Raw genomic sequence first — 72,089 nt, 5'->3', positions numbered from 1 at the left:
AACACCGGCTCCAAGATCACATAAAGCAGTTTTAACATAGTTTCTTTTAATGGAGCATGGTATAGTTGGTACTCCTGGATCTCCTAGTTTCTTTGGTATCCCACCCTTAAAAGTATAATTAGCAAGCATGGTGGAAATTTCAGCTTCCGGTATCTTTCTTTTATTTGTAACAATTTCTTTCATGTACTTGGCATAAGGATTCATTTTGAGCATATCAGTCAAACGCATACGCAAAAAGATAGGTCTAATCATTTCAGCAAAGCGCTAAAAATCCTCATCATCCTTTTTCTTGGATGGTTTGGGAGGAAAAGGCATGGGTTTCTGAACCCATGGTTCTCTTTCTTTACCGTGCTTCCTAGCAACAAAGTCTCTCTTATCATAACGTTGATTCTTTGATTGTGGGTTATCAAGATCAACAGCAGGTTCAATTTCTACATCATTGTTATTACTAGGTTGATCATCAACATGAACATCATCATTAACATTACCACTAGGTTCATATTCATTACTAGATTGTGTTTCAGCATCAGAAATATAAATATCATTGGGATTCTCGGGTGTGTCAACAACAGGTTTACTAGAAGCATGCAAAGTCCTATCATTCTTCTTTTTCTTCCTCTTAGAAGAACTAGGTGCATCTACATTAGTTCTCTAAGAATATTGCTCAATTCTCTTAGGGTGGCCCTCAGGATACAGAGGTTCCTGAGTCACTTTACCCCCTCTAGTTGCAACTCTAACAGCAAAGTCATTATTCTTACTATTCAATTCATTGAGCAAATCATTCTAAGCTTTAAGTACTTGTTCTACTTGAGTGGTAACCATAGAACCATGTTTACTAATGAGTTTAAGTTCACCTTTAACTCTAGACATATAATCACTCAAGTGCTCAATCATATAAGCATTGCGTTTTAATTGTCTACCAAAATAAGCATTGAAATCTTCTTGCTTAACCATAAAATTATCAAACTCATCTAAGCATTGGCTAGCAAACTTAGTAGGAGGGATTTCAGCTTTATCATATCTATAGAGAGAATTTACCTTTACTACATGTGTCGGGTTATCAAGACCGTGTGTTTCTTCAATAGGTGGTAAATTAAGACCATGTATTTCTTCAACAGGAGGTAAATTCTTAACATCTTTAGCTTTTATACCTTTTTCTTTCATAGATTTCTTTGCCTCCTGCATATCTTCAGGACTGAGAAATAGAACACCCCTTTTCTTCGGAGTTGGCTTAGGAGTTGGTTCAGGAAGTGTCCAATTATTTTCATTTGTCAACATATTATTCAATAGAATTTCAGCTTCATAAACAGTTCTTTCCCTAAAAACACAACCAGCACAACTATCCAGGTGGTCTCTGGAAGCATCGGTTAGTCCATTATAAAAGATATCAAGTATTTCATTTTTCTTGAGAGGGTGATCAGGCAAAGAATTAAGTAATTGGAGAAGCCTCCCCCAAGCTTGTGGGAGACTCTCTTCTTCAATTTGCACAAAATTATATATATCCCTTAAAGCAGCTTGTTTCTTATGAGCAGGGAAATATTTGGCACAGAAGTAATAAATCATATCCTGGGGACTACGCACACAACCAGGATCAAGAGAATTAAACCATGTCTTAGCATCACCCTTTAATGAGAACGGAAATAATTTAAGGATATAATAGTAGCGAGTTTTCTCATCATTAGTGAATAGGGTGGCTATATCATTTAATTTAGTAAGATGTGCCACAACAGTTTCAGATTCATAGCCATAGAAAGGATCAGATTCAACCAAACTAATTATCTCAGGATCGATAGCGAAATCATAATCCTTATCAGTAACAAAGATAGGTGAAGTAGCAGAAGCAGGGTCATATTTCATTCTAGCATTCAGAGATTTTTCTTTCAGCTTAGCTAATAATTTCTTAAGATCACTTCTATCATTGCAAGCAAGAAAGTCTCTAGCAATTTCTTCATCCATAACGTAACCCTCAGGCACAACAGGCAATTCATATCTAGGAGGAGAATCTTCATCATCACTTTCATCAATATTATCAGTTTCAATAATTTCATTCTCTCAAGCCCTAGCAAGTTGTTCATCAAGAAATTCACCTAATGGCACAGTAGTATCAAGCATAGAAGTAGTTTCATCATAAGTATCATGCATAGCAGAAGTGGCATCATCAATAACATGCGACATATCAGAATTAATAGCAGAAGCAAGTTTAGGTGTCGCAAGCTTACTCAAAACAGAAGGTGAATCAAGTGCAGAGCTAGATGGCAGTTCCTTACCTCCCCTCGTAGTTGAGGGATAAATTCTGGTTTTCTCATCTTTCAAGTTCCTCATAGTGACCAGCAGATATAAATCCCAACTCAAAGAATAGAGCTATGCTCCCCGGCAATGGCGCCAGAAAATAGTCTTGATAACCCACAAGTATAGGGGATCGCAATATTTCGAGGGTAGAGTATTCAACCCAAATTTATTGATTCGACACAAGGGGAGCCAAAGAATATTCTCAAGTATTAGCAGTTGAGTTGTCAATTCAACCACACCTGGATAACTTAATATCTGCAGCAAAGTAGTATGATAGTAGCGGTAACGGTGATAAAAGTAACAGTGATAGTTTTGTAGTGATTGTAACAGTGGCAAAGGAAAAGTAACTAAGCAAAGAACAATATGTGAAAAGCTCGTAGGCATTGGATCGGTGATGGAGAATTATGCCGGATGCGATTATTCATGCAACAGTTATAACATAGGGTGACACAGAGCTAGCTCCAATTCATCAATGTAATGTAGGCATGTATTCCGAATATAGTCATATGTGCTTATGGAAAAGAACTTGCATGACATCTTTTGTCCTACCCTCCCGTGGCAGTGGGTCCTATTGGAAACTAAGGGATATTAAGGCCTCCTTTTAATAGAGTACCGGACCAAAGCATTAACACATAGTGAATACATGAACTCCTCAAACTACGGTCATCACCGGGAGTGGTCCCGATTATTGTCACTTCGGGGTTGCCGGATCATAACACATAGTAGGTGACTATTGACTTGCAAGATAGGATCAAGAACTCACATATATTCATGAAAACATAATAGGTTCAGATCTGAAATCATGGCACTCGGGCCCTAGTGACAAGCATTAAGCATAGCAAAGTCATAGCAACATCAATCTCAGAACATAGTGGATACTAGGGATCAAACCCTAACAAAACTAACTCGATTACATGATAAATCTCATCCAGCCCATCACCGTCCAGCAAGCCTACGATGGAATTACTCACGCACGGCGGTGAGCATCATGAAATTGGCGATGGAGGATGGTTCATGATGACGACGGTGACGGATTCCCCTCTCTGGAGCCCCGAACGGACTCCAGATCAGCCCTCCCGAGAGAGATTAGGGCTTGGCGGCGGCTCCGTATCGTAAAACGTGATGAATCCTTCTCTCTGAATTTTTTCTCCCCGAACATGAATATATAGAGTTGGAGTTGAGGTCGATGGAGCACCAGGGGCCAACGAGGCAGGGGGCGCGCCCAGGGGGCAGGCGTGCCTCCCACCCTCGTGGACAGGGTGTGGGCCCCCTGGCCTTGATTCTTTCGCCAATATTTTTTATTATTTCCAAAAATAATCTCCGTGAAGTTTCAGGTCATTCCGAGAACTTTTATTTCTGCACAAAAAATAACACCATGGCAATTCTGCTGAAAACAGCGTCAGTCCGGGTTAGTTCCATTCAAATCATGCAAGTTAGAGTCCAAAACAAGGGCAAAAGTGTTTGGAAAAGTAGATACGACGGAGACGTATCAGTTACAAGGTGTGAAGTTGAGTCAGACTCAATGCCCGACCACTGCAGAAGATAGAGAGAAAATGAAAGTTGTTCCCTATGCTTCAGCCATAGGCTCTATCATGTATGCAATGTTGTGTACCAGACCTGATGTGTGCCTTGCTATTAGTTTAGTAGGGAGGTACCAAAGTAATCCAGGAGTGGATCACTGAACATTGGTCAAGAACATCCTGAAATACCTGAAAAGGACTAAGGATATGTTTCTCGTTTATGGAGGTGACAAAGAGCTCGTCGTAAATGGTTACGTCGATGCAAGCTTTAACACTGATCCAGATGACTCTAAGTCACAAACCGGATACATATTTATATTGAACGGTGGAGCTGTCAGTTGGTGCAGATCTAAGCAAAGCGTCGTGGCGGGATCTACGTGTGAAGTGGAGTACATAGCTGCTTCGGAAGCAGCAAATGAAGGAGTCTGGATGAAGGAGTTCATATCTGATCTAGGTGTCATACCTAGTGCATCGGGTCCAATGAAAATCTTTTGTGACAATACTGGTGCAATTGCCTTGGCAAAGGAATCCAGATTTCACAAAACCAAGCACATCAAGAGACGCTTCAATTTTATCCGCGATCAAGTCAAGGAGGGAGACATAGAGATTTGCAAGATACATACAGATCTGAATGTTGCAGACCCGTTGACTAAGCCTCTCTCACGAGCAAAACATGATCAGCACCAAGACTCCATGGGTGTTATAATCATTACTGTGTAATCTAGATTATTGACTCTAGTGCAAGTGGGAGACTGAAGGAAATATGCCCTAGAGGCAATAATAAAGTTGTTATTTATATTTCCTTATATCATGATAGATGTTTATTATTCATGCTAGAATTGTATTAACCGGAAACTTAGTACATGTGTGGATACATAGAAAAAAAGAGTGTCACTAGTATGCCTATACTTGACTAGCTCGTTAATCAAAGATGGTTAAGTTTCCTAGCCATAGACATGAGTTGTCATTTGATTAATGGGATAACATCATTAGAGAATGATGTGATTGACTTGACCCATTCCGTTAGCTTAGCACTTGATCGTTTAGTATATTGCTATTGCTTTCTTCATGACTTATACATGTTCCTATGACTATGAGATTATGCAACTCCCAGATACCGGAGGAACACTTTGTGTGATACCAAACGTCACAACGTAACTGGGTGATTATAAAGGTGCTCTACAGGTGTCTCCGATGGTACTTGTTGAGTTGGCATAGATCGACATTAGGATTTGTCACTCCGATTGTCGGAGAGGTATCTCTGGGCCCTCTCGGTAATGCACATCACTATAAGCCTTGCAAGCAATGTGACTAATGAGTTATTTGTGGGATGATGCATTACGGAACGAGTAAAGAGACTTGCCGGTAACGAGATTGAACTAGGTATTGAGATACCGACGAGTGAATCTCGGGCAAGTAACATACCGATGACAAAAGGAACAACGTATGTTGTTATGCGGTTTGACCGATAAAGATCTTCGTAGAATATGTAGGAACCAATATGAGCATCCAGGTTCCGCTATTGGTTATTGACCGTAGATGAGTCTCGGTCATGTCTACATAGTTCTCAAACCCGTAGGGTCCGCACGCTTAACGTTCGGTGACGATCGGTAATATGAGTTTATGTGTTTTGATGTACCGAAGGTAGTTCGGAGTCCCGGATATGATCACGGACATGACGAGGAGTCACGAAATGGTCGAGACATAAAGATCGATACTCCCTCCGTTTCGTTATGTAAGGTGTATTATTTCGGCACGGTGACCAAGGCACAAAATTATGGACATGTTAGGACTAAATTACCCTTGGCAAATTTGTTGATTAGTGGTAAGTAAATCAATTAGTCCAGGAAAGTAAGAGATGCATGCAATCAACAGATAGATACTTTCCTTCTTTTTCTACAAGGAGAGATACAGACAATCAGAAGAGAGATACTTTCCATTTTTCTAGAGGGTTAACAAGGGAATTATTAGGAATTAGAAGAAATGCACCTTACATTCTAGAATTTTATCAAAAAACAAATACACCTTATATAAAGGAACAGAGGGAGTATATTGGATGACTATGTTTGGACATCGGAATGGTTCCGGATGAGTTCGGGCATTTATCGGAGTACCGAGAGGTTACCGGAACCCCCCGGGGAGTGTATGGGCCTTATTGGGCCTTAGTGGGAGAGAGGAGGAGGCGGCCTAGGAGGGGGCGCGCCCCCCGCAAGCCCAATCCGAATTGGGAGGGGGGCGGACCCCCTTTCCTTCCTCCCTCTCTCCTCCTTCCTTCCTCTCCTACTCCTACTTGGAAGGGGGGAATCCTACTCCGGTGGGAGTAGGACTCCCCTAGGGCGCGCCATAGAGACGGCCGGCCCTCCCCCTCCTCCACTGCTTTATATATGGGGGAGGGGGCCACCCCATAGACACACAAGTTGAACATTGATCTCTTAGCCGTGTGCGGCGCCCCCCTCCACCATAATCCACCTCGGTCATATCGTTGCAGTGCTTAGGCGAAGCCCTGCGCCGGTAGCTTCATCATCACCGTCATCACGCCGTCGTGCTGACGAAGCTCTCCCTCGACACTCAGCTGGATCAAGAGTTCGTGGGACGTCACCGAGCTGAACGTGTGCAGATCGCGGAGGTGTCGTACTTTCGGTACTAGGATCGGTCGGATCGTGAAGACGTACGACTACATCAACCGCGTTGTCATAACGCTTCTGCTTACGGTCTACGAGGGTACGTGGACTACACTCTCCCCTCTCGTTGCTATGCATCACCATGATCTTGCGTGTGCGTAGGAAAATTTTGAAATTACTGCGTTCCCCAACAGGTCTAACGCTCACGGTTCGAATAAATAATCCGTTTGGGGTATTGGTTCCCAATTATTAATAATCTCCCGTCTGTAACTAGATAAAGATTGCATCAAAACTGGTCTCAAATTTGACCCAAAAAAAGTACAATGCCACTTTATATTGGTGTCCATATGACAACACAATAAGTTTCATGAACTTCAAATAAGTTTTGGATGTACTAGAATTTAAAAATCAAGATTCTCAATGTTTGAAATTTGTTGCACGGAGAGTAAACATGCACCCAGTGAGACACATGTGTTTTTGCAATCCATTTAGGTGCACTGTCACGTGTGCATGTAGCCCAAATTTGATTTTTGCACATTATACCCATAGAAAATCAATCAATCAATGTACTAAAACGTCTTAATGATCTCTGTGATTTTTTTGAAATTAAAACGTCCCTCCTTTGGTAACATGTATGTTCAGCGCGGGATAATTAATTTAACATGCATCATAGTTGCGGTGGATTCGTGGTGTGTATGTGGGTGTGTGCGTTTGGGGGTGGCGGGTGGCTCGCAGTACACTACGAGTTGTGAGCCACCGTGTGGGTTGGCCGTTTTGTTAGGCAGGCTGGTGCCACATCAGAGTCGGGAAATCGTTATTTAAAACATTACACAGCCCTTTCATACATAAATGTTTTGGCCACATGCAGTCGATGGTTGTCCTACACGACACTCGATACTCGTGTGTGACGCTTTCTGTGGGCCCGCGAGGTCGTCGTCCATCACTTTGACGAACAGCCGGTAGTGAGGTTAATTTGACCAACAAAGTAGAATCTTTTTTGTTTGTGTTATGGTGGTATATAGTACGCGTCGAAGAGGTGGGAGGGGACTAGCATATATACTATATGTATGCGTCCGTGAACAAGTACACCTCACTCAGTGTCGGGACTTTTTGGTTACCGAGGGACGTGCCACATCAAAATTGTGAAATTGGTTATTCAAACATCACACAACACCTTGTTGGGCCACATGCATATATATCCTAGCTAGGACACTCACGTGTGACGCTTCCATCTATGGGCCCACGAGGCCATCGTCGATGCATGCATGCATCACTTTGACCTACATCGGGAGATGTTAATTAATTTCACCTTTGATGAGGATTCTTTTGGGTTATACATATATTACGGTAGGAGCATATAGTATGCGGTGAAGAGGGGGGAAGGGGACCATCATATGTAGTACGCTTGATATGAACCTCGCTCTGTGTGGGTGCATGGTTTACAGTTTTTGAGGCATGTGGCACATCAAAGTTGTGCATTTTGGGTATTCAACATATATATGTTTGGCCCACATGCAAAGCGGTGGTGGTTGTCCTCTCGCACCCACTTAAGCGGTTATCAGCGATATCGATGCTTTCCATATGTGGGCCCGCTTGGTCCATCACTTCTTTTTGCCTGACAACAAGAGAGGTTAATTTGACTTAGGAGGGGATTATTCTTTTTTCTCTAGGATGACATGCATGATACACTATGAGCACACACACATGCATGTGTACGCATGAATCCCTCCCATCGAGTCGAAGTGGCTAGTACAACGACACCATCAAGAACCAATCTCCCTCTGTGTGGGGAGCTAGTGTACGATTTTTGACACACGCGCCAGATCAATGTTGTGTATTCAAACATGCATGCACGCATCACCTCCATACATATGCATGTAGTGGTTGCCTTCAAACGATACACTCCCTCGCGTGGTTATTGGCGACAAGCCTATATATTCGTGGGCCCACGTGGACATCCATGATCACCTTGACCAACAACAAGATAGGTTACCATGGCGGATTCTTCATTTGGTTCGTGTTATCGTAGTATAGGTCATGGTGAGATTCAGACCTAATTAAGTTTGAGCGCATATACTATGCACGCACGCATGCATGCATATATGAATCCCCGGCATTGGCTTGAAGTGTGGTGTAACATACATATGCATCGTCAACCTAACCCTCACTCAGTGTGGGGATTTCTAGTTCGAAATCACGGTGCCACATCAAAGTAGTTCATTGTTACTCAAAAACACACCTCTCCATACATATGTTTGGGCCACACGCATGCAGTGGTTGTCTTCAGGGACTAGCTACTTGCGTGATTATTGGCGAGCTAGCCCATCTCCGGGGTCGCATGGACGGCCATCACTTTGACCAACAACAAGAGAGAGGTTGTACAACCAAGGTGGATTATTCTTGGTCCGTTTTACGATCCATCTTGGTGAGATATATGCCTCTCTGGCCCGCCGACTGAAAGTGTGTGTGTGGGGGGGGTTGCTACATCACACTTTGCTAGGTGAACCTCGGTTGGGGGGAGGCATGCATTCATAGCTTAATTAGGATTCCCTTCGTGGCGACACGAGGGTCGTGGGGGGCTGCTAGCTACTTTGCACTTTGCTAGGTGAACCTCGGTTGGGGGGAGGGGGCATGCTCATAGCTTAGGATTCCCTTCGTGCCGACACGAGGGGGGGCTGCTAGCTACTTCGCACTTTGCTAGGTGAACCTCTGTTGGGGAGGGGGCATGTGCATTCATAGCTTAGGATTCGCTTCGTGCCGACACGAGGGAGGGGTGGCTGCTACCTACTTCGCACTTTGCTAGGGTGAACCTCGGTTGGGGGGGGAGGGCATGCATTCATAGCTTAGGATTCCCTTCGTGCCGACACGAGGGAGGGGGTCTGCTAGCTACTTCGCACTTTGCTAGGTGAACCTCGGTTGGGGGGGCATGTGCATTCATAGCTTAGGATTCCCTTCGTGCCGACATGAGGGAGGGGTGGCTGCTAGCTACTTCGCACTTTGCTAGGGTGAACCTCGATTGGGGGAGGGGGGCATGCACTCATATCTTAGCTAGGATTCCCTTCGTGCCAACACGAGGGAGGGGGGCTGCTAGCTACTTTGCACTTTGCTAGGTGAACCTCGGTTGGGGGGGCACGCATTCATAGCTTAGTAATCCCTTCGTGCCGACACGATGGAGGGGGGGCTGCTAGCTCTACTTCACACTTTGCTAGGTGAACCTCGGTTGGGGGATTCCCTTCGTGCCGACACGAGGGAGGGGGCTGCTAGCTACTTCGCACTTTGCTATGGTGAACCTCGGTTGGGGGTGGCATGCACTCATATATATATATATATATATATATATATATATATATAGCTTAGGATTCCCTTCATGCCGACACGAGGGAGGAGGGGGGCTGCTAGCTACTTGGCACTTTGCTAGGTGAACCTCGGTTGAGGGGGAGGGGGCATGCATTCATAGCTTAGGATTTCCTTCGTGCCGACACGAGGGGGGTGGGGGCAAGCAATATCGTGCGCTTTGCGAGAGAGGTGCCACATCGAAGTTGCATTTGGTATTTGAAAATCAAACCACCCTTTTGATACATAAATTTGGTCCACATGCAAGTGTGTTCGTGTTCTGACCCTCTCCCGCGTCATTTTTTGCCAAATTTATGAACATTAGACAAGTCGGATGACGCAACAGACACGGTTCACTCAAACTAACCGTGTGCCACGCCGGTGCACCTGTCACGCACACATCCGCACAGTACATTGGGCTCCACGAGGCTCCCCCTCTCAAAAATATCTGCCCTCTTCGAGGGTTTTCTGTTTCATAACACACGGTTGTTATCTCCGGACCGTGTGCGATGTTTCTTGTTCCCAATCCCGCCTGCATCGAAAATATCTGCCCGTCTCGAGGGTTTTTCTTTTTCATAACACACGGTTGTTATCTCCGGACCTTGTGCGATGCACTATCGTCAAAATTTTCAATAGCCCGGCATTTCACTCCCGCGTTTAACTCCCGCGTAGTAAAATTTTCAGTACCCGCGTCATTTCCTCAAACACCCCGCGCCCCCCTCCACACACACACACCAAAACCTCCTCAGGCGTGCGCGCACACACACACACCCTTCCTCGCTCGAAACCCTAGCAAAGTCCCCGCCGCCGTTGCCGCCGCCACCACCGCAAGGCCTCAATTGTCAACATCTGCCGGTTTGCCCGTGCAGCTTACCCACCGATCTCCATACCCAGGCCGCCCTAAGTTTCTTAGATGACGCCTGCCAAACGCCCCCTTTCCCACAGATCCCCATCCCCATCCCCCACTCCAGAGCGTCACAGCCTAAGCCCGGCTACGCTTCCCATGGAGCTCGAGGAGCGACTTGCCCAAAAGAGGTGTATAGCGGTCTCTTCGCCCGACGTCGCCGAGGAAGCTGACGACCATTACTGGCGGCAGACACTCAAGCAGCGGGCTAGAGTATGCGGGCATGTCTTGTCCACTGGCTACGACATCGAGGTCATCGACAGCGACGCCCTGAGGCGGGCTGTGTCACAGGTTAAGTGGCCCACCCCCAACCCCTCGAGTTCAACCGCCGTCGATCTCATCCATGGCCCCTCCGCTGATCTCCTCTGGCTCGCTGTCAACAATTTGCCATTCTACATCGCCATCGAGCCCCTTTTGTCATTTCTGAAGGACACGTTCTGCGACGCTGGCTTGGGATCCACAGCTTCCAAGTCAGACCTCATCGACGGCGACCACGAGGAGGGCACCCTCTCTGGCTCTTCCAAGGGGAAAGAGCCCATCTGCTCTTCGAAGGGGAAAGCGCCCGTCTGCGACATTAGGGAGGGCACCCTACAGCTTTGCTCTTCCAAGGAGAAGGAGCCCATCTGCGACAACATGGAGCGCATCCAGGGTCCGTGCTCTTCCCACGGGAACGAGCCCATCTGTGACAAGTGGGGAAACCCATGATTTATTTATTTCAGTTGTTCACAATGTGATGCTCTATATGTGTAATTATTTACTGTGCAGTACATGTCATCAATCCAGTTTTAAACATACCGATAGGAATGCATATATTTGCTTGCTGTTAAGCTTGTTATAGCTAGCATATGCCTCTTTTAAAGTTTTTTGATTGTTCGGTTGTTTGTAGTTAGCATATGTTCAGTTTCAAATGCTATCTTTGGTTGTTCGTAGTATGCCTTGTTTATTCCAGTTATTCACAACGTGATGTTCTATATGTGCAAGTATGAACTATGCAGTTCAATTTCATCAGTACCAGTTTCAACAATACCACCATGAATGACTACATTTGGTTGCTGCATCTTGTAGTTAACACGCCTTTCCATTTTTATTTAACCATAACCAGTGTACTTAAACCGGCACAATACCAGTTTGAATGACCATGTTTCCTTGTTGTTAAATGTTAGTCCTGTTGCAGTTAGCACGCCTTTTCACTTGTTTTGCTTTACTAGCATGCTTAAACCTGCACACTGAAGCTATCTTTTGGAGATTATTTTGTCTGCCATGTGTAATTTTGGTTGATGTTTAGCCTGTTGTGCTTAACATGCTTCTTGATGTACCTACATAGGACAATTTTGGGAATGACTAATGTTTTCCATCAAGGTTAGTTTCATCCCATGGCTTATATCTGCTCACTATTCAGGATATCCGTAGCTGGTACCATATAGGCCGGCGGCTGATAAGGGACTAATCGGTGAATCGGACTTTTAACTGAATATATCTGCAACCCAGTTTTCCTTGGGTTAACTAGGGCTAGTGTTTTTGCAATTACAAAAGTAGTAAAACTGAGGAACTTTCTATGTTAATATATATAGTAGGAGTTTGAAATGTATAAGAACTGGTAATACAATTTTTTACATCTGCGAAGTAATTTCTATATGCTATGAATTCAAAACTTATTTTACCAAATATGAGATAATAAAACAGGAAACTGAAAAAATGAATGAATTCTCATGAAATTTTAGAAGGAACCACTTGCTGAATTAATGGTGAAAAAAAGAGTAACGCATATTCCAGGTCATGAATATTTGAACCTAGTTAGTTTCTTGTACATATATTCCATAGAATAAAGCACAGTCATATGCATGGTTAATATACATGAAGGACATCAAAGAATGGTAATTTATGCCTCTTCAACCTGAAGGGCGTGGAAGAGTGAAATCATTGACTATGAATCAACATCATAAAAAGATACTAATTTGGTTATAATATAAATAGTCCATATATATCATGCAGATAGCTGTGAAAAGAGCAGTGTTGTACACATCAATAGCCAGATCTAATACGCATGTAGACATAACTTCAGTGGAATTCACCAGATAAGCTTTAGACGACTAACCCCTCATCATGTTACCAATTGCTTTCAATGGAATCTATTTACCTAGATAAGAAAAGCATGTTGCGTATAAGAAAACTTGAATGACACACACACCAAACCAAAGATTTTACAGAAAATGTTAGAATGATACACCCATGATATCACAAATTAATTTACATAGTAGGGTACATATGAGACCATGTGACGTCCAAGCAATGCAGAATCTAAGGTAAAGCTAGCTGAGTACAGCCGGACTGATACTTGGGTAGTTCTTCCAATTTCTTACAAAATAACTTTTTCCAAGTACCTATCCAAAGTTGTTGATTCCAAAGTTACTAACAAAATTACTAATGCACACATGCGGTCTGGAATATCTAACAAATTTTAGTTACGAAGGCCATATCTTAGCCGTTTATCATGAGAACTTATAATTTTACTTGTCAAAGAAGAATTGGAATCAAATGTTTTGATGTTTACAAATGTGACCCTTGTGCAAACATACTGGTTTTGTGTAGGCATAGGAACATCCAAGTGCGGCAATAACAATATTCGGCAAAAACAACACGTGAGTCAAAATTCGTGAACTTAACTAATTGAAATCAAGTATATTATTTCACATGTAACATACAGATGAATACATAATCCAGATAAATGTGTTGCATATTCTTCCAATATTTAGAGGTTTCTTGATATTTTTTTTCTATTTTCCACGTTGAAACCTCTAGCTCCAATGCTAAATAATAATGATACCTTAAGAAGAATATGCTTTATTAGTAATATTTTATTGTGTAGATAGACATGGGAGGCAGAAAATCAATTCTTATTCATGATTGATGATGGTTCATATATGTGTACGAAGACCATGCATGTAAAGAACATGGGAGAAATTGAGTGGATGAGGAAGCCACCTGTCCATGACGGAGCTGATCAGTGTCAACATCGTTGCACATGAGGATTGCTTCTTCTCACTAACTATCTCTGTTTCCATCCTTCCACCATCAACGGTCCATGACAGGTCACTCCCTTGGTCCGTTTTCCCAGCCACTTCCTGTAGAGAGGGTCCTTTCCGTTGGCATGACATATCCATAAGAAACTCATTAGTAATCAAGGTCCAGACAGGACGTGTTGCATACCATAAACTAAATCTGATATATGCAATTCAAGGAGAGTAGAAATTTTCTACATGTAAGTATCAACATGACCTAAAATTCTAACATATACAGATATCAATTATATTAACAAAATGAGTATGACATGGGTACTTAAGACACTTTGGAGCCATTCTTAGCATAATATCGATTAGTAGCTCTTCACCCCGTTTATTTTCTTCACGTCTTGGATTCTAGGGCCCTACATGCTAATATTGTTCAGAAATTGCATGCAACAATAATATGTTCCCGCTGTCCACCAATGCACACTTGAAGTGTTACAGTCTATAAGATTCATATGTGACAATCATAATTTTTGTATAGCATCTTATTAAAAAGTTGTGCAGGCGGCATCAGCTATTACTTCCTTCAGTGAGTATGTCCAATGAGGGCATTAATGAATTAACATTACCTCCAAGGATATCTTGTCTGATTTGATATATATCATTTTATCCTTTTTCAGTTATAAATCTCTACCTTTTCCAAAAAAGTTATAAATCTCTACAGTCTGGTAAAGAAAATTAACAACGTCATAGGTGTGTTCTTGGTGTACATCACCTCAAACATGGACGGATGAAGATTGGAGTTGGGCAAAGGTCCACTTTGCATACCATAATGTTGTCCCGGAAGGATTACTTTCGGATCGATTTCATCCTCCTACGAGTCTAGCTAGCTACTGTTAATTAGGTGCAGGGCACATGCATGAACATCTCACAGCTTCAGGCCTGCACACTTGTTGTTCGGGCACCCCATGAAGAACGCTCGTTAGCTCTGATGATGTGCTGCCTCCTACTGAAGCTCCTCCACCCGGCAATGTCTCTGCAGTTGGCGTCACTGATGTCTCGGCCACGGACACATGCACGGCTCTAGTATTCCCGCTGTCCTTGATGGTGAGTGGCACGAAGTGGCTAGGCAGAGGGTGCTGGGTCTTTCGGCGCCTCTATAGTTATACTATTAGAGCCTGCATGGCTACTACAGCAAGAAAAATCTGCCGTACATTGCAGTCTGACAGATCTCTTTTATTCCTCTTAATGCTATTATTAATTGGACACAAAAAAACTGATCAAGAGAAATCTCCCATGGCCGACATCTCCTGCACAACAAAAATCGCCATCTCAATTGCCGCAACCTCAGACTTGAGCTTTCCGAACTTGCCGAGGCCAGCATGATCAATCTGTGTGTGTGTGTTGTCTGGTGCCAAGCATACAACCCTATGAGATTCCCTATGTACAGATCGGTTTTTATTAAGGGAGAGTCAAGAAAGCCTTTAGATTACCTAGTCGGGGGGTGGGGGGACGCCGCACTTGATCTTAAGGATCTGCACTGCGCCACACGGTGTAGATCCTGCTGCTAGCTGCTGCTGTAGAAGCCGCCGACGCTGGTACAGGCAGCTCCTCTAGCTGCGTAAAGCCAATGTCCAAGCACATCTCGATCTCACCGGCCCTGCAGTTGGAGGTCAAGGGCCGTTGACCTGGATCCGGTGGCATGGCGACACCGCCAAGAGGACATGACGGGAGATGCACGAGGTTTACTGCGGCCGATTGGGCGAGATGACAATTAGTTAGTTTTTTCCTTCCTTTTGTTTTTTTGTGGAAGAGATATACTATATTTTTTTTCCTGAGGGAAAGAGATATATATTGCTTCCATCAGGGGGTGTAAGAATTGCTGGGCTAATCTATTTTTCTATTCATAAAATCGGTGGAATAATAGCAGCGATCCTGTGGATTCGTTTTTACAACCAACTGAGGCAATCGTGAGGCTTGGAGCGATTTTTTTTCAGAATTGAGGAAAATTCCAACCGAGATTATGGGCTGATCTACACCATAATAACTTGGCCCCACCAGATTAACGGCTCATAATTTCTGATTAACGTGGTAATTTTTTGAGAGTCTGTAATTAGTATAGGTATAGATATGTAATATATCTGAGGCTACATAGCAACATGCACTGTACTTAATGTCTAAATATGCAATCCTAGGCTACATAGCAACAAGGAAGAGTGTTACATTAATGTTCTAATGATGTCTAGATATACGTAGAAGAGCAGCAGCAACAACAGCAACAACACAGCCCTGTTTGGATACTCAACTTAGCTAGAGGTTAGAGTTAGTTTCTAGCTCATTACTAATCCTGAACTAACTCCATCCAAAGAGTTGTTTGGATGGTAGGGTTAGATTGACAATAAATGCACTAGGAGAACTAGCTCCAATTAGCACCTCTTGGGTTGGATACTAATTTTTTTGGGTGGGTTATAGATGCATCTAGCTCAAACTAGCCCTCATGTTTAGATATACTTTAGGGCTATTTGAGCCCGAACTAGCTCAAACTAACTGTAACCCGTGGATACAGCAGCAGATAATTTGTAAGAATGAACTAAACTCCTTCCGGCCCATAATATAAGATGTTAATTCATCTAATATGTGAGTATATTGGATGGTATAAGATACTCCCTCTGTTCCTAAATATTTGTCTTTTTAGAGATTTCAAATGGACTACCACATATTGATGTATATATACATATTATAAAAGAGTGTTGTACTACATCATTGTGCAATTGTTGTTTAGCTTCTAATATTAACTTGGTGCTTTTAAGTACATATGTCATTGGTAAAGATCCGCGTTTTGACCCTTTCTGCGTATGGGGCAATGAGGTATCAATGAACCAGCATCAAGTGAGGAAGCTGATAAAGATTGTTAGTAAAATGGGTCCAAAGATGGTAATTAAACTATTTGTTTACACTTTATCCAAGACAGCTGCGAACTACGGGATGGTAAGTAAGAACTCTGCCGCCTTCTTTTTACTGCCCATAATGAGTTGTGTTAGATGACAATGTCTGAAATATTATTCCTTTGCAGTGGTTGCCAAAGCAGTTTACTCAAGATTACCTCTCAAACTACATGATTGGTGGGCATGCAAAGGTTAAAGTATTTCTACCAGAACACGATGATTATCTAGATGTTTTCATGAAGACCATGAAGGATGGGCGGTCGGCCATCACAAGGGGTTGGACTAGAGTCGTGCGTGCTTTCTGCATGGAGGAGGGCGCAATATGGGCATTCTGCTTCACCTTGTTCAGCAACCAGAATATATTTCGCCTCTTTCTTTACCGTCTTTAATAGTACAAGTATACAACTGTGGTTCATTATTCTTTATTTGGTTCTTATGTAATACTTGAACATATGTACCTATGAATTGAATAATGCATTGGTTGTTTGAACCTGATGGATATGAATAAAGCTGTAGCATACATTCAAATTCAAATCCAAATCCGGTACAATTTGGAAAAGCAGCAATTAAATTACGGTGAAATTACGCTCTCCAGGTTGTTACGGCACACACGGTTGGTAAAACGCAAACGTTTGCGATATGCACCATAATCCGAGACGGTTCACAGAGAGGAAACGTGTGCAAGCATGCACACAGTTGCCGCTTGCAAAGCGTGTGTGATGTCAGACAATATCACAAACGGTGCGGGCAAACAAACGTTTGTGTTAGTTGCCTTATCGTACACGATCCACAACCATGCACTGTTTTTGATGAAGTATGCATCGTAAACGTTGCACCACAGAATAGCGTGTGCGATAGTTATCGTGTACGACGATGTTACGACGGTCCGACGTTTCGTAATCCTGTCCGACACTCGTACGACGATTAGCTAATCTTCTTAAAGATGAACCATTTGTGATGGGCCGCGCATCATACACGTTCTATAATAGAGAACCGTTTGTGATGGGCCGCGCATCATAAACATAGCACCATAGAATACCGACTGCGATGGCAATGCGAGCAGAAACGAGTAGGAGTACTGTAGGGGCCCTATCCCCGACGGTTTTTAGGTCGTGTGTGAAGGACCCCCCTATCGCCCACACTCACTTGGCAACGGTTCCAAATGCTATCGCGTAAAGGGGTTTTAAACCGTTTGTTTAGGACCGACGCAAACCAGTGTAGTTTCATATGTTGCTTTTGATAAGCTCAAACAAATTTAAGTGAAGCACATGAGCATAAAAAATTTCTTCTCTCAAAATAATATAAGTGAAGCATGAGAGAATTTCTTAAAAAAATTACTAACTCCAACTAAATCTAAGTGAAGCATGAGAGAATTTCTTCAAAAGTATTAAAGCACACCGTGCTCAAAAAGATATAAGTGAAACACTGAAGCAATTCCATAGCTCAAAAAATTTAAGTGAAGCATAAAGAGAAATTCTAAGAAATCATAGCATAGTTTTGGCTCTCTCAAATAGGTGTGTCCAGCAAGGATATTTAACACAAACTAAAAATCAGAACAAGCAAAGACTCATATAGTACAAGACGCTCCAAGAAAAACTCATGATATGTGACGAATAAAAATATAGCTCCAAGTAAAATACCGATGGTCGTTAGAAGAAAGAGGGGATGCCTTCCGGGGCATCCCCAAGCTTAGTTGCTTGGTTCTCCTTGATTAATAACTTGGGGTGCCATGGGGCATTGATACGTCTCCAACGTATCTATAATTTTTTATTGTTCCATGCTATTATATTATCTGTTTTGGGTGTTTAATGGGCTTTAATATGCTCTTTTATTTTATTTTTGGGACTAACCTATTAACAGGAGGCCTGGTGCATGTTTCTGTTTTTTTGCCTATTTTAGAGTTTTGCATAAAGGAATATCAAACGGAGTCCAAACGGAATGAAACCTTCGCGATGATCTTTCTTGGACCGAAAGCAAACCAGAAGACTTGGAGTTGAAGTCAGGAACGCCACAAGGCGGCCACGAGGAAGGAGGGCACGCCCCCACCCTCGTGGGCCCCTCGTAGCTCCACCGACGTACTTCTTCCGCCTATATATACTCTTATACCCTCAAACCATTAGGGGGAGCCACAAAACCACTTTTCCACCACCGCAACCTTCTGTACCCGTGAGATCCCATCTTGGGGCCTTTTCCGGCGATCTGCCGGTGGGGGAATCAATCACGGAGGGCTTCTACATCAACACCATAGCCTCTCTGATGAAGCGTGACTAGTTTACCACAGACCTTCGGGTCCATAGTTATTAGCTAGATGGCTTCTTCTCTCTCTTTGAATCTCAATACAAAGTTCTCCTCGATGTTCTTGGAGATCTATTCGATGTAATACTCTTTTGTGGTGTGTTTGCCGAGATCCGATGAATAGTGGATTTATGATCAAGATTATCTATGGATATTATTTGGTTATTCTCTGAATTCTTATATGCATGATTTGATATCTTTGCAAGTCTCTTCGAATTATCGGTTTAGTTTGGCCTACTAGGTTGATCTTTCTTGCAATGGGAGAAGTGCTTAGCTTTGGGTTCAATCTTTTGGTGTCCTTTCCCAGTGATAGTAGGGGCAGCAAGGCACGTATTGTATTGTTGGAATCGAGGATAAAAAGATGGGGTTTATATCATATTGCTTGAGTTTATCCCTCTACATCATGTCATCTTGCTTAATGCGTTACTCTGTTCTTATGACCTTAATACTCTAGATGCATGCTGGATAGTGGTCGATGTGTGGAGTAATAGTAGTAGATGCAGAATCGTTTCGGTCTACTTGACACGGACGTGATGCCTATATTCATGATCATGCCTAGATATTCTCATAACTATGCGCTTTTCTATCAATTGTTCGGCAGTAATTTATTCACCCACCGTAATACATACTATTTGAGAGAAGCCACTAGTGAAACCTATGGCCCCCGGGCCTCTTTCTTATTATATTGCATCTCTTTTATTTGCATCGCATCTCGTTTACTATTTTGCAATCTTTACTTTCCAATCTATACAACAAAAATACCAGAAATATTTACTTTACTATCTTTATTAGATCTCACTTTTGTGAGTGGCCGTGAAGGGATTGACAACCTCTTTATCGCGTTGGTTGCAAGGTTCTTGATTGTTTGTGCAGGTAATAGGTGACTGGTGAGTTGTCTCCTACTGGAATGTTACCTTGGTTCTCAAAAATTGAGGGAAATACTTAAGCTACTTTGCCACATCACCCTTTCCTCTTCAAGGGAAAACCAACGCATGCTCAAGAGGTAGCAAGAAGGATTTATGGCGCCGTTGCCGGGGAGATCTACGCTCAAGTCAAGACATACCAAGTACCCATCATAAACTCTTCTCCCTCGCATTACATTATTTTCCATTCGCCTCTCGTCTTCCTCTCCCCCACTTCTAAAACGATTTTCGAAAACCTTTGCCTTTTCTTCGCCCTTTTTCGTTCGTCTCTTTTCGCTTGCTTCTTGTGTGCTTGTGTGTTGGATTGATTGTTTGTCACGATGGCTCAAGATAATACTAAATTTTGTGACTTTTCCAATACCAACAACAATGATTTTATTAGCACTCCGATTGCTCCTATTACCGATGCTGAATCTTGTGAAATTAATGCCGCTTTGTTGAATCTTCTTATGAAAGATCAATTTTCTGGCCTTCCTAGTGAAGATGCCGCAACCCATCTAAACAACTTTGTTGATCTGTGTGATATGCAAAAGTAGAAAGATGTGGATAATGATATTGTTAAATTGAAGCTATTTCCGTTTTCGCTTAAAGATCGTGCTAAACACTTGGTTCTCTTCTTTGCATAAAAATAGTATTGATTCATGGAATAAGTGCAAAGATGCTTTTATCTCTAAGTATTTTCCTCCCGCTAAGATCATCTCTCTTAGGAACGATATTATGAATTTTAAGCAACTTGATCATGAGCATGTTGCACAGGCTTCGGAAAGGATGAAATTAATGATACGTAATTGCCCTATGCATGATTTGAATTTGTGGATGATTATACAAAAAATTATGCCGGATTGAATTTTGCTTCTAGAAATCTTTTAGATTCGGCCGCGGGAGGTACTTTTATGGAAATCACTTTAGGAGAAGCTACTCAACTCCTAGACAATATTATGGTTAATTATTCTCAATGGCACACCGAAAGATCCACTAGTAAAAAAGTTCATGTGATTGAAGAGATTAATGTTTTGAGTGGAAAGATGGGTGAACTTATGAAATTGTTTGCTAATAAAAGTGTTTCTTCTGATCCTAATGATATGCCTTTGTCCACTTTTATTGAGAATTATAATGAATCTATGGATGTGAATTTTGTTCGTAGGAACAATTTTGGTAACAGCGCGTATAGAGGAAACTTTAATTCTAGGTTGTTTCCTAGTAATTCCTCTAATAATTATGGTAATTCCTACAACAACTCTTATGGAAATTTTAATAAGATGCCCTCTGATTTTGAGATTAGTGTTAAAGAAATTATGAGTTCGCAAAAGAATTTTAATGCTTTGGTTGAAGAAAAATTGCTTAAGATTGATGAGTTGGCTAGGAACGTGGATAGAATTTCTCTTGACGTTGATTATTTGAAACTTAGATCTATTCCACCTAAGCATGACATCAATGGGTCTCTCAAGGCCATGAGAATTTCATTGATGAGTGCAAAGAAAGAACCGCTAGGATGCGTGCTAAAAAAGATTGCGTTATGAAAGTGTGTTCTTCAAGTTTTCATGATAATAATGATGAAGATCTAAAATTGATTGATGTGACTCCTATTAAATTTTTGTTTTCTAATATGAATCTTGATAAAGATGGGACTGGAGATGAGTCAACTTTACTTAAAAGGCGTCCCAATGATTCGGAGTTTTTAGATGTTGATGCAAAAATTAATAAAAGTGGGATTGAAGAGGTCAAAACTTTACATAGCAATGGACCCACTATTTTGGATTTCAAGGAATTTAATTATGATAATTTCTCTTTGATAGATTGTATTTCCTTGTTGCAATCCGTGTTAAATTCTCCTCATGCTTATAATCAAAATAAAGCTTTTACGAAACATATCGTTGATGCTTTAATGCAATCCTATGAAGAAAGGCTTGAACTAGAAGTTTCTATCCCTAGAAAAATTTATGATGAGTGGGAACCTACTATTAAAATTAAGATTAAAGACTATGAATGCTATGCTTTGTGTGATTTGGGTGCTAGTGTTTCCACGATTCCAAAAACTTTGTGCGATGTGCTAGGTTTCCGTGAATTTGATGATTGTTTTTTAAATTTGCATCTTGCGGATTCCACCATTAAGAAACCTATGGCAAGGATTAATGATGTTCTTATTGTGCAAATAGGAATTATGTGCCCGTAGATTTCATTGTTCTTGATATAGATTGCAATCCTACATGTCCTATTATTCTTGGTAGACCCTTCCTTAGAACGATTGGTGCAATTATTGATATGAAAGAAGGAAATATTAGATTCCAATTTCCGTTAAGGAAAGGCATGGAACACTTTCCTAGGAAGAAAATTAAATTACCTTATGAATCTATTGTGAGAGCCACTTATGGATTGCATACCAAAGATGACAATGCGTAGATCTATTCTTGTTTTTATGATTAGCTAGGGGCGTTAAACGATAGCGCTTGTTGGGAGGCAACCCAATTTTATTTTTGTTCTTTGATTTTTTTTTACTTTTTGGTAATAAATAATTCATCTAGCCTCTGTTTAGATGTGGTTTTATGTTTTAATTAGTGTTTGTGCCAAGTAGAACCTTTGGGAAGGCATGGGTGAAGTCCTTGCGATCTTGCTGTAAAAAACAGAAACTTTTGCGCTCACGAGATTAGCTGACATTTTTTAATGAAGAGTGATTTTAGGTTGATTCATTTTGCAGATGATTTATAGACAAATTCCTCACGTCCACCAATTTATTTCAGAATTTTTGGAGTTACATAAGTATTCGAACATATCTGATTGATACAGACTGTTCTGTTTTGACAGATTCTGTTGTTCGTGTGTTGTTTGCTTATTTTAATGAATCTATGAGTAGTATCGGGGGGTATGAACCATAGAGAAGTTGGAATACAATAGGTTTAACACCAATATAAACAAATAATGAGTTCATTACAGTAACTTAAAGTGGTGGTTTATTTTCTTATACTAACGGAGCTCATGAGATTTTGTGTTGAAGTTTTGTGTTGTGAAGTTTTCAAGTTTGGGGTAAAGATTTGATGGATTTTGGAAAAAGGAGTGGCAAGAGCCTAAGCTTGGGGATTCCCAAGGCACCCCAAGGTAAAATTCAAGGACAACCAAAATCCTAAGCTTGGGGATGCCCCGGAAGGCATCCCCTCTTTCGTCTTCGTCTATCGGTAACTTTACTTGAGGCTATATTTTTATTCACCACATGATATGTGTTTTGCTTGGAGCGTCTTGTATGATTTGAGTCTTTGCTTTTTAGTTTACCACAATCATCCTTTCTGTACATACCTTTTGTAGAGACACGCATGAATCGGAATTTATTAGAATACTCTATGTGCTTCACTTATATCTTTTGAGCTAGATAATTTTGCTCTAGTGCTTCACTTATACCTTTTTAGAGCACGGTGGTGGTTTTATTTTATAGAAATTATTGATCTCTCATGCTTCACTTATATTATTTGAGAGTCTTTTAGAACAGCATGGTAATTTGCTTTGGCTATAAAATTAGTCCTAATATGATGGGCATCCAAGATGGGTATAATAAAAACTTTCATATAAAGTGCATTGAATACTATGAGAAGTTTGATGCTTGATGATTGTTTTGAGATATGAAGATGGTGATATTAGAGTCATGCTAGTTGAGTAATTGTGAATTTGAGAAATACTTGTGTTGAGGTTTGCAAGTCCCGTAGCATGCACGTATGGTAACCGTTGTGTAACAAATTTGAAGCATGAGGTGTTTCTTTGATTGTCTTCCTTATGAGTGGCGGTCGGGGACGAGCGATGGTCTTTTCCTAACAATCTATCCCCCTAGGAGCATGCGCGTAGTGCTTGATTTTGATGACTTGTAGATTTTTGCAATAAGTATGTGAGTTCTTTATGACTAATGTTGAGTCCATGGATTATACGCACTCTCACCCTTCCACCATTGCTAGCCTCTCTAGTACCGCGCAACTTTCGCCGGTACCATAAACCCACCATTTACCTTCCTCAAAACAGCCACCATACCTACCTATTATGGCATTTCCATAGCCATTCCGAGATACATTGCCATGCAACTTTCCACCGTTCTATTTATTATGACACGCTTCATCATTGTCATATTGCCTTGCATGATCATGTAGTTGACATCGAATTTGTGGCAAAGCCACCATTCATAATTTTTCATACATGTCACTCTTGATTCATTGCACATCCCGGTACACCGCCGGAGGCACTCATATAGAGTCATATTTTGTTCTAGTATCGAGTTGTAATCCTTGAGTTGTAAATAAATAGAAGTGTGATGATCATCATTATTAAAGCATTGTCCCGTGTAAGGAAATAAAAAAAGAGAGAAAGGCCAAATAAAAAAAGAAGGCCCAAAAAATGAGAGAAAAAAAGAGAAGGGGCAATGTTACTATCCTTTTTCCACACTTGTGCTTCAAAGTAGCACCATGATCTTCATGATAGATAGTTTGTTATTTTGTCACTTTCATATACTAGTGGGAATTTTTGTTATATAACTTGGCTTGTATATTCCAACAATGGGCTTCCTCAAATGCCCTAGGTCTTCGTGAGCAAGCAAGTTGGATGCACACCCACTTAGTTTCTTTTGTTGAGCTTTCATACATTTATAGCTCTAGTGCATCTGTTGCATGGCAATCCCTACTCACTCACATTGACATCTAATGATGGGCATCTCCATAGCCCATTAATACGCCTAGTTGATGTGAGACCATCTTCCTCTTTTTGTCTTCTCCACAACCACCATTCTATCCCACCTATAGTGCTATGTCCATGGCTCACGCCCATGTATTGCATGAAAATTGAAAAAGTTTGAGAATACTAAAGTATGAAACAATTGCTTGGCTTGTCATCGGGGTTGTGCATGATTTGAACATTTTGTGTGACGAAGATGGAGCATAGCCAAACTATATGATTTTGTAGGGATGAACTTTCTTTGGCCATGTTATTTTGAGAAGACGTGATTACTTTGTTAGTATGCTTGAAGTATTATTATTTTTATGTTAATATTAAACCTTTGTCTTGAATCTTTCGGATCTGAACATTCATGCCACAATAAAGAAAATTACATTGGTAATTATGTTAGGTAGCATTCCATATAAAAAAATTTGTTTTTATCATTTACCTACTCGAGGACGAGCAGGAATTAAGCTTGGGGATGATTGATACGTCTCTAACGTATCTATAATTTTTGATTGTTCCATGCTATTATATTATCTGTTTTGGATGTATAATGGGCTTTAATATGCTCTTTTATATTATTTTTGGGACTAACTGATGTCTAATGCGCAACCTTCTTCTTGTAGACGTTGTTGGGCCTCCAAGTGCAGAGGTTTGTAGGACAGTAGCAAATTTCCCTCAAGTGGATAACCTAAGGTTTATCAATCCGTGGGAGGCGTAGGTTGAATATGGTCTCTCTCAAGCAACCCTGCAACCAAATAACAAAGAGTCTCTTGTGTCCCCAACACACCCAATACAATGGTAAATTGTATAGGTGCACTAGTTCGGCGAAGAGATGGTGATACAAGTGCAATATGGATGATAGATATAGGTTTTTGTAATCTGAAAATATAAAAACAGCAAGGTAACTAATGATAAAAGTGAGCACAAACGGTATTGCAATGCTAGGAAACAAGGCCTAGGGTTCATACTTTCACTAGTGCAAGTTCTCTCAACAATAATAACATAATTAGATCATATAACTATCCCTCAACATGCAACAAAGAGTCACTCCAAAGTCACTAGTAGAGGAGAACAAACGAAGAGATTATGGTAGGGTACGAAACCACCTCAAAGTTATTCTTTCTGATTGATCTATTCAAGAGTCTGTAGTAAAATAACACGAAGCTATTCTTTCCGTTCGATCTACAAAGAGTTTGTACTAGAATAACACCTTAAGACACAATCAACCAAAACCCTAATGTCACCTAGATACTCCAATGTCACCTCAAGTATCTACGGGTATGATTATACGATATGCATCACACAATCTTAGATTCATCTATTCAACCAACACAAAGAACTTCAAAGAGTGCCCCAAAGTTTCTACCGGAGAGTCAAGACGAAAACGTGTGCCAACCCCTATGCATAGGTTCATGGGCGGAACCCACAAGTTGATCACCAAAACATACATCAAGTGGATCATGTGAATATCCCATTGTCACCACAGATAAGCACGGCAAGACATACATCAAGTGTTCTCAAATCCTTAAAGACTCAATCCGACAAGATAACTTCAAAGGGAAAACTCAATCCATTACAAGAGAGTAGAGGCGGAGAAACATCATAAGATCCAACTATAATAGCAAAGCTCGCGATACATCAAGATCGTATCACCTCAAGAACACAAGAGAGAGAGAGAGAGAGATAAAACACATAGCTACTGGTACATACCCTCAGCCCCGAGGGTGAACTACTCCCTCCTCGTCATGGAGAGCGCCGGGATGATGAAGATGGCCACCGGTGAGGGTTCCCCCCTCCGGCAGGGTGCCGGAACAGGGTCTCGATTGGTTTTTGGTGGCTACAGAGGCTTGCGGCGGCGGAACTCCCGATCTATTATGTTCCCCGATGGTTTTAGGGTATATTGATATATATAGGCGAAAGAAGTGGTAAGGGGACCCACGAGGGTGGAGGGCGCGCCCAGGGGGGTGGGCGCGCCCCCTGCCTCGTGCCTTCGTCGTTGCTTCCCTTACGTATACTCCAAGTCTTCTGGATTGCTTCCGTTCCAAAAATAACTCTCCCGAAGGTTTCATTCCGTTTGGACTCCGTTTGATATTCCTTTTCTGCGAAACACTGAAACAAGGAGAAAAACAGAAACTGGCACTGGGCTCTGGGTTAATAAGTTAGTCCCAAAAAATAATATAAAAGTGTATAATAAAGCCCATTAAACATCCAAGATGGATAATATAATAGCATGAATACTTCATAAATTATAGATACGTTGGAGACGTATCAGTGCTCATCGCGCCAGGCCTGATGGCCGTCCTCTCACGTTGGGGCACGCCCCCTTGATCCATATATTGATCTAGCTTGGCCTGCTCTATTGTCAAGGTCCTGTCGTAGGTCGTAGGTGTACCCTGGGGCCAATGTCTCTCTGCCTCTACGGTAGGGTGGAGCGGGCTGGTGTTCGGCATGAGTGGCCGCTCTGTCCCGTCCATGCGGTGGCCGGTCTGGTTCATCAGCGCGGTCGTGTCTTGACGGTATTGGCTCGATTGCCTCGTCGTCAAATTGTGGTAGTAGCCGACGCTTCGGATAACTCTTTGCTGGGCGTTGAAGGCCATACTCTTCGACAGCTAGGACCCGGGTCCATCTGTCGTTGAGTGTATCCTGTTCGGCTTGGAGCTGTTGCTACTTCTTTTTTAGACTTCTTGCAGTGGCGATTAGCTGGCGCTTAAAGCGCTCCTGCTCAAGTGGTTCCTCTAGCACGATGAAGACTTCGTCACCGAGGCTCACATCATCCTCGGAGATGTGTAGATAGTTACTATCTTCCGAGTCCTCGTTCCCAACCGGATCGTCAGGGTTAACTTGCCCCTCTTCCCAATCATCCTATTCGGATGTTGGCTCGACGGGGGCTTCAGGGTCCTCGACGTTCTCTGGAGTGTTATTGTCTCCGGTGCCGGTATTGCTGTCTTTTTTGGGACGCGATTTTGAGTGGCACCACTGACGTTGACGCTTTGGTAGTGCCTCAGCAGACTTATCCTCAACCGGATCCTTCCTGTCGTCGCCGTCATCCTCTTTGGGTGTGTCCACCATATACACGTCATATGTGGAGGTGGCCGTCCAATGTCCGATAAACGGCGGGTCTTGGCCTTGTTCGTCTCCGGCATCGTCGTTCATGCCGTCGATGTCTTCGGAGGCGTAGTCCAGCATGTTGGTTAAGTCCTCGACAGTGGCTATGAAGTGGGTGGTGGGTGGGACGTAAAATTCCCCGCTTTCAGCCCCTAGTCCGGGCTGGGCGTAGTTCGAAGGTGATTCTTCTGTGATGGCGAGGGGTCGCATTAGGTCCAGAGCCTCGTTTAAGAGCGAGGTTTGGACGGGGAAGCGAGAGTCTGTGGATCTAGGCAGGGCAGGAGCCTCCTGGCCATGCTCGCGTGACGTGGACCTCGAGAGTTCGGAGCTGGTATCTGGGGGCGAGTCCGGCTTTTCAATGACAAGGGGAACCCGGTTCGACTCCGGGCTTGCCGATGACTCAGTCCCCTCCGGATCTCCGGTAGCGAGCTTCATAATTGCAGAGAGTCCGGGGGGTTCTAAACTCCCATCTTCGGACCTGGTAGTTTGCTCCAGATCTAAGGCGAGAGCGGTGGTCGGGGCCGTGAACCCTTCGAATATCAAGTCTCCTCGGATATCAGCGACATAATCCAGATTTCCAAAACTGATCTGATGACCAGGGGCGTGGCTGTCAATCTTTTCAAGGTGGCCAATCGAGTTGGCACGCAGCACGAAGCCGCCGAATACAAAAATCTGACCGGGGAGAAAAGTCTCTCTCGAAACAGCATTGTCGTAGATGATCGATCGAGCCATCGAGCCTTCTGTCATCGGCACAATGGAACTCTCAATGAAAGCACCAATGTCGGTGTCAAAACCGGCCAATCTCGGGTAGGGGGTCCCGAACTGTGCGTCTGAGGATCGAAGGTAACAGGAGACAAGGGACATGATGTTTACCCAGGTTCGGGCCCTCTTAATGGAGGTAATACCCTACTTCCTGCTTGATTGACTTTGATGAGTATAGGGGTTACAAGAGTTGATCTACCTCGAGATCGTAATGGCTAAACCCTAGATGTCTAGCCTATATGATTTGTGATAGCCTCTACGGACTAAACCCTCCGGTTTATATAGACACCGGATCCGGAGGGGCCTAGGGTTGTACAGAGTCGGTTTACAGAGAAAGGAAACTACACATCCGGACGCCAAGCTTGCCATCCACGCAAAGGAGAGTCCCATCCGGACACTTGGAAAGGCCTTCTATCTTGTATCTTCACGACCCATCAGTCCGGCCCACGTCACATAGCCCAGATACCCGAGGACCCCATAATCCAGGACTCCCTCAGTAGGTGATCTCCTCGCCCTTACAAACTTCTTGGTTCAACTCCGCATCACGTCGGAGGCTCCCAAGCGACACCTAATCAATCTAGGGGACACCACTCTCCAAAAGGTAATAGACAGTGTGTTATGTTGAACTCCTTGCTCTTGTGCTTCAAATGATAGTCTCCCCAACACTCAACTCTCTCTCAAAGATTTGGCTATGGTGGAAGAAGGATTTGAGTGGAAAGCAACTTGGGGAAGGCTAGAAATCAAGGTTCAAATGGTTGGAATGGAATCTCTTGGTCTCAACACATGGTTAGGTGGTTCTCTCCCTCAAAAAATGAATGGTGGAAGTGTAGGCACGTTCTGATGGCTCTCTTCTAAGAGGAAGAAGGGGTGGAGGGGTATATATAGCCTCCACACAAAATTGAACCATTACACACTTTTGACCCATCTCGATGGCACCGATTGGAAAACTCGGTGGCACCAATCTATACAAAAATATGAACAGTAGAAATCTCGGTGGGACCGACAGGAACAACTCGGTGGGACCGATGTGCTAGGGCTTAGGGCAAACCTCATCTCGGTGGCACCGATTGTATCATCTCGGTGAGACCGAAGTGAATGCAACAAGCAATAGAGAATCGGTCAAGCCAACTCAGTGGGGCTGATTGCAACATCTCGGTGAGACCGAAGTGAATGCAACAAGTCACAGAGCGCTGGTAAGGCCATCTCGGTGAGACCGAGATCCATATCGTGTGACCGAATCGTTAGGGTTTTGGCAGTGGCTATGTCAACATGAACTCGGTGGCTCCGGATGGGAAATATCGGTGGGGCCAAGTTGGGAATTATGTTTTGGACATATTTGGATAGAGAAAGTGGCTGAGGGTTTTGGAGCAATATCACTAAGCATTTGAGCAAGTAGACCATAAAGCAACACCTCATCCCCTTTTAATAGTGTTGGCTTTCCTATGGACTCAATGTGATCTTGGATCACTGTGACGCCCTCGATTCAATCGTACACTAATCATACACGCAAATGTGTATGATCAAGATCAAGGACTCACGGGAAGATATCACAACACAACTCTAGACACAAATTAAAATATTACAAGCTTTATATTACAAGCCAGGGGCCTCGAGGGCTCGAATACATAAGCTCGAATACACAAGAGTCAGCGAAATCAACATTATCTGAGTACAAACATGAGTTAAACAAGTTTTCCTTAATAAAGCTAGCACAAAAGCAACATCGATCGAAAAGGCAAGGCCTCCTGCCTGGGAGCCTCCTAACTACTCCTGGTCGTCGGCGGCCTCCACGTAGTAGTAAGCACCCTCGTGGTAGTAGTAATCGTCGGTGGTGACATCTGGCTCCTGGACTCCGACATCCGGTTGCATCAACCGGAAAGAAGAAGAAAGAGGGAAAAGGGGGAGCAAAGCAACCGTGAGTACTCATCCAAAGTACTCGCAAGCAAGGATCTACACTACATATGCATCGGTATCAATTGAAAGGGTTGTATTTGTGGACTGGACTGCAGAATGCCAGAAGAGAAGGGGAAAGCCTAGCCTATCGAAGACTAGCATCTTCTGAAAACCACCATCTTGCAACAACAGGAGGGAGTACAGTAGCATAAAGTAAAGTAGTAGAAGTGTTATCAACCTCGGCCAGAGATCCTTTCTCGACTCCCTGCGAGAAAGCAATCCCAGAGCCATACTATCCATTTCTCATATCCATGTCTCATCTCAAGTATCCAGTTCTAGTTGTATCGATCGGGATACAACTCCAAGTGTCCGTTACCGTAGGACAGGCTATCGATAGATGTTTTCTTCCCTGCAGGGATGCACCAACTTACCCACCACGCTCGATTAACTCCGGCCGGACACACTTTCCTGGGTCATGCCCGGCCTCGGCCAAACAATACACCGCAACCCGACCTAGGCTTAATAGAGAGGTCAGCACACCGGACTAAACCTATGCCCCCAGGGGTCATGGGCCATCTCCCCGGGAACTCCTGCACGTTGCGAGGGCGGCCAGTGAGCATACCTAGCTACCTCCTTCAAAAAGGCAGGTGCTTACGCAGTCCAACCTAGCGCGCGCCGCTTAGTCGCTGACGTCTATTAAGCTTCGGCTGATGCATACGACGCAGAACACCCATACTATGCCCACGTGATGGTTAGTGCTATCAGGCCAGAGGCCCCTCGGATCAAATATCCAAATCATAGTGGATTAGGAACGCGCGGTAACAAGCAGAGACTCACGAAAGATGTGACCCCGTCGCCCCGTCTCGAGGACTTGCGGAAAGGGCTAAGAATGCCCGGCCACGCCTCATAAGTATCTCGCGAGCACCTTCCAGGTCAACCCGTCTGCACATCACTCGCGGGTACCCCCCAGGGTCGACCCACCTTTCCAAGTAACAGTTGTAAAGTCCAAGTATCCGTGTGTCCAAACATCAAGGGGAAAACCCGAGGAATCACCCCCGGTGAATTCCACTCGATGTAATCATCAAGGTGAACGTAAGAGGATCCACCCTCGAGGTGCACACTTGAGGGGTTGCACGACAGAGTCGTATCGGAAGTGGTTAAGGCGGAATCACCCTCGATGACCACGACCGAATAGCTACACTACAGGGTTTAACATCAGAAGTGCTGATGAGGTCTCACCCTCGGCACTAAATAGTAACCCAGTAGTGTCGAGCAACTAAGGGGAAGGTGATGTGCGGTGCCGGGGCCTGGTCTTCGATCCCGTTGATCGGGTCTTCGATGATGAAGCAGGGGCAACCGGGACAAGGTGGGGTCACTGATGGATCACTAACCAACCTAAACTAAGCAGTTTAGGATAAGCAGGTAAGGTACAAAGAGCAGGTTACGAAAGCAGGCTATGCATCAGAATAGGAGCAAACAATAACAGTAGCAAAATCTAATGCAAGCACGAGAGAATGGAATCGGGGATATCGGGTTGATCAAAGGGGGGCTTGCCTGGAAGCTCCGCTGAAAGGGGAAGAAGGGTCGTCGTCGACGTAGTCGAACACAGGGGCATCAGCAGCGGTCTCGGGGTCTACCGAAGAGAAGAGGGGGAAGAAACAGTAAATACAGAGCAAACAAGTGCAGTACTATGCATGACAAGACAAAAGCAGTGCTAGGGGTGTTCTAACGCGGCACTACACGATACCGGCTAAGGGGGATAACATCCGGGAATGTTTCCCCAGTGTTAGGCATTTTCGGACAGACGAACCGGAGGGGAAAAGTTTGATGTTCTCTATGCTAGGGGCATGTGACAGATGAACGGAGAGCGTATTCCAATTCATCTCGTCGTTCTGAGCAACTTTCATGTATAAAACTTTTTCATCCGAGTTACGGATTATTTTATAAGAATTTCTAAAGTTTAAAACAATTTTCTGAAATTGTTATTATTTAATTTAATTCGGAAAACAGAATTACGGCATCAGCCTGACGTCATCATGTCATCAGCAGTCAACTGAGTTGACTAGGGTCAACCTGACGAGTGGGACCCCACTGTCATTGACACAGCTAGCTTAGCAGTTTAGACTAAACTAATTTAACTAGTTAGTTAGCTGGGGCCCACTAGTCAGTGAGAAATTAGGTGAATCTAATTAATTTTGTTAATCTAGTTGATTAAGGGGGCGGTGGCCCACCAGTCAGTGGCACGGTGAGCCCAGTTAGCACAGTTGACTGGTCAACCAAGTTGACTGGACCCACATGGCCCACCTGTCATTGGCAACGGGGAGGACACGTGGCGCCATGTCGGACGTCGACGCCAGAGTGGCTCCGACGAGCCGAAACCACGGCGGAGGGGCCAAGGGAGCGTCGAGATTCACCTACGGGCGTCCATTTTCGTGCAACTTAGCGCGCTCGAACGGGAAGATGACGCTGCATCCAACCGGAGTGGTTACAAGGCCGGAGGTGGACGGAGGTGACGGCGGCGAGCACCGCAGCGGATGCCGGACTTCGGGCGTCGTAGGAATCTAGGCTACGGCGAGCAAAAAGAGCGACGCGAGGTACCTACGGTGTCTACGCGGGCCAACAAAGCGAGTGGGCATGCGCGCGTGACCAACGGGTCACCGAAACCACGCCGGCGACGAGCGTACGCGACGGAGGGCTCGGCCACAGCGGGGGTGAGGGCTACGGGTACAAACGTCGACGAGAGGGGCGAGGGAAAGAAGTTAGGAGCTCACCGGGACCTGCAGGTGAGCAAAGCGGTCTCGGGGACGACCGGTCGACGCCGAATTCGACGGAGATCGCCGCGGGTGCAGAGGTTGAAGGTGACGCGGACCCGATGAGGCAGGGACTCCTGGCGCGAGTTGGTGGCCGTGGCCGTCGTAGGAGCCGACGATGGACCGGCTGGGCTTGCTGGAGGGGCGCGGGGGAGGCAGTCGCCGCGGTGGTGCAAGGTGGGGCGACGGCAATGGCGCTCGGTGAGGTGGATCTCGCGCGAGAGAGAGGGCAACCGGGGAGAGGGAGCGTCCAGAGGGAGTGGGACGAGTGGAGTGGCAGGGGGAGCCCGAGGGGTCAGCCTCGTCGTCTCCCTTATCCCCTCGTCGGCGGGGACAGCGAGGCAGTCCGGCGGGGCGCGCTCGGGCGTGCGCTGGGTCGATGGAACAGGGGCGGAAGGCGACCCGGGGGTTTGAGTGGGCCAGATGGGCTGGCTGGCCGTTTCGGCCAAATGGCCCCGGGGGAAGGTTTTTTTATTCCTTTTCTTTGTATTTTCTTTTTCTAGTTTTATAAATTAAATAGCTAGCCCCTGCTTTATTCATTTCAGAGCATTTAAACACATTATAAAAAATGTTGTTTCAACATGACAAATATCCTGGGATTATTTGCCACACTTTGAACATTTTAGTTTTCCTGTTTGACAAATTTGAATTTGAATATGAATAGTGATTTGGATCCAGTGAGGATTAGCAACAGTAACATGATGACATGGTACCATTAACAGGGGATTACTGTAGCATGACACTGGGGGTGTTACAAATCTCTTCCACTACAAGAAATCTCGTCCCGAGATTTAAGTGCGGAAGTAAAGAGTAACTTCGGGAGAACTGACCCTTATAGGGTTAATTATCTGGTGAACAATTTAGGGAATGTGGCATAAGTATCTCTCGAGTTGAAACTTAAGAAAACATCGAGAGCAAAATATGCAGGTACAATAGGAAGTTTCAAGCGAATGGACAAACGATCGATAGCTGAATAGAGTGTGAGAAGGGGGTTCAGAGCATCGGGAATAGATCATCTCTTGGAAGGTGGCTCGTGACAACACACAAAGCCAAGAGCAAATGATACTTCAGAATAAAGGATATACAGGAGAGTCAGGTTCCGATCCTGTGGAACTGTGGGTTATGGGCCCACCATGTGGGTTAAAAGTAGAAAGGGGGCCGATAGCAAGACATGTCAGATGATAGACTGTCAGTTATGTTGCCAACAACGTTGGTACCAAGGGCGAGGGACGAAGAGAACTATTTTCCTGCTCGTTGAACGAGGCGGACCAATAGGCAAAGTTCTCGTCCATCGGTGGTTACCGGAATGTCAACAGCAATAATAACAAGGTCTTACTGACATTGTACACTGAGGTGTTTTCATAAGCAGGGAACTATTACTGCTTAGATCTCATAAACCACAAGAAAGGTTAAACAAAACAATGGAAAGAAAAGGTGATCATTAGATTAATCAAAACATTGGAAAGGAAAGTGTGTTTAAACACAATTATCAGAAGTATATCCTTCCCAAGGACAGGCAGGGGATGATATCCATGACAGGATAGTAAGTAGATAATCAACTAGGGGAAAGGGAGGGGAAACTGATGATGTTACCCATACAATGGTGTTTGGATAGATGATCAAGAAACATTTAGCATTGCGCTTCCAATGTTCTTGTTGATGAACGAAGTACCACAGTCGTGATTCGAGATAGCATTGGCATGGCCATCAGGTAAAGGTCGGACCTTGGGAATACAAAGGATCAATCAGGGATTTCTGTAACAATGCAATTTTATCAGGAAAAATGAGGATGTGGCCGATGGGTTCAGTAGCAATCCATCGACACGTCAAAAAGGATGTATTTCCAAAATTATAAGAACAAGTTTGTGTTGGGGGGAAGGCCAGAATGTTGTCGATGATAACACAAATCATCGAGGGGCAAGGATGGTATTTCTCATCATGAATTTAATTAATATCCTGGAAGAGCTCAGAATGTTGATGATGATCACGACATATTTGTCGAGAGGTTTCATGAAGATGTAATCGATCGGCGATGACATCAATTCAAAGGAATGATGAAGCGAAAGGTTATGGGAACCACTGGTACGACACAAACTTGAAATTAAGCTTGCTATTCAAGACAAAATGATATGACGAGGAAAATCGATGTAGGCTTAGTTCATCGTCGAAAATTGTGCTCCGGGAAGAAGGATCAGGTAGCACAGTTAAAATTTATCACGGCAATGATATAGCCTATCAGGCTAGGAATGACTTGAAGGATTATTAAACTCGTAAGTAATGAAAATTACTTAGAGTTGTTGAATCGGAGTGTGGGATCGATTCTCTTATCGGTGTTCTCGAGTGACTGATAACTCAGAACCCGGGGGAAAATCTGAAATCGGTGAGAAGTAATACTAGATGAATACTCATAGGAAGCAACTCAGTTATTTGATATTCTCGAGATACCAGGGGTAATACTCGAAGGTAGACCATATTAGAGTTTGGACATGTGTATTGATATGCAGAAGGCAAGCACTTCAACTTGTCCGAGAAAGGGGATCAAAGAAGACAATCTTGGTTGGAACCACGATTGCAAAGGCCAAAATCACAGATACAGGATCAAATTATACCAAGGGAATAATTATTGTTATGAGAAGCTTCCATGATAAGATCTACATTGTTTCCATGGGCATGAACACAAAGTTCAAGGTCGACTCCCACTTCTCAAATGCATAACCTTTCATTCACTTCTCGCGTTCAATGAAGTTGTAGTGTCGAAATTTTACCTGGCAAAAAGTCAGAAGAGTATGACTCGTGAAAACTCTTGGGTTCACACGGATTAGGGAAGGCATAGGTTCAACCCATAGGGGCATCTTAGGAACATATACTCCGAATTTCAAGAATAATTGACGCAAGTTCGAAGGTAGAGTATGGCTGACAAAAGCAGAGGATACATATTTACCAAAGGCATTATGTGTCATGGGAAGAGCTCACAAGCTTAGTGGAAATGAAGGACACTTTCGGATAATAACCTACCAAAGGATCTGGCGGTCAACAAGGATCTGATGTGATTAACGATACTCAACAAGAAGAAGAAGGAATGCAAAGGCATAAAATTATAAAAAAATTAGGATAATTTCAAAGCTTCAATACAAAGGAATTACGATAGCCAGATCGGTGTATCAGAATCAGATGTTATGATTAGGTACGAGTATGTTGAATAGGATTAGATGGGCAACCAATCAAGGTTTGATTTGCCGAGAACCAGCTCATGTCCGGAATGACGTCTGAGCTGGAAGAACAATTTCTAGGGAACAACTGATGATTGCGTGCATTCACACACATGTTGAATCGATAGGGTAAGGACGACAATCGCAAAGGATTTTAATGAATATTGCTAGACATATGGAATTAATCAAAATGCAAGCAGGTAAGGAAGAACAAGAGCAATAGGCTACTAAGGATTTTCAGAAGATTGAATAGTATTTCGAAGAATTTTGTGAAACACAAGAACAGCTAGGGATGAGCGAATACTCAATAAGTGCGAGGAATTATCCGTAGGGGTATTCATGTGGTAAAGAACTGCTAGGCAGTAAGCTCAAAGGATTCTCGGGGCAACGGAGAGTATTTCGAGGCATCTTGTAATAACAAGAGCAACAGGGAATGACTGTAAGAATGGCAAGCATACGTAGTTATCCATAAGGATATATCGGTGCCAGGGAATTGCAAAAGCGACGGGCACAAAGTCTCAAGAGAACATCGTAGGGTATCTTCAGACTCTTCTGGTGCAGCAGGCGATCATTTGTAATAAGGGGCTCTCCGGGAGGAAGTAGTTACGAGACCCTAATGTTAGAGTTAGCAAAATTGTTTAACCCGAATGGAAGAGAGATCAGAGTCCCAGAGTATAGACGAGGAATAAGAGATCCTAATACCACCCAATTGGCGATGTGGGCCCGTAAGCCACACAGCCAAGTTAGTAAAACGATTTTCGGTTTCTAGCCTCAACTTCGGCCAAGGAGTTGGAAAGGGGCTACCTACAGGCAGTCGGCTCTGATACCAACTTGTGACACCCTCGATTCAATCGTACACTAATCATACACGCAAATGTGTACGATCAAGATCAAGGACTCACGGGAAGATATCACAACACAACTCTAGACACAAATTAAAATATTACAAGCTTTGTATTACAAGCCAGGGGCCTCGAGGGCTCGAATACATAAGCTCGAATACACAAGAGTCAGCGAAATCAACATTATCTGAGTACAAACATGAGTTAAACAAGTTTTCCTTAATAAAGCTAGCACAAAAGCAACATCGATCGAAAAGGCAAGGCCTCCTGCCTGGGAGCCTCCTAACTACTCCTGGTCGTCGGCGGCCTCCACGTAGTAGTAAGCACCCTCGTGGTAGTAGTAATCGTCGGTGGTGACATCTGGCTCCTGGACTCCGACATCCGGTTGCATCAACCGGAAAGAAGAAGAAAGAGGGAAAAGGGGGAGCAAAGCAACCGTGAGTACTCATCCAAAGTACTCGCAAGCAAGGATCTACACTACATATGCATCGGTATCAATTGAAAGGGTTGTATTTGTGGACTGGACTGCAGAATGCCAGAAGAGAAGGGGAAAGCCTAGCCTATCGAAGACTAGCATCTTCTGAAAACCACCATCTTGCAACAACAGGAGGGAGTACAGTAGCATAAAGTAAAGTAGTAGAAGTGTTATCAACCTCGGCCAGAGATCCTTTCTCGACTCCCTGCGAGAAAGCAATCCCAGAGCCATACTATCCATTTCTCATATCCATGTCTCATCTCAAGTATCCAGTTCTAGTTGTATCGATCGGGATACAACTCCAAGTGTCCGTTACCGTAGGACAGGCTATCGATAGATGTTTTCTTCCCTGCAGGGATGCACCAACTTACCCACCACGCTCGATTAACTCCGGCCGGACACACTTTCCTGGGTCATGCCCGGCCTCGGCCAAACAATACACCGCAACCCGACCTAGGCTTAATAGAGAGGTCAGCACACCGGACTAAACCTATGCCCCCAGGGGTCATGGGCCATCTCCCCGGGAACTCCTGCACGTTGCGAGGGCGGCCAGTGAGCATACCTAGCTACCTCCTTCAAAAAGGCAGGTGCTTACGCAGTCCAACCTAGCGCGCGCCGCTTAGTCGCTGACGTCTATTAAGCTTCGGCTGATGCATACGACGCAGAACACCCATACTATGCCCACGTGATGGTTTGTGCTATCAGGCCAGAGGCCCCTCGGATCAAATATCCAAATCATAGTGGATTAGGAACGCGCGATAACAAGCAGAGACTCACGAAAGATGTGACCCCGTCGCCCCGTCTCGAGGACTTGCGGCAACGGCTAAGAATGCCCGGCCACGCCTCGTAAGTATCTCGCGGGCACCTTCCAGGTCAACCCGTCTCCACATCACTCATGGGTACCCCCCAGGGTCGACCCACCTTTCCAAGTAACAGTTGTAAAGTCCAAGTATCCGTGTATCCAAACATCAAGGGGAAAACCCGAGGAATCACCCCCGGTGAATTCCACTCGATGTAATCATCAAGGTGAACGTAAGAGGATCCTCCCTCGAGGTTCACACTTGAGGGGTTGCACGACAGAGTCGTATCGGAAGTGGTTAAGGCGGAATCACCCTCGATGACCACGACCGAATAGCTACACTACAGGGTTTAACATCAGAAATGCTGATGAGGTCTCACCCTCGGCATTCGATAGTAACCCGGTAGTGTCGAGCAACTAAGGGGAAGGTGATGTGCGGTGCCGGGGCCTGGTCTTCGATCCCGTTGATCGGGTCTTCGATGATGAAGCAGGGGCAACAGGGACAAGGTGGGGGTCACTGATGGATCACTAACCAACCTATACTAAGTAGTTTAGGATAAGCAGTTAAGGTACAAAGAGCAGGTTACAAAAGCATGCTATGCATCAGAATAGGAGCAAACAATAACAGTAGCAAAATCTAATGCAAGCATGAGAGAATGGAATGGGCGATATCGGGATGATCAAAGGGGGGGTTTGCCTGGAAGCTCCGCTGAAAGGGGAAGAAGGGTCGTCGTTGACATAGCCGAACACAGGGGCATCAGCAGCGGTCTCGGGGTCTACCGGAGAGAAGAGGAGGAAGAAACAGTAAATACAGAGCAAACAAGTGCAATACTATGCATGACAAGACAAAAGCAGTGCTAGGGGTGTTCTAACGCGGCAATACACGATACCGGCGAAGGGGGATAACATCCGGGAATGTTTCCCCAGTGTTAGGCATTTTCGGATAGACGAATCGGAGGGGAAAAGTTTGATGTTCGCTATGCTAGGGGCATGTGACAGATGAACGGAGAGCGTATTCCAATTTGTCTCGTCGTTCTGAGCAACTTTCATGTATAAAACTTTTTCATCCGAGTTATGGATTATTTTATAAGAATTTCTAAAGTTTTAAACAATATTCTGAAATTGTTATTGTTTAATTTAATTCGGAAAACAGAATTACGGCATCAGCCTGACATCATCATGACGTTAGCAGTCAACTGAGTTGACTAGGGTCAACCTGACGAGTGGGACCCCACTGTCATTGACACAACTAGTTTAGCAGTTTAGACTAAACTAATTTAACTAGTTAGTTAGCTGGGGCCCACTGGTCAGTGAGAAATTAGGTTAATCTAGTTGATTAAGGGGGCGGTGGCCCACCAGTCAGTGGCACAGTGAGCCTAGTCAGCACAGTTGACTGGTCAACCAAGTTGACTAGACCCACATGGCCCACCTGTCATTGGCAACGGGGAGGACACGTGGCGCCACGTCGGACGCCGACGCCAGAGTGGCTCCGATGAGCCGAAACCACGGCGGAGGGGCCAGGGGAGCGTCGGGATTCACCTACGGGCGTCCGTTTTTCGCGCGACTTAGCGCGCTCGAACGGGAAGATGACGCCGCGTACAACCGGAGTGGTTACGAGGCCGGAGGTGGACGGAGGTGACGGCGGCGAGCACCGCAGCAGACGCCGGACTTCGGGCGTCGTAGGAATCTAGGCTACGGCGAGCAAAAAGAGCGACGCGAGGTACCTACGGCGTCTACGCGGGCCAACAAAGCGAGTGGGCATGCGCGCGTGACCAACGGGTCACCGAAACCACGCCGGCGAAGAGCGTACACAGCGGAGGGCTCGGCCACAACAGGGATGACGGCTACGGGTACGAACGTCGACGAGAGGGGCGGGGGAAAGAAGTCAAGAGCTCACCGGGACCTGCAGGTGAGCAAAGCGGGCTCTGGGACGACCGGTCGACGCCGAATTCGACGGAGATCGCCGCGGGTGCAGAGGTTGAAGGTGACGCGGACCCGATGAGGCAGGGTCTCCTGGCGCGAGCTGGTGGCCGTGGCCGTCGTAGGAGCCGACGATGGACCGGCTGGGCTTGCTAGAGGGGCGCGGGGGAGGCGGTCACCGCGGTGGTGCGAGGTGGGGCGACGGCAATGGCGCTCGGTGAGGTGGATCTCGCACGAGAGAGAGGGCAACCAGGGAGAGGGAGCGTCCAGAGGGAGTGGGACGAGTGGAGTGGCAGGGGAAGCCCGAGGGGTCGGCCTCGTCGTCTCCCTTATCCCCTCGTCGGCGGGGACAGCGAGGCGGTCCGGCGGTTTGAGTGGGCCAGATGGGTTGGCTGGCTGTTTCGGCCAAATGGCCCCGGGGGAAGGTTTTTTTTATTCCTTTTCTTTGTATTTTCTTTTTCTAGTTTTATAAATTAAACAGCTAACCCATGTTTTATTCATTTCAGAGCATTTAAACACATTATAAAAAAATGTTGTTTCAACATGACAAATATCCTGGGATTATTTGCCACACTTTGAACATTGTAGTTTTCCTGTTTGACAAATTTGAATTTGAATATGAACAGTGATTTGGATCCAGTGAGGATTAGCAACAGTAACATGATGACATGGCACCATTAACAGGGGATTACTGTAGCATGACACTGGGGGTGTTACAATCACTTAAACAAAAATGTAGAGTCTTGAGCTTTTGCCAATACTTATCCTTAGCATTTTGAGGGGTCCACATCTCTATTTCATGCCATGCCAATCATTGAACATCCTGAAATATTTATCTTGAATGAATATTAGTTCAATGAGATATATGTTGTTATGAATTACCAAAACCACCCGGGGATTAGTTGCACTTTCACACAGCGTAGCACCTATCGGCCAAGCATGACTTGACATCTCCACCGAAGCTCCAGGCAAGACGAAGCCGCTCCACCTCCTGCCTCTGTCTTCCAGCGCTGCTCCACAAACGATGCTCCCAAGGGAGAAACGACACTGCAGTGCCGCCATCATCCAATCTGGAAGGCCAGATCCTAGGGTTTCCTACGGAGCAGCACGAGTGGGCCGACAGTAGTTACACGACGATGCCATCATCAAGGTAACGGCGTAGAACGCCGCCATCGGCTCACCGGCAACTATGTCTCCTCGACTCACAACCGAGACTAGATGACGGAGGTCGAGATCCGACCACCTAGCCTCAGACCGACCACCTCCGACGGAGGAGATGGCCACCACCGCCAATCCCAGGGCCACCGCGTCATCGCTCGCCCGCCGCAAGGGCACTGCCGTCGTGAGCCACCGAGCCCAGCGCCCGCCCGCCTGCCGCCGCCTGGATAGGCTGCCCCGCATCGGCCATCCCCGAGCAGCAGAGAAAAGGGGCCCCGCCGCCCACCACCGCGAGGGGTTTTGCCCCAGGGGCCTCGTCCGGCGACGAGGGTCTGGGAGGGCGGGAAGGAGGGAGGGGAGGGAGGCGCGTGCCGCCGCCCGAGTCGCTCGTGGGGGAACTATGCAGGGGGGGGGGGGCAGATACGATTGGGAGCATAGTACAAATGCATAGTGCATAGTTGACAACCAGATCTCATCGGTCAAAATTGCTATCACCCAATTACCTGTCAACAATTATTGCTACCTTTGAGGGCTGCTTAAGGACCGGTAGGGTTTTTAAGAAAAAATAACAACAAATGTGATTTTATCAAAAAATAACTATGGTATTTTCGTGTAATTTACTCATCGGCGAGCCGTTGCTGTCTTATTCTTTCGAGGGCGAACTGAAGCCTTCCATTTGTTTTTAGGGGTACAATTTTTGTTTTTAATACAGCGCCATAAGGGAGTCTCTTTCCCACAAGTCAATTTATTTCGTGTCATAGCGGCTGCATAAGCTGATCCAGTTTTTCATCCTACCTTTAGAGGTGTCGACACCATGTGATCATCTCCTTAATTTCCTTAGGCGTGCTAGATTAGACTTGCTAGCTAGTTAGATGAACAACTTAAACTGCGAGGAATTCGTGGAATAAATATGATAAGTAACGAGAACCCACGTCTCATGAAGTCACACAAATTTGCGCGCCAAAAGTACCATACGGGAGGAAGTTTACGTGGGCACCATATTTCTCCGTCTGTCCGTTCATGTTCAGCCAAACAAGTTACAAGAGCCTCTGTCCATGTGACCACATCTCCCCCTTTTTTTTGAGAAGCACATCTCCCAATTTTCTGCCTCGATTTTGTGAGTATCACTCGACTGCATACTTGATTACAAGGACACCGGCTGTCATGTAAATGAATCTCCATTAACGTAGATTCGGCCTACCGTAATGCTGATTTTGCAGCTGCCATGTAGGGCAAGGCAGATGGACATCGACAGACCAATATTGAAGTTCTACTGTTTGTCGAATCTTGTGATCTATCTGTGACGTAGAGCCGGGTTGGGGTATTGCCACCACCCAACGGAGAGGTCACTACGACCAAAAGGACAGGTAATTTGCGGCGGCTTTGGCAACCAACGCACCCAAGGCGTGAGATGTTTAAACGCCGTGCGATTCGTTGACCCAAAAAATCAAATGGACGCACGCTATCGTCACGTAGATGGGATCTTGTCAGTTCCTGATCGTCTCGTTCTCAGTGCCATGCCTTTACATCCTCTTGCACGATGTGCGGTCGCTTTGATTCTTCCAGAGGATTGATCAGTTGTCCGGGCGCGTTTACTTCAAGTGGGATAGCTCCACCCGAACCAATGGTTGTGCTTTTACAATTTTGAAACATATATAAGCCTATAATACACTTCATGAGCATTGTGCACTTGAACTCTATGCGGAGACTTTACATGTGTGCGTGGTGTCAGTGTGTAAGCAAGATAAGAGCGTCTTCAACAGCCGCGCTAAATAAGCGTCGCGCCGCAAATTTGCCCTTTTTAGCGCACGCGCAATCGATAGAGGGGCTCCAGAGGACGCGCAATAAGCGCGCACGCGGCATATAGAGTTGGGCGCGCGGTCCGAATCGCCGTCGCGCGCTGTGTATCTGGTGTGCCCGCTTCCGCGCGCCGCACTCTCTCCGCCGTGCCACCTTTGCCCCGCCCGCGCCGCCGCCGGCAAATTGACCCGATGGACCCCCGCGCCGGCACCCCCTCACCCCTTCCTACAGCTGTGACCCCTCCGCCGCCGCAAACCCTAGCGCGGGGAGTTTTGGCTTCGCCTACGCCGGAGCTCCTCCGAGCACCGGCATCGTGCGCGGCCTCTTCATGCCGCCACGGATGACCTCGGCGGCGGGTGGCGTCGTGCCGGCGCCCGCCGTGAAGCCACATGCCCCCCTCTCGAAGCTCCCAAATGCGGCGCGATCGAAGAAGGGCAAGGCATCGGCGAAGAAGAACAAGGCGGCGGACGGCTCCGACTCCTCGAAACCGTCGAGGAAGAAGCTTGCAGGGCGTGCGACGGGCGCGGCGGCTACCGAAGCGCCGGCGAGCTCACTTGTTGAGCCGGCGGCCAACGCGCACAAGGTGATCGAGGAAAGGCCCCAAAGGTATAAAATTTCGCCAACTTTTTTGTTGTTGTTATTTTTTGAATGCATACATATAGATAGCTTTATTTGCTTTGTTCTATATACTTTCTAGTGTCAACGATGAGGCATATATGTCAACTATGGGTGTTGGCTCCAACAATTCACATTGGTCTCAAACCAATGACATGCATTTCGATAACCATGAGTTCGAGGTGGACGAGGATGGTGAGGGCATTGTCGACGCACCGAAAGGAAGAGGAGGCAACTACACCAATGATGAAGACATTTTGCTATGCAATACTTGGTTGCAAGTGTCGAGGGATCCATCCGTTGGAGGTGATCGAAGTAGAGATGCTTATTGGAACCGGATGAAGGAACACTTTGATCTACACAACAAGAGTGGGATTGACCGCTCCGCTCGATCTCTTCGCTCCCGGTGGTCGACAATCAACAAGGATTGTCAAAAGTGGGCGGCCGCACAAAAGGCGGTTGACAAGTTGAACCCAAGTGGCACTAATGATGAAGATAGGGTAAGTGCCAAGTTGAACCCAAGTGCCATTTCATCCATGTTCATCATGCTTGATGTTGGTGTTTGTAGTGCTAACTTGTTTTGTTTTTATGTAGTTGAATATTGCACGAAACTTGTTCAAAGGAGAGGAATTTTGTTTTTATGTAGTTGAATATTGCACGAAACTTGTTCAAAGGAGAGGAGAAGAAGACCAAGAAGGGGAAGATCAAGAAAGGAAGACCATTTACCTTGCCTCATTGCTATGAAGAATTGAAGGATGATGAGAAATGGAAGAAGCGTGATGATTTGGATTTGAGCAACAAACGCAAGCGAACAATTGATTTGGATGATGATGATGAGGAGGAGGCATCAAGTAATGACGGCAAGAGAAGCCCCACACCAAACTCGGTTTCATACTCGAAGCCAAAACGACCGGATGGGACCAAGAAAGACGCAAAAGAAAAGAAGAGGAAAGGATATGATGAGCTAAAAAATGCTATGGAAGCTATTGTGAAGGCAAGAAAAGAAGCCAACGAGGTGAGGAAGATGGCAAGGAACCAAGATGCCGCGGCCGAGGAGAGAAGGATTGCGGCCGAGGAGAGGAGGGTGGCGGCCGAGGAGAGGAAGGTGGCATTGGAGGAGAGGAAGGTGGGCATGGAGGAGCGATCTAGATTGTTGGAATGGCAGAAGCACTTGTTCTTCTTGGACACATCTATCCTCAATGAGGCGCAAAAGAAGTATGTCAATCTTGCCCGTGAAGAAGTCTTGATCCAAAAAAGAGCCATGATTCGGGCCATGGGTGGTGGTGACCTTGGCGGCATGGGTGGTGGTGGCCTAGGCGGCATGGGAGGCATCGGTGGCTTTGGAGCTACCATGGGCGGCATGGGTGCCATGGGTGGCTTTGGAGCTACCATGGAGACCATGGGAGGCATGGGTGGCTTCGGAGCACCTCCGGGCGGCATGGCCGGCATGGGAGGCATGAGTTTTGCGTCTCTCATGGGAGGCATGGGTGCACCTCCGGGCGCCATGGGCGGAATGTCTTCCGGTGTGCCTCACACACCTTCACATGAAGATGTCGTTGAAAATCTTGCCAACACCTTCCGAGCTTCACATGATGATGCGGCGCGCGACAATGAAGAGGAGGAGGAAGAATCGTCTTCGGAGGAGTCGGATGAATCGGATTAAGATGAGGATGAAGACGAGGACGAGGCTTGATTGTTGATGTGCCTTTCGTTGGTGTGAACTTTTGTGTCATGAACTTGGTTTGGATTTTGAACTTGATTGGATGATGTTGTGGGCAAGAATTTGCACTTGTGGGTATGAAATTTTATGTCATCAACTTGTTTGTGTGATTTAAAATTATGCCATGTGTCGTGGAATTGTCACGGCAGATGTCCTCGAGCTAGGACTTAGTCGTGGAGCCATCGCAACTAGGAAGCTTGAAGGGGTTATGTGGGACAAGGAACACGAGGGTTTATACTGGTTCGGCCCCTTACGGTGAAGGTAAAAGCCTACGTCCAGTTGGGGTGGTATTGATTAGGGTTACGATCACCAGGGAGCTAAAACTGCTATGCCCGGCTCTCGACGAGATTGTTCTCGTTCTCCCTAAACCGCTGCCGGGTCGTCCCTTTATATAGGGAGGCGGACGCCCAACAGCCCTTAGAGTCCCGGCCGGCTCATAAGAGTATCCGGCTCGGACTCTCAATCATACTTGCCTTACACTACAAGTTCTACCATAATAACGATTATAACTATGGGCCTTAAGCCGTATCCGGGTCTTAGCCCATCTCTGGCCCATCGTCTTCAAGCTTGTCTCCGGGCTTCTGGCAACGACCATACGAGTAACCCGGCCCCTCCTGGCGGGTGACTCTAAGGTCTATATCCTCAACATTAGGCCCCAGATTGATTTGAGCCGGCTCATGTCAATCTTTAACGCTTCTGACAGAAAAAATCTCCGGCTTACCATTCATGTGAAAGCCATAACCCGGAGTGACGTCATCCTCTGGACTCCGGATAATCCGCCGTTACGTCATCCTCCATTAAGTCCGTTTTTTACTCCGCCAGATTCACAACGGATCTTTGCTTTTACTGTCATTCCGAAAATCGAGGCGTCGTGGGGGGAGATAACCACGCCGTGGTCTCCTTGAATCTCGCGCCCACTTATGACCTTGCCTTATAAATAGGCCGGCCCGACGGGCTCTTCTCACGCTCCCTTCTTCCTCCTCGCGCCGCTGCCTTCTCACCGAGCTCGCACTCCGCCGCCGCCATCTCGCCTCCGGTCTTCGTCAACCTTGGCCGCTGCATCACCCTGACTCGGACCAGACAAACGGCGGCGACTCCTGCACCTCTTCAGCTCCGGTAAGTTCTCACCACCCTGTAGAGTAGATCTGCAGTAGGGTTCGCCGTGTTCTTCGTGTTCATCGCCATTGCCACAAGCTTCGGTAGTTCTTCGTAGTCACTGCCCTTGTTTGATCCTTAGCCTTGTATAGAACTAGGGCGGCAGTTATTTAGGCCTCATTTCAAATGCCAGTAGATCTCTTTCCACTGTATAGATGCTTCGTTCGAGCTCAAGAACATCCGTTCGTCTGTTTCTAGGTCTAGAAAATTTTCATTTCACCCGACCATTTTGATCCAAAAAAGTTACCGCAATATGTGAAACCTGTTTTACCACACTTAGTAAAAACTGCAACCATTGAATCTTGGCGGCTTATAATTCCGGTTTAAAGAAACCACGCGCTGTAGAATCCTCCGGTTTAACTGTGATAAGGCCGTAGATAATCAACTTACTCTGAATGCCCCTGCGGCTTAAGTAACCCACTGCATCTGAGTATATATCATTAGTCCCCTTCATAAGCCGCCACCTTAGTTGGAACTGTAGATCTCCGGCTTATAATTAACCCGGACATTTTTCCTTTTTTGTCATAGACCACCAACTTTCACCATGCCTCCCAAGGCTCCCATCACTTGCAACTGGATGAGGTCCAATGTCACCAACGAGACCCTAGCCAATTTTGTGAAGTCCGGATATTTACCTAAGAAGGAAATCATGTCCTACCGTGCCCCTGACTCGTCAGAAGAGAGACCACAGCCAAGGGACGGGGAGGTAGTGATCTTCGCAGATCATATGAGCCGGGGCTTCGCACCGCCCGGCTCAAAGTTTTTTAGAGATGTGCTCAACTTCTTCGACTTGCGGCCTCAAGATATAGGACCCAACTCCGTATCCAACATCTGCAATTTTCAAGTCTTCTGCGAGGTTTACCTTGGAGAAGAGCCAAGTCTGCTGCTTTTCAGAGAGCTGTTTTACTTAAACCGCCAGAATGAGTGTGCCAATGGGCCGAGTCTGGAGTTAGGTGGCATTTCCATCCAGCGGCGTAGGGATTGTTTGTTCCCTTATGCAGAGCCGCCGAGCCACCCCAAGGACTGGAACATGACTTGGTTCTACTGCCGAGATACGTCCCCGGCTGACGAAAGCCCGCTGCCCGGCTTTCGCCCAACACGTCTAGAGCCGACTCACCCACTGTCGGATAAGCTGACTCCAGCGGAGCGCCAGCCTTTGCTTCCTACCATCAATAAAATCAAGGCCCTCCTGGGCAACGGTCTGAACGGAATCGACCTGGTCCGGGTCTGGATCTCATGGCGGGTGATCCCATTGAGCCGCCGCCCCGGCTTAATGTGTGAGTACACCGGGCGAAAGGATGACCCTCAGAGGCACAGCCGCAATGATCTTCCAGAAGATGTTGCAGAAGAGGAGACTAACGCTCTTTTAAACGAGAGCCTGGCAGACTGCGGAAGGACCGAGTTAGCCCCCTTCTGCAAGACCAATCCAGCCCCAGCGGTAAGCCACTGACTTTAACTTTTCATCTTCATCTGCATATAACCTTCATCTGAACCTGTTTTAAGAATTCCTCATTGTATTTTTCAGGCTGATGACAAGTTCTGGCGGGTCAAGTATGACCATGAGGCGGCCAAGAAGGCCAGGAAGGCGAAGAAAGCCGCCAAGAAAGCCGCCCCTCGCAAAAAAGGAAGCAGGCCTACTGCTTCGGAGCTGATGCAATTAAGCGACAGCTCCGAGTCAGAGGTAACCCCCAAGCCTTTAAATTCTTGTTGTACTTGTTATTTGTTGCTGTTTTCCTTATCAACACTTGTTCATTGACAGGATGACACCGGCGCCAGTAACCCGGTGGTTGAAGAGGTAACGTCACTTTCCTCCGACTCGGAGCCCTTGCCACAGCTGAAAGTCCGAAGGGTAACCCGGAAAGTAAGCTTTTCAAATCCTTTAGCTCATCAAGACCCTCAATTTCTTTTGAAGCGACAGGTTCACGAAAGTCGGCGTCACACCCGGACCAACAAGGACACCGACCTCTCCGCCGGGTTACCCGACGCAACAAGGAGTCGAACTGAGGTTTTTTCTCACTTGTACCCTTTTCACCCGTTGGCGGGTGTTATCCGTCAGCCACTCAATTCTTCTGACTCCAATTACCAGGAGACCTTCCCTTCTTCGGGCGACTCTATGCAATCGAGTCTTCCGACTTTCAAGACCGCGCCCGGGTAATGACAACCATCTCACATTATACTTGACTGTACTTACTCTTTTTGTGCTGAATGTTTCTGTTCTTTCAGCGCCCAGGCAAAGCTCACCAAAAGAGCGAAGAAGACCAGGTCAGCCGGAGTGCTGGACTTACCTGAACCGGAGGTGACGGCTCAAGAGCCGCCAGCTGCCTCCGCCCCCGAAGCCACCACTCCGATGGACACGGCACCTGAAGCCACTGCCCCAACTACCAAGGCAACGACCGAAGCTTCGGTTAACCCTGAGGCCTCCGGCTCAGCTCCGCCAGCAGACGACCCGGACGTGGTAATCACCCGGACGGAGTTCGTTGAGCCAGGGAGACCGACCGTGCTGGCCAAATGCTCCGCGAAGGAGGAGTTGCTGCAGCCCCACCGGGTGAACCTGGACCTCTCCGACTACACCAACTTGAGCATTGGAGAGCTCGTCTCTGGCTACATCAGCCAGGTGCACAAGAGCCGGGACGCGGAGGTCGCCATGGTAAACCAGATCCAACAAAAATCTGAGGTATCCTTCTGCTATCTTCTTACTTACTGCATAGTTACCTTTGCCATGCTAGCCCCCAAGTCGATGACTTATGATTTGAATATGTTGTAGACTTAGGTTCCGGCTTACTCAATTGAGCCGGCAGTACGTAGATAGATACGTTCAATATGCATTAGCCCCCAAGTGCCAAGTGTCTTTGCTTGGAAAGCGCTTGGGACTTATATAATGACTGTTAATAACCCGGTAATTTATTCAGGCTGTTGGCAAGAAGCTAAAGTCGGACCTTGCGGATCTCAAGAGCCGGCTGAAGACGCAGGAGATGGAAACCCGGAAGGCAAACGCCAAGTTTGTCTTCAGCATCGCCGCTCAAGAGAAGCTGAAGACAGAATTTGATGCTGAGCGGAAGGCCTGGGCTGAAGAGAAGGCCGCACTGGTGACCCGGGCAGAACAGGTGGAGAAGACTCTCTCTGAGAAGACCGCCGAGCTCACCAGCCTAAAGCGCCAGGTTTCCCAAATGGTGGCCGCCATCTTCGGTAAGTCGCCTCACCGACTTTCATCAATGTCAGAATGTTTATGTCTCAGTATTCATCCTTGCCGCCGGCTTATCTGATTCTGTTAAACAGGCCCCAGAAGTGCCAACCTCAACCAGAGCGTGGTCACCAAGCTCAAGGCCGTGTATACCCTGGTGGAACAGCTCTACACCGGGTCACAACGTGCCTTAGCTGTGGTGGCCCTATCCAACGAGGTGCCGACTCATCTGGCCGAAGTCCTGCGCCGGCTCGCCGTTCTGCCTCAGCGGATCCAAGAGCTGCGACGGGCCTCCGCGAGAGCCGGAGCAATCGCCGCGCTGAGCCGGGCCAAGGCATTCCTGCCGGAGCTAGACCCGGCAGACATCGCCCTGGGTTACCCAAGCCTGAAGGAAGACGGCTCAGCTTTTGATCAGAAGGACTTCGCGGCGTGCGTGAAGGCTGTACGCCCGGTGGCCACCCTCATCGGGAATGACACAGATCTGACCAAGTACCAGCTGGGTTATGACGCGGAGAATCAGAGGATTCCAACCCCTCGCTATGAAGCCCTCAACCTGATCCCGCCGGCTCGTCAGCACACCTTCGCCCCAGAGATCGACCCGGCCCGGTTAATTGACGAGGAAGCCCAGTTCGAGGCTCTCAGCGGCATCGACTGGAAGTCATCAACCTTCCAAGTCTTGGGATCAGCCGGAGGAGAGGACAGGAACGAGCCGTAAACTTCCACTCAGCGGGCATCGTAACTCGGCTGTCGGTTTACCAAACAATGCTCCACCCTTGTTAGATTTGATGAGTTTTTGTAATAGAGTAGGTGCAACAGTTCATCTCTGCCGTGCCATCATGCACGTATTGAATGCGAAAGTCCTTTGAAATTGTCTCTTTGATGTTTCTCCGGGTCATAATCATCCCTTCGTTTTTCTCAACCTTAAAGAGGTGCCTTTAAGTATCCTGCATAGAAAGGTATATCACAAGTCTCGAGGCGGCTTACCGCCCTGAGAATCAGGTGTTTTGGATAGATAACCCGGAATATGAATCAAAAAAGACTGGTCCTCAATTATATCCTTCACACAGCCGTAATAATGCACTTAGCAGTCTGTGAGCATACTTCCGGTTTAGATAACCCGTGTAACAAGGTTGGTATCTTAACTCCGACTTACCTGTCGTAATGACACCCATGGCGTTCAAAATTAAGCCGGTAAAGTGAGACCCGGCCGTACACACCTTGACATAATCAGAGTAAGCTTGTGATAAAGCAGAGGAACTTTAGGGGCTTCCGGTTCGAATACGACCAGAAACCCGGCCCAAAGGGGTTAAGCCATGATTCGGATACGATCATATAGCCCCCAGTGGGTGTGGCGATGCCAATCAAGAGGGTATCGACAGCTATGTTCTCTTTGGTTCGAATATGACCCATGTTTGAACAGGAAGCCACCAAGTGATTTCAAGAATTGTTTAACGACGCTGATTCGAATACGATCCACGTCGGTTCTTAGAGGGGTTAAACTATGATTCAAATATGACCAAAGATAACCTCCCAATGAGCTCGGCACTTTGCCAATCAAATGGGTATCGACAGCTATGTTCTCTTTGGTTCGAATACGACCCATGTTTGAACAGGAAGCCCCCAAGTGACTTTACTGCTTACGGCACGATTCGAATACGATCATAAGCCGGCTCCTCCTTTAAGCCATCATGTAATCTTGTAATAAAAACAACACGTGTATATTTAGAGGAGAAAATAGGACAGAGGTCCTGCTTTATTGCTTCATCATAATATATACATGTCTGAGAGAAATATGTACACCACGAGAGCCGGTGGCTCAAGTGTAGTAAGGCCGAAGCTGAGCTATGTTCCACGGCCGACGGGTCTCCTCCTCCGACTTACGTGAATCTTTGTGCTCCCGAACGTCAATGAGGTAATAGGACCCGTTGTGCAAGTTCTTGCTGACCACAAAGGGCCCTTCCCAAGGCGGGGATAACTTGTGTGCATCTGTTTGATCCTGGATGAGCCGGAGCACAAGGTCGCCTTCCTGGAAGACCCGGGATTTGACCCGGCGGCTATGATAACGACGCAGGTCTTGTTGGTAAATCGCCGAACGAGCCGCTGCCACATCACGCTGTTCGTCCAACAAGTCAAGAGCATCCTGGCGCGCCTGTTCATTATCCGTCTCAACATAAGCCGCCACGCGAGGTGAGTCGTGACGGATATCACTGGGGAGGACTGCTTCTGCTCCATAGACCATGAAGAAAGGCGTGAAGCCTGTAGACCTGTTAGGAGTAGTGTTGATGCTCCATAAGACGGAGGGCAACTCCTCCACCCAACAACCCGGCGTCCGTTGCAAAGGGACCAAAAGCCGGGGCTTGATGCCCTTTAGAATCTCCTGGTTAGCTCTCTCAGCTTGACCATTGGATTGAGGATGAGCCACTGAGGAAACATCAAGTCGGATATGCTCTCGTTGACAAAACTCTTCCATAGCGCCTTTGGAGAGATTGGTGCCATTGTCAGTTATGATGCTGTGCGGAAAGCCGAAGCAGAAAATCACCTTTTTCATAAACTGAACCGCCGTGGCTGCATCGCACTTGCTAACTGGCTCAGCTTCTACCCACTTTGTGAACTTATCAACTGCCACCAAGAGGTGGGTCTTCTTATCCTTGGACCTTTTAAAAGGCCCAACCATATCAAGCCCCCAGACCGCAAAGGGCCAAGTGATCGGGATCATCCTCAGCTCCTGAGCCGGCACATGAGCCCGTCGTGAGAACCTCTGGCAACCATCACATTTACTGACCAAGTCCTCTGCATCAGCATGAGCCGTTAACCAATAAAAACCATGACGAAAAGCCTTGGCCACAAGAGACTTTGAGCCGGCGTGATGGCCACAATCCCCTTCATGGATCTCACGCAAGATCTCTTGACCTTCCTCAGGGGAGACACAACGCTGAAACGCTTCTGTAACACTGCGATGATGTAACTCGCCATCGATAACGATCATGGACTTAGCTCGCCGGGTTATTTGCCTGGCCAAAGTTTCATCCTCAGGCAACTCTCCCCGGGTTATATAAGCCAGATATGGCATTGTCCAGTCTGGTATGACATGAAGAGCCGCCACCAGTCGTGCCTCCGGGTCAGGGATAGCCAAGTCTTCCTCTGTAAGCAACTTAACCGAAGGGTTATACAGGACGTCCAGAAAAGTGTTTGGTGGTACCGGCTTTCGCTGAGAGCCCAGCCGGCTTAGAGCGTCAGCCGCCTCGTTCTTCCTGCGATCAATGTGCTCCACTTGGTAGCCCTGAAAGTGCCCAGCAATTGCATCAACCTCGCGGCGATAAGCCGCCATGAGAGGATCTTTAGAATCCCACTTGCCTGATACTTGTTGAGCCACCAAGTCTGAGTCACCAAAACACCTTACCCGGCTCAAGCTCATCTCCTTAGCCATCCGAAGACCGTGGAGCAAGGCCTCGTACTCAGCCGCGTTGTTAGTGCAAGGAAACATCAACTGTAGCACATAATGGAACTTGTCACCTTTAGGGGACGCCAATACAACGCCAGCCCCCGAGCCCTCCAACTGCCTGGACCCATCGAAGTGAATGGTCCAATATGTGTTATCCGGCTTTTGTTCAGGCACTTGTGACTCTGTCCAATCATTGATGAAATCCACCAAGGCCTGAGATTTAACCGCAGTGCGTGGCACATATTTGAGACCATGAGGACCAAGTTCTATAGCCCACTTAGCAATTCTCCCTGTGGCCTCTCTGTTTTGGATGATATCACCAAGGGGGGCAGAGCTGACCACAGTGATGGGATGACCCTGAAAGTAATGCTTAAGTTTCCGGCTCGCCATGAACACATCATATACAAGCTTCTGCCAATGCGGGTACCGCTGCTTGGACTCAATGAGCACTTCGCTGACATAATAAACCGGCCGCTGAACCGGATGCTCCTTACCCTCCTCCTTGCGCTCCACCACAATAGCCACACTGACGGCTCGTGCGTTTGCCGCCACATACAGCAGTAAGGGCTCTTTATCAACCGGAGCAGCAAGGACTGGGGCCTCTGCCAGCTGCTTCTTCAAATCCTCAAAAGCGGTATTGGCTGCATCATTCCAGACGAAGTTATCCGTTTTCTTCATCAACTGATATAAGGGCATGGCCTTCTCACCCAAACGGCTTATGAACCGGCTTAAAGCAGCAATACGACCCGCCAAACGCCGAACGTCATTGATACACGCCGGCTTAGCCAGGGAGGTGATAGCCTTGATCTTCTCCGGGTTAGCCTCAATGCCTCTGTCAGAAACCAAGAAGCCCAAGAGTTTGCCTGCAGGAACACCAAAAACACACTTGGCCGGGTTAAGCATCATCTTATAGACCCGGAGATTATCAAAGGTTTCCCTCAAATCATCTATCAGAGTTTCCTCTTTGATGGACTTAACCACAATATCGTCCACGTAAGCGTGAACATTGCGCCCGATCTGTTTATGAAGACAGTTCTGTACACAACGCTGGTAAGTCGCCTGTGCACACTTGAGTCCAAAGGGCATAGACACATAGCAGAAGGCTCCAAAGGGAGTGATGAACGCCGTCTTCTCCTGGTCCTTAACCGCCATCTTAATCTGATGATAACCGGAATAAGCATCCAAGAAACTTAAACGTGCACAACCTGCCGTAGCATCAATGATTTGATCAATACGGGGGAGGGCAAAAGGATCAGCCGGACACGCCTTATTCAAATCCGTGTAGTCCACACACATCCGCCAGGTGCCAATCTTCTTGAGCACAAGCACCGGATTAGCCAACCACTCTGGGTCAAAAACTTCAACGATAAACCCGGCCGCCAAGAGCCGGGCCACTTCTTCACCAATAGCTTTTCGCCTCTCTTCATTAAACCGCCGAAGGAACTGTCTGACCGGCTTAAATTTCGGATCAACATTGAGAGTATGCTCAGCGAGTTCTCTAGGTACACCTGGCATGTCAGAGGGTTTCCATGCGAAGATGTCCCTATTCTCACAGATGAACTCGATGAGCGCGCTTTCCTATTTTGGATCCAGATTGGCACTGATGCTAAACTGCTGAGATGAATCTCCTGGAACAAAATCAACAAGCTTAGTTTCATCAGCCGACTTAAATTTCATCGCCGGCTCATTCTCCGTCGTCGGCTTTTTCAGAGAGGTCATATCTGTTGGGTCAACATTGTCCTTATAAAACTTCAGCTCCTCTGTAGCACAAACAGATTCTGCATAAGCCGAATCACCTTCCTCACATTCCAGAGCCACTTTCCGGCTGCCGTGAACCGTAATGGTCCCGTTGTGACCCGGCATCTTGAGCTGTAAGTACACATAACATGGCCGTGCCATGAACTTGGCGTAAGCCGGCCGTCCAAATATAGCATGGTATGGACTTCTTATCTTGATCACCTCAAAGGTCAATTTCTCCACCCTGTAGTTGTTCTCATCACCAAAGGCCACTTCCAATTCGATCTTGCCAACTGGATAAGCCGACTTACCAAGTACTACACCATGGAAGATGGTGTTTGACTGGCTGAGGTTCTTATCAACCAACCCCATACGGCGAAAAGTCTCATAATAGAGGATGTTGATGCTGCTGCCTCCATCCATGAGCACCTTTGTGAACTTATATCCTCTCACTTGAGGAGCCACCACTAAGGCCAAGTGGTCCGGGTTATCTACCCGGGGAGGGTGATCCTCCCTACTCCATACTATAGGCTGCTCAGACCACCGCAAGTAGCACGGGACCGCTGGCTCAACCGCATTCACAGCCCTCTTGTGAAGCTTCTGATCTCGCTTGCACAAGCTAGTGGTAAACACATGATACTGTCCACCGCTAAGCTGCTTTGGATTGGACTGATAACCCCCCTGCTGCTGTTGATGACCCTGGCCAGACTGTTGATTAAAGCCCCCTTGACCACTCTGAGGACCCGAACTTGAGCCGCCCCCCGGGCCATGAAAGCCGCCGGCGCCTGAGCCGCCGCCCCATTGTAGTTTTTAAAGGCCTTCATGATTGCACAATCCTTCCATAGATGAGTCGCTGGCTTCTCTCTAGAGCCGTGCCTCGGACAAGGCTCATTCAACAGCTGCTCCAGTGAGGGTCCTGACCCGCCGCCTCGGGGAGGAGGCCTCCCCTTGCGTCGCTGGTTATTGCCTTGCGCGCTGGCGTTGGCCACAAACTCTAGGCTGCCATCTGCCTTGCGCTTGCCTCCTCCTTGGTTCCCCGGGTTAAACTGAGGACCCTTGCCGTTGCCATTCTTCTTTCCCTTCCCTGTCCTTTCATCATCTGAAGGGGGATCCTTGGTACCATCAGAATCGGCGTACTTGACAAGAGCTGCCATTAGCGTACCCATATCAGTGCAGTCGCGCTTAAGCCGCCCGAGTCTCATCTTCAGGGGCACAAAACGACAATTCTGCTCCAGCATTAAAACTGCTGAGCCGGCATCCATTTTGTCTGATGAATGTATGATTTCCTTAACCCGACGAACCCAATGTGTCGTGGACTCACCCTCCTGCTGCTTACAGTTAGTCAAATCCACAATTGACATAGACTGCCTACAGGTATCTTTGAAGTTTTGGATGAACCGGGCTTTCAGCTCAGCCCAAGACCCAATGGAATTCGGTGGTAGCCCTTTCAACCAAGTGCGGGCAGTTCCATCTAACATCATGGTGAAATACTTGGCCATGGCCGCCTCACTGACCTCCAGCAGCTCCATAGCCATCTCATAACTCTCGATCCAGGCTGCGGGCTGCAAGTCAGCTGTGTAGTTAGGCACCTTCCTAGGGCCCTTGAAGTCCTTAGGTAGACGTCCATTACGGATAGCTGGCACCAAACAAGGGACACCCCCGGTCCTGGTAGGGATACCCACATCAACGGAAGTCGTCAGATAAGCCGGGGGAGGTCTGGTAAGCCGTCAATTGAGGCACTTGCTCCGCTTCTTGGCGCGCTTTGTCCTGGTCTGCTGCGTAAAAGGCTCCATTATAAGCCGGGCCATGGCCAGGGGGCGGGTCATGGCGTCGGACGTTACTTGAGCCGGTTGCTGAGACCATGTGCTGGCTGTAACTCGGGCTCTGGCCTGGACGAGGGGTCGAGTGGATCCTGTCCCGGCTGTAGGAGTATGCCTCTTGCTGCGCCAGTGCTGTCTGAAGGAGTTCCCTGACCCGGCGGGTTTCAATAGCCGTCGGAGAGTCGCCGTCAACGGGGATAGCCGCCAACCGTGCTGCCGCAGCGACCATGTTCTCCAGCGGGTTATTATAATGACTCGGGGGTATTGGTACATACTGAGGCGGGGCAGGGGGCACCTGGGGAGGCCCCATCACTCGTGGCTGAATAAGGGGTCCAGACCCAGGTGCTATGACCCCTGGCGGGTTACTAGACCCTGCTCCTGGCGTGTTGAAGAGGTTGCGTGGATCGTAAACCGGTGGGAGTCGAGATTGGGCCTTTTGATGCCTCCTTCTTATGACCTCATTGGCCGCGTTCTGATCCATCGTGAGTTGGAAGGACTGCGCCTGAATCAGCTGAGTCCGGGCATCGAGAGCCGCCCGCTCCGCAGCCAGCCTGATCCCTTCCGCTGCAAGATCCTCTTTAGCTTTTATCAGATCCAATTTTAACTGTGCCACCTCCGCATCATGCTGAGCTTGATCCGCCGGGTCAACCGTGGCGGTTAACAGGGCCGTCATCTTGTCCGTGAGATCCATTAGCACCTGAGCCGGCGAAGGCACCGGGGTTCCCGCTCCAGCAGCAGGGTTCTGAACAGGCTGCGCACCAGCCATAAAAACTCCAACCTGACTTGGCGGCTCAAATAGGTCCGGAATACTGTCACCATCGGAACAACCCATGAGCCTGTCATCCTGAAGTTGGTACGAGTTTGACTCATCGGTGGCCGACTCGCCGTCAGAGCCGGCGGCCGTCTCATCACCGGACCCAGCTGGATCAAAGGGCCCTCCATGGATGCATCCCACAAAAGTGTGCTTTACGGCAGGCCGGGCCCGGGCGGGTCGTGCGCGCTGAGCCGTTTCGATGAGATCGGCGCAGAGATCCGGCTCAGGTCCCGGTTCACCAATCTTGCCAATGAAGACATGGATTCCGCCGAAGGGGACCCGGTACCCGTACTCAATTGAGCCGGCGTCGGGGCCCCAGTTTGCATCGTCGATGTAGAGCTTGCCGCGACGACTCTTGGTCATCCGGCCCACAGCGTATCCCTTGAGCCCTTCGAAGCTGCCCTTCAAGAACTCAAATCCACCGTGCGCTGGCCCCACGGTGGGCGCCAACTGTCGTGGAATTGTCACGGCAGATGTCCTCGAGCTAGGACTTAGTCGTGGAGCCATCGCAACTAGGAAGCTTGAAGGGGTTATGTGGGACAAGGAACACGAGGGTTTATACTGGTTCGGCCCCTTACGGTGAAGGTAAAAGCCTACGTCCAGTTGGGGTGGTATTGATTAGGGCTACGATCACCAGGGAGCTAAAACTGCTATGCCCGGCTCTCGACGAGATTGTTCTCGTTCTCCCTAAACCGCTGCCGGGTCGTCCCTTTATATAGGGAGGCGGACGCCCAGCAGCCCTTAGAGTCCCGGCCGGCTCATAAGAGTATCCGGCTCGGACTCTCAATCATACTTGCCTTACACTACAAGTTCTACCATAATAACGATTATAACTATGGGCCTTAAGCCGTATCCGGGTCTTAGCCCATCTCTGGCCCATCGTCTTCAAGCTTGTCTCCGGGCTTCTGGCAACGACCATACGAGTAACCCGGCCCCTCCTGGCGGGTGACTCTAAGGTCTATATCCTCAACACCATGTCTTTGTTTTGATGTTTGAAATTCAATGTATGGCATGCGCCGACTGCTCGCGCCCGCTACATTTTTGCGCGCTGCATTTTACAGCGGCTGCTGGAGCCAGCGCTCCCCGCCGCGTCAAACCAGGCGATCGGCGCGCTGCAAACTGATTTTTAGCGCGCCGCGCGTTGGACGGCTATTGGAGATGCCCAATCGCCCAAGCTATTCTGTAACTTCCTATGTCTAAGAAGTCGCCACGTATATGGGGATATATAAATAAATAAAGGGGCACGATCCACTCTTATTGGATGAACCTGTACACGTCGTCCTCATAGAATCTTTCGCGTGCACCCTATTTCTTGATGTATTCTTATCATTTCCGAGGCCCAGGGACCAGGGTGTTGATTACCAGCATATTCTACTTCAACGCGAACAATGACCGGCCAGCAACGGACGAACCAGCTGCCAGATTCATGCAGAAAAATCACAAACCGCACGGTCGTCAGATGTTGTTGCGTGGAGGCTGATGCTGCGGAATCAGGATCTCTAGTGGGACACCACGCCAATAAACTGCGAGATCCATGGCCTCATCCATCGACACACTTTTTGCTGACCAATTTGATGAGCTACACTCTGATGGCGAAAGGTAAAAAATGACACGCTAACTTATTGGTGCTACTCTCTAATGTTTTTGCGAAAATTATTGCTGCTACTCTCAAGAGAGAATCAACAAGGGGGTGATTCGTCAATCATTTATGAGCCAAGTGTTGATTCTTTTTCCCTCTCCCTACTTATTTGCACCGGTAAATTCCTTGCTGTGCTCTGTGCTGATGTCTACTCCGCATCATGTTAGCCTGCCATCCAGGACCGCAGAGGCCTTGGACACGGCCCTTGCACCCCTGTAAATCTCATGCTGCAACAGCCGCCAGGACTCCGACGTGTTGAGCTTCTGCGCGTTGGCCATGGCCGAGACGATGCCGGGGAACGCCTTGGTGCCCCAGTCGTCCTGGTCCGACGACGCATAAATCTGCCAAGGGAGAAAAACCATCGCACATTATTCGTCAAAAAATCATCACCGTGGTCAGTTTTCGGAGTCACTTCAGTTCAGTTCAGACAAGTACAGTAGTACTATGCAACAAGCCTGCAGCTTCGATGCTACGTACTCACCATGTGTTTGTACCACGGTCTCCCCGCGAGCCCTTCTCTGTTGGTAAAGGCTCGCTCTGCCATCATCAAGCGGTCGTTCATCTCTCTGACTTTCAGTGTGCGTTCCCTCGTGTTTAGGCCCCATTTATCTGCTTGCAGCACCTATCATCATGAGGAAGTGCAAGTTTTATAGCTGGAAATTTCGGTGAAAGCTGCTTTCCAGTGGGATTTTTGTTCACATACCTTCTTCTCCATGTGAATTTTCATGGCAGCCTTCTCAAGCTGCTTGATTGACTTGTGCAGAGGGCTGAAACTGACGGCACACCCAGGGCATCCGTCCTCCACAACTTTTGAGCTCTCCTGGAGTAAACAAGACGGCACATAGTCCATGTGTCAAGTAATTATTGGAGCTGCTTCTACACGCCACACTTAATGATAATTTCATAAAAAAAAAGTATGCGCCACTCAATAGAAAAGGCAAGTCTACATCATGATTCTGTTTCAGTTCGCTTGATGAAACTGAATCAGGGGATTACCCTATGTTGTTCAAAAGTTGCATATCTCAGTTGCCAGAAGAGAAGATACCTCCAGTTCAGACGCGTAGGAGACATAATTGAAGGGAATGATCTCATCATCTGCAAGTCTCAAAGCAATCAGACCCCAGACGCTCGCCACTGCACGATCACGCAGTCAAATGGATTAGTCAGCGATATAATGGAACACCGATTCTACTTTTTGAATTTGAAAAGATAGCTCTCGTTCAGTACATGCTACATGTCTGTGGAACAGGGGGTCTCCAAACCGCTGCATCCAAACAAAATCATCGTACAGCGAGTGGTAAACAGGGTACTCTGAAACTGCAAGGGCAACAATATTTAGAGCAGATGCTAGAGGAGTAATAATAACACAAGCTGTAAAGATATGGTTTCCTAGTCTACTGATTTTTTTTAAAAATGAATAAGAACTTGCTATCGAAAGGGAGCATGGTTTTTCAGGCTTATCCACCACCAAGAACATTTTCACTTACATAGTCCATAAGACATGTCGAGTGAAGGGACTCCAATATGCTGGACAAAAGCTGCAAAGTCTGTTCCCGCACCGGCCACTCTTGCAATCTGAAAATCGGAGCTTATCACTTCAGTGTGTTCCAAATCAAATGAAGCTCTCATGATGACTCATTTGTGCCACAACAGAATTATATGACCATTCCATCACTGTACCCACCGGAGGATTCTGGCGAATCATGTAGTCATACAAGGTATGAGACGGATCATCAGGATCGGGTACCTTCAATCAAGAAAAAAGAAAGAAAGGATCGAATAATTAAATAAATTCGGAACCTACTCTCTAGTATGTACTCAGTGCTGCTCATGAAGTTCAAATTATATGCTTATAAAGGCTTTAGGTGCAGAGCTAAAATACCATTCTGCTTGCTTCCTGGATCAATTCATCGAGTTGAGGGGTTGCGCGGGGCACAAGACCTCCAGGCCCAAACACTGATATGTCCACATTCAGATAAGCAACAGCTCTTGAACCAATTATATCGATGTTGTCCTCGGCCCATTCCGTAGACCCTATCTGAGACATTGGATATTTCTACGCTTTAGCGCTTACACCTGAGAATAAGCAAAGCATCTGAGAGCACACGAGCAAGAACATACCAGCGCAAACTCCTCTGCATCCCAACTGCACACGATGATTGTTCGCCTTGGCCTCCATCCTTTCTTTTCTAGCTGGGACAGCCTCTCTGCAATCTAAAAACAAAAGTAGGTACCGAGTCACTATCCTTGATTCAGCAAAGATGTCTTGCATTCAGAACAGATATCACTAAGGATGATTACCTCGAGCATAGCTGCTGTTCCACTGTTGGGATCGACTGCCCCAAATGTCCAGGCATCACGATGGTTGCCTATGATCACATATCTGCAAAAAGAACACAGAGGCAAATTTGAAATTGTTAGCTCTGGCTTGGACATGCCTCAGGGAGAATCCGATGCTTGATCCTAGTATAAAATTTCATAGAATCTAGCCATCGCCTTATAAAATGTATCTTTACCCTTCAGGTTGGCTTCGGTTGATAAAGTAAAGGAACTACTCGGGCTGTAACACCTAATTTACTACTGACTTCATTATCAGAGTTGGCTGTCAGAATCCACGGAAGAATAGTATGCTGTAAATTATTTACCTGTCAGGCTCTTCTTTCCCTTCTATCACAGCAAAGACATTTTCGATGGTTGCTAGGGTGTCATTTCCCTGCGGGTCACAGGAGTAGAAGTGAGAGTGATGCTCAATAATGTAGGCTAGACAAAAAGGGCATAGCCCATGATTCTAGGAGCGCTGTGCTGGGCCCCACTCACGATGTATGTGAGATTCAGCACGGCTGGGCCGGGCCCGATCCGGTACACAGGCGCGCCCTCGCCGCCCTGCCACTCCGGTGGGGCCACGCCGCCGCCCATCGCCTTCTGGATTGTCTCCCCGTCCCTCCCCGACACCGGCAGCGCGGGGATGCCGGGCATCGCCTCGCTCGCGTCCAGCTCCTCCATGCTCAGACGCTCGCAGTCCTCCCCTGCGGCGCACGACGGCCACATCGGCGTGGTCGGGTCGCCGTTCCCGTAGTACAGGGTCCCCACCTGAACGCCGCTTGGCGGGAGCCACCGCGTGTTGGGGAACCACTTCTGCTTCCCCTTGGCCGCGGGACCGCCGAAGTCCTTGGCGTCGGTGTAGATGATCGCCGCGGCGGCGCCGGCGTCGCGAGCATTCCTCACCATGTCCTCGCAGTGGATATCCCCGTAGCGCGCGAGCACAACCTTCCCCGCGACGTCCACGCCGCGGGAGGCGAGGTAGGCGTAGTCCTTCCTGTCGCCGTAATTGGCGTACACGACCTCGGCGGTGACGGAGCCGGAGCCGGAGTAGGCGAAGTAGGTGGGAACGACCTCGGCCGCCGCCTCGGCGTAGGGGTCGCCAGGGTAGGTCTCCTGGACCAGGGGGAAGACGTTGTTGGGGCGACCGGGCCCCGCAGAGAGGGAGAGGGAGCGGTGTACGGGGTAGGAGAGGAGGACGGAGTAGGGCGTGACGCGGGTGGGGAAGGAGAGGGAGGAGAGCGTGGCGCGGACGTACTCGGCCGCGAGGGCGTTGGCCTGGGTGCCGGCGACGTGCGGGCGGAGTGTGAGCGCGCGGAGGTGCGCGGCGGCGCTGGCATTGGAGCCGAGGGTGAGGAAGAGCGCGTGGTAGCGCGACGACGGGGTGGGCGCGTGGAGGAGGTGGTAGGAGGCGACCAGGGCCGCGGCGATGGCTAGGAAGGCGAGGTACCTGCGCCTCCCCATGCCGCTGCCGCTGCCGTTGCCGGCGGCGGGCGCGGGGTAGCGTAGCAGCGGCTGCTGCTTGCCGTGGGCAGACATTGGGCGCGCACTCTCGGGTGCACCGGACATGTCACGGCTGCTGCACTGACGTTGCCACTCTGCCTGTGTATATATCGTCGTCTCGATGACTCCACCATGGCATCACACTCACAGTACAGTAGCACCCCTCTCCCTCTCGGCGTCGTGCTCGGACGGCTGTCCAGCCGCGAGCAGCGGTATGAATCCACCGTATACTTTTGGCGCATAGGTGGGTGGCTTCCATGCCACGAAAATCGCCTCGCGACCAACGTGCTGACTCCACGAGCTACGTGCTGCAACGATTCAACTGCATATGAGTATTCCTGACAAATAAACTAATGTCGATGACCCTGTTCATCCTTAATAAACTTATCTCTAGATCTAAATCGATTCTCAATAAGAAAATTAGTAGTACCTTGAGCAACTAGAGAAATGCTTGTGAAAAGGCAAGTTGCTCTCGGTTGAAGGACGACTGGTTTTAATAAACTCTATCCTTATAAATACGGTTCTTTATATGCTTTCATTCTTTCAGCTCCCAAAAGGGGTCTTGCAAAAACTGAATTATTTTAGATTCTTGTTTTTTTGGCAAGGAGATGATGAAAAGAATAAAATATAGGCTGGCCAAATGGAGCGTGGTTTGTAGGCGGAAAAAATATAGGTTGGCCAAATATTTGGATTCCTCGGAAAACCCCGCCTACATCACCATTCAATATTTCTTGCCCTACTATAGGCTAAACTACCTGAGCACTGGGTCCAATGTGAGTAGGATCACTTAGCCATGCTTCATAATTGAAAAAACAGGCGACATTGCACTCACGCATTCTGAGGTACCCGTGAGTAATAACTAATAACAGAAAAAAAACCAAAGGTACCATTTAAAATTAAAATATTCATGTGGTATCTCTGTAAGGGGTTGTGCTAACAAAAGACAACCTCGCACGACGCAACTGGTCAGAAAGTAAGAAATGTTGTTTTTGTACTCATGATGAGACAATTAAACACCTCTTTTTCCAATGTAAGTTCGCGTGTTCTACATGGTCAGCCATCCAAATAGCGTCAAATTTATATCCGCCTACAAGTGTTGCCAATATTTTTCGTCATTGGCTGGACGGTATTTCAAATAAGTACAAAACGCCAATAATGGTGGGAGCATATGCATTACTATGGTCGCTTTGGCTATGTAGAAATGATGTTGTTTTTAATGACTAAAATGCTTCTCTTTTGCAGGTTATTTTCCGTTGTACGCACTCGCTTCGTACGTGGTTGCTACTTGTGAGCTGCGTTTGGGATTTTCTCTAAGAGGAGAGGATGATGCAGTACAGTAGAGACAAGAATTTTCCTCAGTTAAGAATCAAGGTTATCAATCCAGTAGGAGAACCACGCAAGACCTCGTGACAACACCTACACACAAAAGAACAATTACTTGCACCCAACACGATCAAGGGGTTGTCAATCCCCTCGGCGGTTAATTGTAAGGATTATGTCTGATAATGGTAGATAGATAAACAAAAAACACAAAATAAAAGAATGGTAAATAAATTATAGCAAAGTATTTTTGGATTTTAATATATGATAAAGGTGGACCCGGGGCCATAGTTTTCAATAGAGGTTTCTCTCTCGAACAAAAAGCATATGGTGGGTAAACAAATTATTGTTGGGCAATTGATAGAAAAGCGCATAGTTATGACGATATTCAAGGCAATGATCATGTATATAGGCATCACGTCCGAGACAAGTAGACCGACTCTTGCCTGCATCAACTACTATTACTCCACACATCGACCGCTATCTAGCATGCATCTAGAGTATTAAGTTCATAAAGGACAGAGTAACGCCTTAAGCAAGATTACATGATGTAGACAAAATAAACTCAATCAATATGAATAAACCCCGCCGTTTTTCCCTTAATGGCAACAATACAAATACGCTTCTTGTCCCTTTCTGTCACTGAGATATAGAGCACCGCAAGATTGAACCCATTACAAAGCACCTCTCACATTGCAAGATAAATCAATCTAGTTGGCCAAACCAAACAGATAGATCGGAGGGAAATACAAAGCTATAACAATTATGCATATAAGAATTCAGAAAAGACTCAAATATTTCTCATGAATAATTTGATCATAAACCCATAATTCATCGGATCCCAACAAACTCACCATAAAAGAATATTACATTGAATAGATCTCCAAAAATATTGAGGGGGACATTGTATTGAATATCGAAGAGAGAGAAAAGTCATCTCACTACTAGCTATGGGCCCATAGGTCTGTGGTAAACTATAGTGCGTAAAAACGGTCTACCAAGTATAATAGGACAAGACAGATTGCAATCAATATCAAAAACAATAAAATCTATGGGCACATAATTCATATTTGCTAGAATAAGAACATCATTAATCCTTCACATACGCTTTTTAATAGTAGAATCGGCCAAGTGCAAATGAAGAGAGCATTCTTCAATATCGGTAAGACCAAGCACATCACATAAAGATTTCGAAATTGTGAAAACACTAGCACCCAAATCACATAAAGCAAAACACTCATAATTTTTAATCTTGACTTTGATAGTAGGTTCCCATTCATCATGTAATTTTCTAGCAATTGAAATTTCTAATTCCAACTTTTCTTGAAAGGCTTTCATCATAGCATCAACAATATGTTTAGTAAGAAATACAATCAATCAAAGAGCAAGTATCATAATTAAAGTCTTTGTAATCCAAAAGAGTGGGCACATCACTAGTTAAAGTTTAGACCTCTCCAAGCTCAATTTTATCAGTTTTCTCAATAAGATTTTCACCCTCCGAAATATGGGGACGCCTTCTAGCTAAAGTTGACTCTTCTTCAGTCCCTTCATCATCAATTTTAATCTTAATAAACAAGGAATCAATAGAATAAACACCAATCACTTTAAGATCTTCATCATTTTTATGAAAGCAATCCCTAGAAAACGCTCTTTCTAAAAATTCTCTTTTAGCTCTAAGCATAGCGGTTCTTTTCTTACTTTCATCCATAGAAACATATAAAGCTTTAATTGATTCATCAACTTTGGGTAAAAAAAAATTCAACTTGAGATTTTCTACATCGTGAGAAATCCTATCAATGCTTCTAGACATATCATCAATCTTATTCAACTTTTCTTCTATCGTAGTATTGAAAACTTTTTGAGCATTGATAAATTCTTTAATATTATTCTCAAGATCAGAGGTGTTACTATTATTATTGTAAGAAGAATTACCATAGGAATTACCATAAATATTAGAGGGATTTCCAGGAGAAGGCCTAGGATTAAGATTATCTCTATAAGCATTGTTATTAAAATTGTTTCGTGAGACAAAATTCACATATACGGGATCACTATTTTTCACAATCAAAGTAGACCAAGGCACATCATTAAAATCAATAGGAGCACTTTTATTAGCAACCAATTTCATAACAGCATCAAATTTTTCACTCAACATACTAATCTCTTCAACCGAATTAATTTTCTTACTAGTAGGTGCTCTTTCAGTAAGCCATTGTGAATAATTTGCCATAATATTATCAAGCAATTTAGTAGCTTCAACAACAACAACAACAACAAAGCCTTTAGTCCCAAACAAGTTGGGGTAGGCTAGAGGTGAAACCCATAAGATCTCGCAACCAACTCATGGCTCTGGCACATGGATAGCAAGCTTCCACGCACCCCTGTCCATAGCTAGCTCTTTGGTGATACTCCAATCCTTCAGGTCTCTCTTAACGGACTCCTCCCATGTCAAATTCGGTCGACCCCGCCCTCTCTTGACATTCTCTGCACGCTTTAGCCGTCCGCTATGCGCTGGAGCTTCTGGAGGCCTGCGCCAAATATGCCCAAACCATCTCAGACGATGTTGGACAAGCTTCTCCTCAATTGGTGCTACCCCAACTCTATCTCGTATATCATCATTCCGGACTCGATCCTTCCTCGTGTGGCCACACATCCATCTCAACATACGCATCTCCGTCACACCTAACTGTTGAACATGTCGCCTTTTAGTCGGCCAACACTCCGGGCCATACAACATTGCGGGTCGAACCGCCGTCCTGTAGAACTTGCCTTTTAGCTTTTGTGGCACTCTCTTGTCACAGAGAATGCCAGAAGCTTGGCGCCACTTCATCCATCCGGCTTTGATTCGATGGTTCACATCTTCATCAATACCCCCATCCTCCTGCAACATTGACCCCAAACACCGAAAGGTGTCCTTCCGAGGTACCACCTGGCCATCAAGGCTAACCTCCTCCTCCTCACACCTAGTAGTACTGAAACCGCACATCATGTACTCAGTTTTAGTTCTACTAAGCCTAAACCCTTTTGTTAAGGCATATCTCTCTAGATGTAGTTTTGGTGATTGATGACAACATGTTTCCGGACTAATCGTGTGCTTTGAGCATTTCAGAGATTCATCATTTGGCACGAGACGATTTCTTTCCCCTCGGAGTGTCATTCAAGACGGTGTAGCTCTTTCGCTTCTTTTGGTGAATTAGTTTCGTAGGAGTCACCGTAGTATCAAGAGGGGGTCCGCTTTGGTAAGGCTAGGGTGGAATCAACACGTACACATCCTCTTTGCACCCTCTGAGCCTTTCCGTTTCATTGGAGATATCTTTCCTCTCTCTTTGGGCTGAATCTGGTCCCAGCGGTAGTACCGCGGTACCCAGCGGTAGTACCGCTTAGGGGTCACAGGCGGTAGTACCGCTCCGCAGCGGTAGTACCGCCGGTGGGTCCTTAGCAGTAGTACCGCTATGGTACCAGGCCCCTACCGCGTCGACTCGAGGGGTCATTTTTCGTGTCGGATAGTGCGGTACTTTGGAGCGGCAATAGGGCGGCAGTACCGCTCATGAGCGGTAGTACCGCCCTACCACCGTGGTAGTACCGCTCGTGTCTGTCACTCTCCTGCCCTCCAAACTCCACGGTAGTACCGCCCGGGGGAGCGGTAGTACCGCTGCCTCCTGCGGTAGTACCGCCCTCTGCGGGGCTGTTGAGGGGGGTAACGGTTGGATTGTTCCCCCCCCACTATATAAGGAGGTCTTCTTCCCCAAAGTTGACCTACCTCTTCCCCCAAAAGCTCCATTGTTGCTCCAAGCTCCATTTTCGCCCGATCTCTCTCCCTAGCCAATCAAACTTGTTGATTTTCTCGGGATTGGTTGAGAAGGCCCCGATCTACACTTCCACCAAGAGAAATTTGATTCCCCCCACCTATCCCTAGCGGATCTTGTTACTCCTGGGTGTTCGAGCACCCTAGACGGTTGAGGTCACCGCGGAGCCATAGTCCATTGTGGTGAAGCTTTGTGGTGTCGTTGGGAGCCTCCAATTAAGTTGTGGAGATTGCCCCAACCTTGTTTGTAAAGGTCCGGTCGCCGCCTTCAAGGGCACCAATAGTGGAATCACGGCATCTCGCATTGTGTGAGGGCGTGAGGAGAATACGATGGCCCTAGTGGCTTCTTGGGGAGCATTGTGCCTCCACACCGCTCCAACGGAGACGTACTTCCCCTCAAAAGGAAGGAACTTCGGTAACACATCCTCGTCTTCACCGACTCCACTCTTGGTTATCTCGTCCCTTTACTTTCGCAAGCTTACTTGTGTTAACTCTCTTGCTTGCTTGTGTGCTTGTTGTCATTGCATCATATAGGTTGCTCACTTAGTTGCATATCTAGACAACCTACTTTGATGCAAAGTTTAAATTGGTAAAGAAAAGCTAAAAATTGTTAGTTGCCTATTCACCCCCCTTGTAACGCCCACGATGCGGCTATATCTCCCACGTGTCGAGGCACGACTTAGAGGCATAACCGCATTGTGGTTTTGTCACAAGAAGGGTCATCTTCACACAATCCCATGTAATGAACAAGAATGGGATAACGAGAGTTGGCTTACAACCGCCACTTCACACAATACATAAATATAATTCATACATCATCCAAAATCCACACGTAGACCGACTACGGTCAAAATCTAAGTGAAAATAAGATAACCCTAAATGCTAGATCCCCGATCGTCCCAACTGGGCTCCACTACTGATCATCAGGAAAAGAAACATAGTAACGACCATGTTCCTCGTCGAACTCCCACTTGAGCTCAGTTGCGTCATCTGCACTGGCATCGTCGGCACCTGCAACTGTTTTGGTAGAATCTGTGAGTCACGAGGACTCAGCAATCTTACACCCGCGAGATCAAGACTATTTAAGCTTATAGGGAAGGATGGTGTAATGGGGTGGAGCTGCAGCAAGCACTAAGCATATATGGTGGCTAACATACGCAAATGAGAGCGAGAAGAGAAGCAACGCAACGGTCGCGAAGCTAGTAATGATCAAGAAGTGATCCTGAAACTACTTACGTTCATGCATAACTCAAATCGTGTTCACTTCCCGGACTCCGCCGAGAAGAGACCATCACGGCTACACACACGGTTGATGTATTATAGTTAAGTCAAGTGACAAGTTCTCTACAACCGTACATTAACAAATTCCCATCTGCCTCATAACCGCGGGCACGGCTTTTGAACGATAATACCCTGCAGGGGTGTCCCAACTTAGCCCATTATAAGCTCTCACGGTCAACGAAGGATAAACCTTCTCCCGGAAAGACCCGATCAGTCTCGGAATCCCGGTTTACAAGACATTTCGACAATGGTAAAACAAGACCAGCAAGACCGCCCGACTGTGCTGACAAATCCCGATAGGAGCTGCACATATCTCGTTCTCAGGGCACACCGAATGAGACATGCTACGAGTAAAACCAGACTTCGAGTTTCCCCAAGGTGGCTCCGCAGGCGGCTCGGTTCGGACCAACACTCGAAGGAGCACTGGCCCGGGGGGGTTAAAATAAAGATGACCCTCGGGCTCGCAAAAACCCAAGGGAAAAGGCTTAGGTGGCAAATGGTAAAACCAAGGTTGGGCCTTGCTGGAGGAGTTTTATTCAAGGCGAACTGTCAAGGGGGTCCCATAAATCACCCAACCGCGTAAGGAACGCAAACTCAAGGAACATAATACCGGTATGACGGAAATTAGGGCGGCAAGAGTGGAACAAAACACTAGGCATAAGGCCGAGCCTTCCACCCTTTACCAAATATATAGATGCATTAGTTAAATAAGAGATATTGTGATAATCCAAAATATCCATGTTCCAACATGAAACCAACTTCAACTTCACCTGCAACTAGCAACGCTATAAGAAGGGCTGAGCAAAAGCGGTAACTTAGCCAAACAACGGTTTGCTAGGAAAGGATGGTTAGAGGCTTGACATGGCAATATGGGAGGCATGATATAGCAAGTGATAGGTAGCGCAGCATGGCAATAGAACGAACAACTAGCAAAGCAAAGATAGAAGTGATTTCGAGGGTATGGTCATCTTGCCTGCAAGGTTCTCAGAGTTGTCGAAAGCTTGATCCTTGTAAGTGTACTCAACAGGTTCCTCGTACACGAACTCGTCTCCCGGCTCTACCCAAAACAAGAACACAAGCAACGGAACCACAATCAATCACGGGAAATGGACAAGCAACATGATGCAAAACATGCATGATATGCGGGATATGGTATGCGATGCGTATGCGTGCTCCGGAGGAAAAATGATGAACAAGGCAGTAACTTGGCAAACCAAGCATGCCACTGGAAAGATGAGATGATTTCGGTCGAAATCGATATAAAGATCACCGGAAACGGATGCACGGTTTGCAAATGGCAAGCAAAACAAGAATGACACGAATATGTGATTAACAGCATGATAGCACTTATAATACATCAAGTAACTAGGCTACAGCACTCCAACATAGCAACAAAGCATATGAAAGTAATCTACAGGAGATGCTTGACAAAATATGAACACTGAGCTACGGCTAGATCACACCATAACAAGTTCAAATAAGCATGGAAAAAGTGCAAAAGATAACAGGTTCACAGACTTGGTGAAATCACTAGACATGGCAGAAACAGCATCAGGTAGCCATGTTTAGATCAAGAAAAATACATGCTACAGGAACTTAACATAGCAAAACAAGGCATGACATGAATCTACTAAAAGCATAGAACAAAAGTCCCTTACTGACCATAAGCCAAAAAGTATCAGAAGATATGATGGCAACCATGTAAACATAGCAAGTTTTGTTAACAGGTTTCAGACTCGGCAGAAAACAGAGCATGGCAGAAACAGTATCAGGAAGGCATCTTGGTGAGCTTGATGCAGTCACCACAAGGCAATGCATGACAAAACAAGAATACCTACAGTAAGATGGCATGTTTATGAAGCAAACCATGGCAAGATCAAGTACATTGCATGAAAGGATCAACTACAACAACCTTGGAAAAATTGAATATCATGTTAACCATCTGCCAGGAATATTTTATAGCAAAAGTAGAGCAAGATTAAGACATGATATGACATTCTATAATTGCAAACAAGGGCATGGATGGATAGAACACAACTATATCTACAAAACATCCTTAGTGAACATCACCAAAAGGAGCATGGATCTCTCTGTAGACACATGGATACATGGCAACAAAATAACAGCAGTCACAGACTTAGCAAAATTCGAAGTCCCTGAAAACAGAAACATCACGAAGCCTAGTTTGCATGCTTGTGCTAGTCACCACATAGATCACAAAAACACACGACATACATCTCTGTAAATATAGCATGGCATAGATCAAAACACCTGTAGAGCTCATGCTCATAAGATGCACACATTAAATGCAACAAAAATAACAAAACACCAAGATCTGTTAACAGACAGCAGTAAACAGCATATAGCACTCTTGCACCAGAGATTTGGGCATCAAGATGGACTCAAATGAACATGGCATAATGTAACAAAATGAAGAGCAT

At 46.5% G+C, this 72,089-nt stretch overlaps 1 protein-coding gene across 1 annotated transcript; it reads right to left on the bottom strand.

The window, feature by feature from the left end:
* Positions 1 to 59,302: 59,302 nt before the first annotated feature.
* On the bottom strand, positions 59,303 to 63,377 carry LOC123079069 (probable glutamate carboxypeptidase LAMP1). Its single transcript, XM_044501740.1, has 12 exons — positions 62,238 to 63,377; positions 62,066 to 62,133; positions 61,722 to 61,803; positions 61,542 to 61,634; positions 61,303 to 61,458; positions 61,105 to 61,167; positions 60,908 to 60,995; positions 60,648 to 60,737; positions 60,466 to 60,554; positions 60,124 to 60,240; positions 59,902 to 60,042; positions 59,303 to 59,761 (listed from the first exon to the last, which is right to left on the bottom strand). Exons 1-12 carry the CDS (start codon positions 63,306 to 63,308, stop codon positions 59,579 to 59,581), a joined length of 2,241 nt encoding a protein of 746 aa, XP_044357675.1. The 5' UTR covers positions 63,309 to 63,377; the 3' UTR covers positions 59,303 to 59,578.
* Between the last annotated feature and the right edge of the window lie 8,712 nt (positions 63,378 to 72,089).

This window comes from Triticum aestivum, chromosome 3D, assembly GCF_018294505.1.
Source record: "Triticum aestivum cultivar Chinese Spring chromosome 3D, IWGSC CS RefSeq v2.1, whole genome shotgun sequence".
In the NCBI taxonomy this organism is placed as follows: Eukaryota; Viridiplantae; Streptophyta; class Magnoliopsida; order Poales; family Poaceae; genus Triticum; species Triticum aestivum.
The sequence above is the reverse complement of the archived record's forward strand: the minus strand, read 5'-3'. Positions and strand labels throughout refer to the sequence as shown.

What these genes read in the sequence shown, in the direction of transcription:
- LOC123079069 (XM_044501740.1), bottom strand. Translation starts at nt 63,308, where the DNA reads ATGTCCGGTGCACCCGAGAGTGCGCGCCCAATGTCTGCCCACGGCAAG. An exon ending in TGATTCGCCAGAATCCTCCG is followed by an intron (nt 60,996 to 61,104) that starts GTGGGTACAGTG and finishes TCCGATTTTCAG; the next exon opens with ATTGCAAGAGTGGCCGGTGC. An exon ending in AAATTCACATGGAGAAGAAG is followed by an intron (nt 60,043 to 60,123) that starts GTATGTGAACAA and finishes TCATGATGATAG; the next exon opens with GTGCTGCAAGCAGATAAATG.